Source organism: Microcaecilia unicolor, chromosome 13 (assembly GCF_901765095.1).
Source record: "Microcaecilia unicolor chromosome 13, aMicUni1.1, whole genome shotgun sequence".
Lineage (NCBI taxonomy): Eukaryota > Metazoa > Chordata > Amphibia > Gymnophiona > Siphonopidae > Microcaecilia > Microcaecilia unicolor.
The window spans coordinates 96,517,574-96,589,662 of record NC_044043.1 but is presented as its reverse complement, the minus strand read 5'-3'; positions in this window follow the sequence as shown (position 1 = coordinate 96,589,662).

The window sequence follows — 72,089 nt, the reverse complement described above, 5'->3', positions numbered from 1 at the left end:
CGCCTGCTATAAGAAGGTTTTGGGTAGAAACGCATGTATTCTAAATGAAATCCATAAAGTTTGTTTGGCAATCTTGCCAGTTGCCTGGTGGTCTGTAGAATAGGATAAGGTTAAGGTGGTCCTGTAGCGTTGGGTGGTTGATTCTGGCTGAAGCGATTTCAAGTTGGGGAAGTATGGATTCGGCTGTTGTTGTGACGGTGAATTGGGATCTATAGATTATAGCTAATCCTCCTCCTCTTTTTCCGTTCCTTGTCCAATGGGTGATTTTGTACCCTGGCTAATCATTGTATATGTCTTAACCATTGTGTGTGTGTGTGTGTGTGTGTGTGTGTGTGTGTGTGTGTGTGTGTGTGCGTGCGTGCGTGCGTGCGTGCGTGCGCGCGCGTGTGCGTGTGCGTGTGTGTGTGTGTGTATAAGAATTGGGTCTCAGAGCTGAGAAAGCCTATCCTTCTGAAAGGATCATCATTACTAGAGTCTGGATGAACCCAAACCAATGAGATCTTGGGCAGAGAGGAGAAGACTAAAGAGAAAACTGTAGATCGACATGGGGAGAATTAGGGATCAGTGCAGAGCAATCTCCTGGCAAGGGCAAAACAGCCGAAAATGTCCTACAAACCCAAAACATTTAGCAATAGATATTCAGTTAGCAGCAGTGACCATTTTTTTTTTTAGCCGCTGCCAACCTTGTCCCCAAATTTCAATGCCAGTGCCCCAACACGGCCTGGCATCGAATATCATTTATTTAATTATTACACAGAATTGATATACTGATAAGGCCTATAGCATAGGCATAAAAGCAGTTTACAGGTTTTTAAAAAAGCGCATATAAACAGGCATAAAAGCATAGTAATAAAACAGTCTAAAAACAAAAAAAACTAAGAGCTGGGAAAGGAGACGGAGAAGGGGTATGTTTTAAAGGCCTATTTGAATTTGGGTAGGGAGAGTTGGTTTCTAATAGACAGGGGCAAATCATTCCATAATTTAGGTCCTAGATAGCAGAAGGCAGAGTTGCGGGTGGAGGACAGTCTGATGCGGAATGGAGGTGGGAAGGACAGAAGATTATTATCAGCGGAGCGTAAAAAGCGAAGGGGGGTGTAAGATACAAGAAGGTTATGGGCTTATGTGGCCGTCTATCTGTTGAGTACTGTGCACAGTTCTGGTCACTGCACCTCAAGAAAGATATAGCCAAATTAGAAAAGGTACAGAGATGGGCAACCAAAATGATTAAAGGGATGAAACTTTTCTCATACAAGGAAAAGCTGAAGAAGTTAGGGCTCTTCAGCTTGGTGAAGAGATGGCTGAGGGGGGGAGGGGGGATATGATACAGGTCTACAAACTCCTGAGTGGAGTAGACAAATGGATCGATTGTTTAATCTTAAAAAAAAAAAAAAGTAAAAAGACTAGAAGACACGCCATGAAGTTACGTGGTAATACCTTTAAAACAACAAATAGTTAAGCTCCGGAACTCATTGCCAGAGGATGTGCTAAAAGCAGTCAGAATACCTGGGTATAAAAAAAGATTTGGACAAGTTCCCTGGAGGAAAAGTCTATAAACTGTTATTAAGGTAAACACAGGGAATACTCCTGGAATCAGTAGCATGTAATCTTGCTATTCTCTTTAGGATTCCGGAATCTTGTTGCTCTTTGGGATTCTGACAGGTACTTGTGATCTGGATTGTTGGAAGCAGGCTAGATAGACCTACGTAGACTTTTGGTCTGACTCAGTTCGGAATTCTTACGTTCTTATGGTCTGGTCTGACCATGTGCAATGACATTTTTTTTTCTCCTGCCTCCCAGATTTTCTGATAGTTTATTTCCTTGGCTGGTACTACTACTACTACTACTATTTAACATTTCTAAAGCGCTACCAGGGTTACGCAGCGCTGTACAATTCAAACATAGAAGGACAGTCCCTGCTCAAGGAGCTTACAATCTAAAAGACAGGTGTACAATCTATAGACAAGTGTCCAGTCAAAGACAAGTGTAGAGTCCGACTAATAGGGCATACTATATTTCACGGAGGGTTAGGTGCCAAAAGCAGCATTGAAGAGGTGAGCTTTAAGCAGAGATTTGAAGATGGGTAGGGAGGGGGCTTGGCGTAGGGGTTGAGGAAGATTGTTCCAGGCATAGGGCGAGGCAAGGCAGAATGAGCGGAGCCTGGAGTTGGCAGTGGTGGAGAAGGGAACTGAAAGGAGGGATTTGTCCTGGGAGCGGAGGTTACGGGCGGGAACATAGGGGGAGATAAGGGTAGAGAGGTAGTGAGGAGCAGTAGACCGGGTGCATTTGTAGGTAAGGAGGAGAACCTTGAATTGAATGCGGTATCTGATCGGAAGCCAGTGAAGTGACTTGAGGAGAGGGGTGATGTGAGTGTATCGGTTCTGGCGGAATATGAGACGTGCGGCAGCGTTCTGGACGGATTGAAGGGGGGATAGATGGCTAAGTGGGAGGCCGGTGAGGAGCAAGTTGCAGTAGTCAAGGCGAGAGGTAATGAGAGCTTGGACGAGAGTTCGTGTGGTGTGCTCAGATAGGAAAGGGCGAATTTTGCTGATGTTGAAGAGGAAGAAGTGGCAGGTCTTGGCAGTCTGTTGGATATGGGCAGAGAAGGAGAGGGAGGAGTCGAAGATGACTCCGAGGTTGCGGGCAGATGGGACGGGGAGGATGAGGGTGTTATCAACTGAGATAGAGAGTGGAGGAAGAGGAGAGGTGGGTTTGGGTGGAAAGACGAGGAGCTCGGTTTTGGCCATGTTTAGCTTCAGGTGGCGGTTGGACATCCAGGCAGCAATGTCAGATAAGCAGGCCAATACCTTGGCCTGGGTCTCCGTGGTGATGTCTGGTGTGGAGAGATATAGCTGGGTGTCATCAGCATAAAGATGATACTGGAAACCATGAGGTGAGATCAGTGAGCCTAGGGAGGAGGTGTAGATTGAGAAGAGAAGGGGTCCAAGGACAGATCCCTGGGGAACTCCAACAGATAGTGGGATGGGAGTGGAGGAGGATCCATGAGAGTGTACTCTGAAGGTGCGGTGGGAGAGATAAGAGGAGAACCAGGAGAGGACAGAGCCTTGGAACCCAAAAGAGGACAATGTGGCAAGAAGTAAGTCATGATTGACAGTGTCAAACGCAGCGGATAGATCGAGGAGGATGAGGATGGAATAGTAGCCTCTGGATTTGGCGAGGAGCAGGTCGTTGCAGACTTTAGAGAGAGCTGTTTCTGTCGAGTGTAGGGGGCGAAAGCCTGATTGAAGTGGATCTAGGATGGCATGAGAGGAGAGAAAATCAATGCAGCGACTGTGGATGGCGCGTTCAAGTATTTTGGAGAGGAAGGGGAGGAGAGAGATGGGGCGGTAGTTGGAGGGGCAGGTAGGGTCAAGTGATGGTTTTTATAGGAGAGGTGTGACTACGGCATGCTTGAAGGTGTCAGGGACAGTTGCAGTGGAGAGAGAAAGGTTGAGGATGCGACAGATTGAGGGGGTGACAGTATGGGAGATGGTGTTAAGTAGGTTGGTGGGGATGGTACCTAAGGCACCTTTGGTGGGCAATGAAACTAACAAAGAAATCAAGGATGGAGGGAGTGAGAGGAAGTTTGTGACAGAGAAGAGGTCCAGTGCTTCCTGTTGACCCGTCAGCTCGCTTTTTACGAAATCCCTTGTTGTGCCTATCTTAACTCTTTGAGAATGGGTACAAAATGCATAGGGGAAATATATCCATAGATGTTGGCTTAGGGCAAGCAGTTGGAAAATACCCTCATAAGAATTTTGTTTTTTTCATTTTTTTCCCTTCCGTTGAGAAGAATGTTTCCTGGTACAAATCCATCTGTCAGGTCACATGAGGACTATGAAAAGATGGTCTTAGAAGCTACGACTCCTATAAGAACATTCCTCATAGAACAGCACCATGTCACACAGCCCTCAGTAGGAAACTGCCCATTGGAAAGGGAACGCCAGAGGTGACCACTCCTTGCAGAGAGATAAAGCAGGACTTCATACATCTCCAGGATGCAGGCTTCCTGTGGACTCCTTTTCCATTTTGCTTTGGCATCAAAGCTCCCTGATGGTGAAGAATAAACCCTTTCCGTGGGACAGATCTAGTCAACCATTATTCAACAATAATCAAAGTGATAAAATTATCACACAGGGAAAACATGAAAAGGGGGGAGGAGGAGACAGGAGTGGGTCACACAGAAAGAACACAAGGGAAAAAACGAAGAGAGTCTGAAAGAGGGATAGGTAACAATTAACTATTGAACTACTCAGCCCTTTTTTTTCCCCTTCCTTGAAATGCTGTGTTTGCAGAATTAAAATAGCAAAATTGAAAAGGCTGTGAAAGGGATCCTGTGGCCACAGCAGCTGAAGAGAGCTATGAAAACCTTGGGCTTTCCCCCCTGCTCTGCCTTTGTCACCTGCCCACAATTAGCCAGAATTTATCACCCCAGGACCCTGCAATGAGTCACTCAGCAGCCAGAAACCAGCCGGCCCCTACATTTGGACAGCCTGGAACTCCCACAGCCCCAGACACTGAGGCTCTTCTTTCCCAGGAAAAGGAGAAAAGGCAATTAAAGAGCCCCCCCCCCCCCCCCCCCCGTGCTCTGCCAGGAGGGGGGGTGAGGGATGGAGGGAGGTGTTTGCATGTGTTAAGCTGAGAAATTGATTCTTCTGTTCTATTCTGGGTTGAGATGCCAAAAAGTACAAATATCCTAATTACCTCCACAACTTGCTTGTTCACTCTTAAGTGGAACAGCACAATAAGCTCTCTTGAGGTGATCGCTGGTTCGTATTTTCAAGTTAGGCTGAGCCAATGCTCAATTCTTGACATAACACAAAACTGATATCTACCATATGAAAATGTCCTAAACAGTGTTTCAAATACTGTGATTAAACAATTTAAGTGGAAGGGGTAAAGAGAACACGGTTCAGCAAAAGGATCTATCAGTCCATCAAAAGATAAGTGTTTCCATTGATATTGAATATTGTGGTTGACTTCTGAAGCTATACTATAGCCGATACCACTTAGACACAATCAGTGTATTTGTGTTGTTTGTTTGGTTAAATCATGCTAAGTGCCAAAGAAAATATCATTTAAAAAAAACGACAAAAATTGAAAGAATATTTTAATTGAGAGAAGTAAGATTGGATGCTGTAGATGGAAGGTTGTATTGGCCAATGATGAACAGAAGATCATCAAGATCTGTTCAGCTCTATTAACTCTGTATGATTCATGAGCTCTTTGAGGTCTTTTTTCCCTGCCACTTAAATTGATTAATCACAGTATTTGAAACACTGTTTAGGACATTTTCATAGGGTGGATATCAGTTTTGCGTGGCCTAGTGGTTAGAGCACCGGTCTTGCAATCCAGAGGTGGCCGGTTCAAATCCCGCTGCTGCTCCTTGTGATCTTGGGCAAGTCACTTAACCCTCCATTGCCTCAGGTACAAACTTAGATTGTGAGCCCTCCTGGGACAGAGAAATATCCAGTGTACCTGAATGTAACTCACCTTGAGCTACTACTGAAAAGATGTGAGCAAAATCTACATAAATATTAAATATTTGAGGTTCTACATAGAATGTTAATGTTGCTATTCCACTAGCAACATTCCATGTAGAAGCCTGCCCTTGCAGGTCAGCAACCCGCGCAGGCTTCTGTTTCTGTGAGTCTGCGCATCCGCGTTGCTGATCTGCAAGGGCAGGCTTCTACATGGAATGTTGCTAGTGGAGGAGTAGCCTAGTGGTTAGTGCAGTGGAACATGGAATGTTGCTACTATTGGAGATTCTACATGGAATGTTGCCAGTGGCGGAGTGGCCTAGTGGTTAGAGCACCGCTCTTGCAATCCAGAGGTGGCCGGTTCAAATCCTGCTGCTGCTCCTTGTGATCTTGGGCAAGTCACTTAACCCTCCATTGCCTCAGGTACAAACTTAGATTGTGAGCCCTCCTGGGACAGAGAAATATCCAGAGGACCTGAATGTAACTCACCTTGAGCTACTACTGAAAAAGGTGTGAGCAAAATCTAAATAAATATTTAAGATTCTACATAGAATGTTAATGTTGCTATTCACTAGCAACATTCCATGTAGAAGCCTGCCCTTGCAGGTCAGCAACCCGCGCAGGCTTCTGTTTCTGTGAGTCTGATGTCCTGCACATACGTGCAGGACGTCAGACTCACAGAAACAGAAGCCTGCGCGTCCGCGTTGCTGATCTGCAAGGGCAGGCTTCTACATGGAATGTTGCTACTATTGGAGATTCTACACGGAATGTTGCCAGTGGAGGAGTGGCCTAGTGGTTAGAGCACCGGTCTTGCAATCCAGAGGTGGCCGGTTCAAATCCCACTGCTGCTCCTTGTGATCTTGGGCAAGTCACTTAACCCTCCATTGCCTCAGGTACAAACTTAGATTGTCAGCCCTCCTGGGACAGAGAAATATCCAGAGTACCTGAATGTAACTCACCTTGAGCTACTACTGAAAAAGGTGTGAGCAAAATCTAAATAAATAAATATATTTGCTGTACATTGGTTTGAGTGAATTTCTTCAAAAAGGCAGTGAATAAATCTTAACATATATACATAAGAGGTACACAGGTTGCCTTTAAAAATTCATTGGAGACCAGTGTTATAGGGAGTCTGTTAATCCATGCAGGGGTGACAGGGGCAGTCGCACAGGGCCTCACACTCCTAGGGGTCCTGCATCTCTGGCACGTCTGTCCTCCTGTCTTGGAATATCTCCCTGCTCCGATCCTTACTGTGCATCCACATTTCAGTTGAGAGCATCAGGCAACGGCAGCAATTTTCATATCCTGTCAGCTGCCGAGTCCAGAGCCTCCTTGCTACTGCCTCCCGCCCCTTTTGATGTCACTTCCTGCTTATGCAAGGGTGGGAGGCAGCAGTGAGAAGGCTCTAGGCTCAGCAGCTGACAGGATATGAAAATTGCTGCAGCTGTCTGCCGCTTTCCACTGAAATGTGGTGGATGCATATCAAGGTATGGGGTGAGGTGGGTTTCCGAAAACGCTAAACCTCCTTTTAAACTGATAAATTATGGCTTATGGTGGTGGATGTGGGAACGGGTGTGGGCACAGGAGGGCGGGGGGGGGGGGGGGGGGGGGGGGGGGGGGGAGGGGGGGGGGGGGGGGGGAGGGGGGGGGGGGGGGGGGGGGTCACACTGAACTGGTCTGCACAGGGCCCCGCAATTGCTACGACTGGTTCTGAATCTATGTAATTTACAGGTGCAAAGTAGGTGAGGTCAAGTGATGCAATGCAGGCAACAGAATCTCAAAATCCCTGGGTTTGATTTTGCCGGCCTGCCGTAAACCTGCCTCTGGATCTGCTCCTCATAAGTTATCCAAATATCACCTCAATTACTTCCAATATAACCTCACGTCATATAACCTTCAGACAGGGGACCACCTGGCTCCCTCCCAGTCCAGTCTGGCCCGGCTTCCCTAAATTCAAATTTCCAATGACAGGTTTAAAAACCCCATGGCTACTTAGTAGGGGAAGGGTAACAATCAGGCATAATTTATTCCCACATTTAGAGTTGGAAAAGTCTGTGGTATCCAAGTTTACTTATAGATATTTTGTGACCTCTTAGATTGCTTTTCCCTGCCTTTTGTTCCGAAGGTCACTGCAACCTGTTCTCCTGACTGATGGCCGCCAGTGTCTCTGGGCTCTTTCTGAAGCCGAGATCTCTTCCGGTTACCCTTGGTTACTTAAAGTCAATTTAAGTCTGGTGGGGGGGGGGGGGGGGGGGGCACAAGGGGTATGGGAGAGGAGGAACTCAAGCAACATGGACAAACGCGTATCCTAAAAAGCTTTTGGGCTCTAACTTCAGATCAAATGATAACATACTGACTTGCACACCGACCCAAACACACTGTGCTTAGGGTTGCCAAATGGATCCAGATTCCCCTACCAGGGTTGCTCCAGTCCTAGGTTTACCCCTTGCATGTAGGGACGCGTATTTCTGATTTCCCCATTGTATGTCCTAAGAAAAGTAAGACTACAAGCCCCTGCATGCACTGGGGTAAACCCAAGACTGGATCAACCCTGTTGAGTGAATCTGGATCCAGTTGGTAACCGTAACTGTAGTTGGGTTTTACATAGTTTCTTATGAGCCTCGAAAAGAAAGCAGCAAGAGATACTTTACACTCGGAAAAAGCGTCGCATTATCTGTGAAAAATGAGGATTCCAAAATGTTGCTACCCTCTGAGATTCTAGAATCTTGCTATTCTTTGGGGTTCTACATGGAATGTTGCTACTCTGAGATTCTACATGGAATCTTGTCACTCTTTAGGATTCCAGAACCTTGCTATTCTTTGGGGTTCTACATGGAACGTTGCTACTCTTTGAAATTCTGCATGGAATCTTGTCACTCTTTAGGATTCCAGAATCTTGCTATTCTTCAGGGTTCTACATGGAACGTTGCTACTCTTTGAAATTCTGCATGGAATCTTGTCACTCTTTAGAAGGGTACCGGCACCTTTTCCATTGTCTGCTAAAATTGACCCCATGGTCCCCAAGTTTTAATGAAAGAGCTCAGGCTCTACACACACCAATTCTGCCTTGTCATAGATTCTGTGTGACTGGTTTGCAGGGGGCCTGGCTATTGTGGGGTGGGTCCCTCAGTGATCACCCCACCCCTGAAGGCTGGCCTGGCATTTGAGTACCGGCACCTTTTTTGCTAGAAAAAGTACACTGGAAAAATCAGACACTGAAATATTTGTTGCACCTGAAAGCAGAGACGCCAAGTTACCCAGTTCCAGGTTGGAGCCTTTTTGTCCAGTCCTAATTTTGAACCTACGTCTCGGAGCAGTGTGGCATTTGTAGTGCCTGATCCTGCCCATTGAAGTCAGTGATGCAGGTCCCATGATGCACCAGAATGGGTGGTCAGAAATCAGGGCTGTCCCAAACATCTCCAGCCTGGAACATGGGTAACTTGGCATCATAGGCGCCCCGTATAGAGGCTTGGGGAGGCTAAGCCTCCCCAGCTGAAATCGTCAACTTCCGCTTGTTGTGGAGCCCACCCTCCTGCCCCGCGCATTTTTATCTTTTATTTCCGTGGCAGCGACGTCAATGAAGAAAAAGACTACAGGCTCGCCGCCAGCTTCTCCCTCTCTCTGCTCTCGCGGAAACAGGAAATGCATCACGGGACACTGTGTGCAGAGAGAAGGGAGAAGCTGGCGGCGAGCCTGTAGTCTTTTTCTTCATTGACGTCGCTGCCACGGAGCTTATGAGGTAAGCTCCGCCCCCTTTAGCCTCCCCAAACAGTTGGGCTACCGACCATCTATGCTTGGCATCTCTATGAAAGAAGAAAAATGACTTGGAAGCTCACCCCATAGACCAGGCTGTACCATGAAGGCCCAGCAGATGTGGGGTTTCAATCTCCATTTGATGGTGCCAACTGGGTTCAGGTCGCACTTCCAAGAAGACACCGATGGGCCCAGGGAACAACAGCGGCTGCAGTTGCTATGACCAAGATAGTCCCTGCCGCCTATTGAGTGGCTCTGAGGAAGGCGGCCATCCAACCTGTGGGGCTGACAAGCACTGCTGGAGCCAACTGGGGAGGAAGGGTTAATAATGAAGGCATAACGTGAAGAGAAAACAGACTGGGTACCTGTGCTTCTAGTTCGATTTTGATACCTGGGTAAGTGGTCGCACCTGGTTGACACATGGCATCAGTCTGTTCAGTCCTGTGAAACCCACTTCTCCTCTTCCTCCACTTTCTATCTCAGTTGATAACACCCTCATCCTCCCCCGTCTCATCTGCCCGCAACCTCGGAGTCATCTTTGACTCCTCTCTCTCCTTCTCTGCGCATATCCAGCAGATAGCCAAGACCTGTCGCTTCTTCCTCATTAACATCAGCAAAATTCGCCCTTTCCTCTCTGAACACACCACCCGAACTCTCGTCCACGCTCTCATTACCTCTCGCCTGGACTACTGCAACTTACTCCTCACCGGCCTCCCACTTAGCCATCTATCCCCCCTTCAGTCTGTTGAGAACTCTGCTGCACGTCTCATATTCCACCAGAACCGATATACTCATATCACCCCTCTCCTCAGGTCACTTCACTGGCTTCCGATCAGATACCGCATTCAATTCAAGCTTCTCCTTCTTACCTACAAATGCACTCAGTCTGCTGCCCCTCACTACCTCTCTACCCTCATCTCCCCTTACGTTCCCGCCCGTAACCTCCGTTCACAGGATAAATCCCTCCTCTCAGTACCCTTCTCCACCACCGCCAACTCCAGGCTCCGCTCATTCTGCCTCGCCTCACCCTATGCTTGGAACACCCTTCCTGAACCCTTACGCCAAGCCCCCTCCCTGCCCGTCTTCAAGTCTTTGCTTAAAGCCACCTCTTCAATGCTGCGTTCGGCACCTAACCCTTTCCGTTCAGGTGAATCCAGACTGCCCCCAATTTGACTGCCCCTATCGGACCGACCGTTCACTTGTCTATTAGATTGTAAGCTCTTTGAGCAGGGACTGTCTCTCTTTGTTAAATTGTACAGCGCTGCGTTACCCTAGTAGCGCTCTAGAAATGTTAAGTAGTAGTAGTAGTAGTAGTAAAACAGCCAGAACATGCCTAGTGTCTGCTAGAGTAATAAATAATGTAACCTAATACTGAAAATACAGCTCTAGCAGAGAAATAAAGCTGGTGCTTATTGGTGATGCGGAGAAAAGCCCTCAGAAACCAGAGGCGGATTGCCTAAGGTTTTGCGCGTGGTTATAAACTGTACGTTTGAATGTATAACACACGCTATGGTTCTATCATTGGGCAAAAAACTCCACACACCATGGGCATCTAAACTTCTGCCTCAAAATATGAATAACAAATAAGTTTACTCCTTAAACAGTTGTATGAATTTCTCACTCGGAGGTCACTTTCTGATAACAAACCTTATCACAGCAGCGAAACAGAAAAGCTTGCACTTAGCTTTAAAAATGTAGCACTCGTCGTTATCCGTTCTACGGGGTCCACCGTTTCACTTTGAAACATGGCTTCTTTCAGGAACGGACTGCTCTGGTATGATGCTGAGGGTTTAAATGGGAAGCGTTAAGCTTTCAAGGAGGCGCCATTGAGACTTACACTGTTGCCGTGTGAGAGCTTTGTACTTCATTTCAATCTGAGGAACATATCACAAACATTTTGGAAAGCATCAGCCTTTTTGAAATTAGTCTGTTGAAGCCTCCTTTGTCATTGGTGTGACCCCTGACGCGGTAGCACCGAAACACGGCCCGTGTCGGGTCTTTCTTCAATCAAAGTTCACTATTAAAGGATTTTTTTAATGAAAGAACTGTGTTCCTTTTGTTTTTAAAGGCCCTCTGTGCTGGTTTGTTATTTTTTTTGCTTTCAATATATGTGCACATATTTTCCCAACTTCCGCACATGTGAAAAAGCCTTCCGTTTGTTTAATGTGGTGACTGTATGAGAAATTTTTGAACTGCAGGGAAATACTGTCTTGCATGCATCACCCTTACTGGATGTAGCTCTGCTTCCTCGTACTGACAGTACTCTCAAAAGGGGGTTTGCAGGCCCCGGCTCCTCCACCGCATCCTGTTTGTGCTGATGGGTAGAGGCGTTGTCATGAGAATGGGACCAGATTCCACTGGGTGGAGCCTCAGCTGTCACTCTGCACAGGAACTACGATATCAGAAAGCCTTCGCCTTTCCCAGAACGGTCCCATGGCACCCGGCCCACGTTATCCTGGCTGTGGAAAGCCTTCCCAGGCCTTGTAGTGCAGGCAGGGTTGTTTGATTTATGATTAAGGGCACAGACTGGCATGGACACACCTTAGACATGGGGACAGTTTTATCGGCAAAGCTACTGCTTCCCGAGATCTTCAAGGATATGGAAGTTTCACAGGCTGATGTGTTGGCCAGGCCAACAGAAAAGAACTGTATCAAAGTCGAAGGGCCAGGTTCCAGGTAGCCTTCGTTCTCCCTTGGTTGTTGAGTTTGTGATAGTCTGGTCTGAAATCACCTTGAGCCTTTCACAGTCAGGTGAGGTGAGGGAGCAGAACAGCAAGAGCCAGTGGCCACAGATAGTCCAAGACCTCTGAGTGGCATGGGTTAATGATGTCTGATGGTCCGTCTGCCCAGGACGTGACCCCAAATGTGGGTTTTACGACCCAATTTGGGGTTACAATCCAAAGTTTGGGAAGCTCAGAAAGTACTTTACTACTGGCCTCAGGCCTGGAAACACGCTAAGGTAAAGCCCCAGCTGCAAGAACATAGTAATATAGTAAATGACGGCAGATAAAGACCTGCACGGTCCATCCAGTCTGCCCAACAAGACAAACTCATTTTACATGGTATGTGATACTTTATATGTATACCAGAGTTTGATTTCCTGCCCATCCATACCTATTCAGTCACAATCAAGGCATAGACCGTAGAAGTCTGCCCAGCTCTGGTTTTGCTTCCTAATTACCGGCGTCACCACCTAATCTCCGCTAAGATTCCATGGATCCATTCCTTCTAAACAGGATTCCTTTGTGTTTATCCTACGCACGTTTGAATTCCATTACCGTTTTCATCTCCACCACCTCCCGTGGGAGGGCATTCCACATATCCACCCCCCTCTCTGTGAAAAAGGGTCTTAAGCCCCTTATTCGATTGTCAGATCTTGAAGCAGGAATTTCTTATACATGAATAATTATTCTCTTGTACAGCGATTCATAGATCCAGTACCGCCATCAAAATAATAAGTAGAGGGTATTATCAAATTTACAGATGGCACAACATTAGTCAAAGTGAGTGAAACACGGACTGTGAAGAACTGCAAAACTGGGGGGGGGGGGTGCTGGGCACTGGGAGAAACTGCTTGTACTGTGCTGTGTAATTCAGGCCAAGTTAATTTGCTTTAAATGGAAAATTGAGTAAATCCAGTAGAACAGAATGAGAGATCACACACACACACGCACACGCACACACGCAAGTGCATGCTGGGAAAATGCTGAGTCACATAGCTGTGCATGAGGAAAAGAGGGGGGGAGGCCTGAATGTGAAAACCTGCTAGGATCTCTGTGTCTTTGAAAGAAGGGAAAGGGAGTGGGACTTATATACTGCCTTTCTGTGTTTTTCCCAACTACATTCAAAGTGGTTTACATATTATAGTCAGGTACTTATTTTATACCAGGGGCAACAGAGGGTTAAGCAGTGGTGTGCTGGAGCAGGCTCTCACAGGCTCGCAAGAGCCGGTTGTTAAGTTTTTAAGACTTTTGGGAGCCGGTTGTTAAAGTAGGGCCCTCCATGGCTACTTTAACAACTGGCTCCCAAAATGTGGGCTTGGGCCCCCTGCTGAAATATCTTTTACTTTGCTGGTGGGGATGCTGAGCCCTGCCAGCCAAGTAAATAGACTGCTGCTGCTCCCCACTCCTTGTTTCCAGCTCTGAGCAGCAGGCTGGGACTTCTCCAGCATGTGTGAGAAGTTTCAGCATGCTGCTCAGAGCAAGGTGTTGGGAGTGGTAGCAGTCCATTTATTGGCTGCCAGCAAAGGTATGCCTAGCATGCCCGCACAAAGGGAGGGAGGGAGGAGAGAGAGGCAAGTGGCTTTTCCATATCTACTTGGCTAATAATTGTTGATGGACTTTTCTCCCTGAAACTGTCCAAATCTCTTTTAAACCCACAGCCCTGGTCCCAAGGGTGGGGTGATCCTGGAGTTATTGTGGAAGTCACATTGAGGTGCTCGTTCCATTCACCCAGTCCCCTCCCCCCCCCCAAAAAAAAAAAAGATGTAGCGTAGCTAGAAAAGAAACAGAAAAGGAGCTGCCACGGTCACAAAGGGAACGGAACGGTTCCCCTGACAAGAAAGGCTAAAGCTGAGGGCTTTTCAGCTTGGAGAAGAGATATAAAACAGTGGCGTAGCCACAGGTGGGCCTGGGTGGGCTGGGGCCCACCCACTTAGGGCTCAGGCCCACCCAACAGCAGCACACATTTAGTGGTAGCTGGTGGGGATCCAAAGCTCCGCCAGCTGAAGACCCTCCTCCTGATGGTGCTGAAAACATTGTCTCCACTTCAAGCACCTGCGCATTCTCAGTTTTCAGCGCATGCCTGCTGCAGGCTGCCAAGGTAGAGAGCAGTGTTTTCCTGCCAGCTGAGATATTTTTTTTAATTTGGTGGGGAGGGGGGGGCGAACACTTGGTGCCCACCCACTTCTTGTCTAGGTCCACCCAAAATCTGCTGTCTGGCTACGCCCCTGATATAAAATCGCAAACAGAGTGGAAGAAATTAATAACAAATGGTTCTTTACCAGCTGAAATAGTAATAGGACTAGGGAATCCTCCAGGATCCTGCTTCTGCAGGCAGGTCACGTTTTCTCAGGCACCCAGTTACATGTAAGCTGTTTGGGGTAGGCACATCACGGTACAGCCCTATAATTGCTACGTATTAAATGAAAAGTTGGTGGGGAAAGTAGTTTTTTTTAGTTAAGCACATGCTATGGAATGTGTTGCTGCGGGTCAAGCTTAAGAGTACCAACTGGGTTTATTTATACGGTTCTGTTAGACTACTCCATTTACATTTATAAACTGGGTATGAGGTTTGCTATCTTGTGCTTATGAGGAGTGAGCAATAGGGAATGGATCATCCCAGCTGCGTGTCCCACGCTCCACCAGGTGATTCAAATTGGCCCCTATCTGGGACAGGATGCTGGGTTCAAGGGAACGGTGGTCTCGCCCAGCCTGATCCCACCTCATGTGCACCGTGACACTGGCACCCTCACTACACACATGATGAAACAGATCAACCAGCAACTGAACTCACGGTGGAGATCGATAGCCGCACCGTAGTCACATGGAGAATTGGACACCCAGGCTCTGTAATCACACCCAGACCCGCAATGACTTGAGAACTATAGCCACTAATATCTAGTTGTCATAACGACAGAGCATAACTGATAACAAGCAGGATTTGAATGGCTGTCAGAAGCCTCTCATATTCCCCCTCTGCACGTGTTACCCTTCTCCGGCAGGCAGCCTGGCTCTGCTCTCTGGTAGGCCTGTTCCCACATCTGTAGGACTGCGCTGTCCTTTCTCACAGCCCGGGCAGCTCAGCAGCTGGGCAACAACCCAAGGATTATCAGGAGAAAAGGGAGAGACCCAGTTTCCTGTTTGGGAAGAGTCCTGGGCCGTCTGAGGAGTTTTAGCGAGATACCCCTCAGCTCCAATGTCGCCCCTCTTCCATGACATGGGGGGGGGGGGGGGGAGGGCACGTTCTTCCCATTACTCTGTAATAAGAAGAAAAATATTTGCTAAACCACGTTTCCAATTTTAACTCAAGGCAACTTACCATATTTGTTTTCAAAACTCAGAACAGCACGGAGGAATTTCACTTTGGGCCAGACTGTGGGAATTGCTGCTGCAATCTGTGAACCCTGTGGCTCCAGCTGGAGCTTTGCAGGTGGCAGCATTATAAAATAATATTTAGCTTTCTTTAAATCTCACCCTGTTATTATCTGTGTGCCAGCTGATACGTGATAAAACATGACATCACCGACATAATGCATTTTAGTAGAAGTAATTCATAAAATGATCTCTACCAATGTTCTTCAATGCTGGTCCCTGGAGACCTCTGGGGTGGCTCCCATCATCATTCTGTTTGTGTTTTTTTTCTTTTACTCTCTACCCAAGCTCAGAAATGCCAAGTCATGTGCATTGGGTGTGTGACACACACATTTAGGCTTTTTCTCCAGCTCACACTCCTAAGTGCATAAGTATTGCCATACTGGGACAGACCAAAGGTCCATCAATCCCAGCATCCTGGTTCCAACAGTGGCCAATCCAGGTTACAAGTACCTGGGAAGATCCCAAAACAGTACAATACATTTTATGCTGCTTGTCCCAGAAATAAGCAGTGGATTTTCCCCAAGTCCATTTCAATAATGACTTGTGGACTTTTCTTTTACGAAGCTATCCAAACCTTTTTAAAACCCTGCTAAGCTAACTACTTTTACTACATTCTCTAGCAAAGAATTTCAGAGTTTAATTACACATTAAGTGAAGAAATATTTTCTCCAATTCCTTTTAAATTTATTACTTTGTAGCTTCATTGTGTGCACACTAGTCCTAGTATTTTTGGAAAGAGTGAACAAGCAATTCACGTCTACCCGTTCCATTCCACTCATTATTTTATAGACCTCTATCATATCTCCCCTCAGCCGTCTTTTCTCTAAGCTGAAGAGCCCTAGCCGCTTCAGCCTTTCCTCATAGGGAAGTCGTCCCATCCCCTTTATCATTTTCATCACCCTTCTCTGTACCTTTTCTAATTCCACTATATCTTTTTTGAGATGTGGTGACCAGAATTGAACCCAACATTCGAGGTGCGGTCGCACCATGGAGCGATACAAAGGCATTATAATGTCCTCATTTTTGTCTTCCATTTCTTTCCTAATAATACCTAACATTCTATTTGCTTTCTTAGTCGCCGCAGCACACTGAACAGAGGGTTTCAACGTATTATCAACGATGACACCTAGATCCCTTTCCTGGTCGGTGACTCCTAACGTGGAACCCTGTAATTCCGAGCAATAAAAGAGACCAGAACCAGTGCTCAGGAGAACAATAGAAAATAAACCACTGTCTCCGTAAACTGTGCCTTCACAGGAATTCACACGTCCTTGGTAATCAGGAGACACAGGATCAAACAAACCAAATTATATCTCAGGCCCGTGCTGAGAAAAAGAGTTCAGATATTTAAACACAGAGAGAGACACACAAAAGCATACATGCAGACCCCCCACTTCCCACATACACACACCTCATCATACCTGCAGACCTTCTTTCTCAGAAAGCCATTTCACACACATTCCCCTCCTCATCCCCAGCAGCGAGACAGACACTCATTCGCTGACAGATATACACAGAATCAGAGTGACAGGCAGACCCTGAGACACACAGAACAAGTGACGTAATCAGTGGCCTAGCCACAGGTGGGCCTGGGTGGGCTAGGGCCCACCCACTTAGGGCTCAGGCCCACCTAACAGTAGCAGTAGCTGGTGGGGATCCCAAGCTCCACCAGCTGAAGAGTTCCCCCTGATGGAAACGAAAATGCTACTCTCCATGATACTGGCAACTGCGCATGCTCAGTTTTCAGCGCATGCCTGCTGCAGACTGCCAAGCTGGACAGAAGCATTTTCCCACCAGCTGAGATCTTTTTTTGATGGGAGGGGGAGAACACTTGGTGCCCACCCACTCCTTGCCTTGGCCCACCCAAAATCTGCTGTCTGGCTACACCCCTGGACGTAATATCTTCCTGCCCTGCTGTAAGCCAATTTCTATATAAAATACCTTTTTCCAAGCCACACCTGTGTGTTGTATTACTGGGCCACAAAACCCACTGCCCATGAGAACTGGACCTGGGACCAGAGAAAGGAACCCAGAACCAGATAAAAAACAACGCTGACATCTGACCTCTGGGGACCATAATGGACAGACTCCATGAAGAGTATAGGTTAAAAAAAGACAGAACAGGGGAGGTGACGATTCTGCGCTAGGGCAACTGCAGCTGCGCACAGGTCTGAGCAGAAAAAATTGCATTGCCACATCTGCGCATCAGTATTGACTTGCGCAAAAACTTTATGCACAGAATAACATGCCAAACAATGGTAAAATAATCAAGAGGAGGAAAAAAACACCTGAGGTGCCAATGGATACCATATTTTACAGTGTCTCCCCCAAGGCTCCAGATATCTCTTCCATAGATCAAAAACCTCCATTGATTTTTATTGCCGTGTTACCGAGGGAGCACTTATCCCCACCTCAGCTGGCAGTAAGGGGTCCCTGCTGCAAGGCCACGCATGGCTATGTTTGTCTGGGGGCTTTTTACATGGTGCGACCTCATCTTGAGTATTGCGTTCAGTTCTGGTTGCTGTATCTCAAAAAAGATAAAGTGGAATTAGATAAGGTTCAAAGAAGAGTGACCAAAATGATAAAAGGGATGGAACGCCTCTCATATGAGGAAAGGCTAAAGAGTTAAGGCTCTTGGAAAAGAGATAGATGAGGGGAGATATGATTGAGGTCTACAAAATCCTGAGTGCTGTAGAACGAGTAGAACTGACTCAAATTTTTACTCTTTTAAAAAGTATAAAGACTAGGGGACACTCAAGGAATCTGATATGGAAATACTTTAAAAACAAATAGGAAGAAATATTTTTTCACTCAATGAATAGTTAAGCTCTGAAAATTCTTGCTGGAAGATGTAGTAACAGCAGTTAGCATAGCTGGGTTTAAAAAAAAGGTTTGGACAAGTTCCTGGAGGAAAAGTCCATAGTCTGCTATTGAGACAGACATAGGGAAGCAACTGCTTGCCCTGGGATTGGTAACACAGAATGTTACTGCTAATTGGGTTTCTGCCAGGTACTTGTGACCTGGATTTGCCACTGTTGGAAACTGGGCTAGATGGATCATTGGTCTGACCCAGTGTGGCTATTCTTATGTTCTTACCTTTTTCTATGTTTCTATGGCCTGGCTATTGCAGCTTCTCAAGAGGCAGAATAGCTCCTCATAGAATGTGGCTGTCTCCCAACCCAAAGGCCACTCATTTATAGTTCTTACGTTGTTTCACATTTCCAAACAGTATTACATATGTTGCTTTTCAACTGTAGGGAAATTTTGTTTTGCTTCCAAGGTTTCTAAAGGTGGAAGGCAAGCACTGTGCTGCACATTTCATGTTGCAATACTGTTTGCAATTATTGGGACCTCCGATGCAGGCATTTACGCCAAAACCCGGCCATGTTTGATCACTTCTACAATAAAGTAGTTCTAGCTGTTCTTCCTTCTTTCTGGCCACCCTCTCTTTCCTGGTGTTTCCGATAATTTTATGACCTTACATCTTGCTGATATTGATAACCGGATGCAGGCCACTGGTGTCAGCACAATGTGGCATCGTAAATTATGCATAAACTAGTAAAAGAGGCCCGTTTCAGAGCAAATGAAACGGGCGCTAGCAAGGTTTTCGTCGCCAACACCCCCTCCCTCCCTGGCCAACCCCTTTGTTGTTCTGCCATTGCTCCGCCCCCAGCGTCATGACATTTGACGCGAGGGCGGGGCCTGGAGCGATGTCCCACCCCCCTCCGCCTCCCTGCCAACCCGTTCGTTGTTCTGCCATTGCTCCGCCCTCGAGGGCGGGGCCCGGAGCGATTTTGGTGGCTTCACCACCACGGACCTTAGAACCTTTTTGAAGGAAGTCAGGGCTTGGCTTCACTGACGTCAGTGTCCTCAGAACGTTGAGGTTGAGTTTTATTATAGTAGATGATGAGGTGATCATGCTAGATCCTGGTATCAGGAGCAGGAGAAACCAAGCCCAAGCAGTACCCTGTCCATCACCTCTGAGGGATGCCTGTCTCACACAAGTGCAGGCTCCAGGCTGGGTCGTGGCATTGTTTAGGAAATGCAAGACAAGACAAAGAAGGGGGTCCATGTCTTCCACAAAGAAACAAGCAGGATACACAAGGGTGGAAGCCAACCAAATCCAAATGACCAGCCCAAGCAGGTAGTAACAGCAACAAAACAAAGTTTATTAGGACCCTACATGTTTCGGCTGAACGCCTTCCTCAGGGGTCTCAGCCAGTTCAGGGCGTAGCCAGACAGCAGATTTTGGGTGGGCCTAGACAAGAAGTGGGTGGGCACCAAGCATTCTCCCCCCTCCCCCTGCTCTCCACCTTGGCAGTCTGCAGCAGGCATATGCTGAAAACTGAGTACCCGCAGGTGCCGGTATCTGCTGAAGTGCAGAGCAACGCTTTCAGTACCATCAGGGGGAGGTCTTCAGCTGGTAGAGCTTGGGATCCCCATCAGCTACCACTAAATGTGTGCTGCTGTTGGGTGGGCCCTGGCCCACCCAGGCCCACCTGTGGCTATGCCACTGGTTCACACTTGTTAATCATAGGTTGTGGTGATGTACCCCAGAGAGAAAAAGGAGTCAAAGCTCCCTGGGGTACATCTCCACAACCTATGATTAACAATTGTGACCTGGCTGAGACTCCTGAAGAAGGCGTTCAGCAGATTATTTAGGAAATAGCAAGGCACAGGGTCCTTTAAACTTTCTAAGACCTAGGCATATGCTTGGTTTACCTATGCTTTAATCTGGTCCTACTCAGCTTCCTTCTGAAGGTTCTGTCTGTGTCCCTCCATGCCTTCTCCCTCCACACTCACCATGAACTGGGAGTCACCTGTTCCTTGTCTCAGGCTTTTTTTTTTAAACAGTGACACTTTTGCTAAAAATCTGTAAAACACGTTTTTATGAGCACTGTAGTGAGACTCTTAGGGTTTACTGTCGGTTTGTTGTTCCTCGTCTATATAGATGTGGTAAGAACAGTTCAGCAATGCCAGAAAGAAACTGGTTTTTGGTCATCACGGTTCTGTTTTCCTTTGAATGTCAGCTGCTCTGCTGATGCCACCCAGAGAAGTTTCCTCCCTCTCTGCCTCTGGGGTCAGATGTGGTCCAGGAAGGGTTATAAATAGGTTGCAGCAAGAAACCCCTTGACTGTCAAACGAAGGAGGATTGGCAGCCCTCTGAACTATGCGCCTGGACCGGCAGTGAAAACAGGGCAAGCAACCAACTTCCACATGCCTCTGGGCTCAGGTCAAGACAGTGCCAGCCTGGAGTGCCCATCTCACACTGCAGTTGAGTCAAGCTCTGTTCTTCTAGGACTTTCTCAAGCTCGTAAATCTAACCACAGTGACTGACTGCCTTCTGCTTTCACTCCCTCTGTTTTGGTTGTGGCTTATTTGTAAATTTTTTTTTTTATTGACCCTGACAGAGTAGATAAAGTGACTGTACTGTGCGTTCTACACATTTTATTATGAATGAATCTGCTGAAAGGCGGGCGACAGATTTAAGCAGAGGAGTATCACGGGGGCAGCGCTTTGCTATACCAAAGGTCAGAGAGTTGCTACAGAACTGTGCAGATGAATGTCTATGAAGCATTCTGGGTTTCAATTAAGTTATGTGTAGAGTTTGCCAGAAAAATAAAAACATAGCCACATAAAAATTGCACTTCCACACTTCTTTATTTATTTTATTTATTTCTTACATTTGTATCCCACATTTTCCCACCTTTTTGCAGGCTCAATGTGGCTTACATATTACCGTTAACGGCGTTAGCCGATTCCGGTCTGAACAAATACATGGTGTGGATTAATTCAAGGCGGTTTTGTGGTTGAATGAGGTACAAGTGTGGTAGGTACAGTTGGGGGAGCTTAGAGAGGGAGAGGGTAGGAAGGGTCAGTTAATGTCCAATACGGTCTTTGGTTCCATTGTGTCATAAGTGTCCAGGTATTTTTATGTTGGGTCGGTGGGGTATGCTCTTTTGAACAGTTCTGTCTTTAGTGCTTTCCGGAAATTTAGGTGGTCGAGCGTAGTTTTTACTGCTTTTGGCACTGCGTTCCACTGTTGTGCGCTTAAGTAGGAAAAACTGGATGCATGGGTGGATTTGTATTTGAGTCCCTTGTTGCTTGGGTAGTGGAGGTTTAGATATGATCGTGCAGATTTTGTGGCGTTCCTGGTTGGCAGGTCTATGAGGTCTGTCATGTAACCCGGTGCTTCGCCGTAAATAATTTTATGAACAGTCGTGCAGACTTTGAAAGTGATACGCTCTTTTATTGGTAGCCAATGAAGCTTTTCTCGGAGTGGTTTGGCGCTGTCAAAACATGTTTTTCCAAATATAAGCCTGGCTGCTGTGTTTTGGGCGGTCTGAAGTTTCTTTATGATTTGATCTTTGCATCCCGCATAGATTCCATTACAGTAATCTACGTGGCTTAATACCATTGACTGTATCAGGCTACGAAATATTTCTCTCGGGAAGAATGGTTTCACGCGTTTGAGTTTCCACACTGAGAAAAACATTTCTTTATGGTGGATTTTGCTTGGAACTCTAGTGATAGGTTTTGGTCGATTATAACTCCAAAGATTTTTAGGCAGTCTGAGATTGGAAGGGTGTATCCTGGGGTGTTGATGCTTGTGGGATTGTATGTATTATATTGTACAAAACATTTTATACTACTTATCCCAGAAATAGTGGATTTTCCCTAAGTCCATTTAATAATGGTCAATGGACTTTTCCTTTAGGAAGCCGTCCAAACCTTTTTTAAACTCTGCTAAGCTAACTGCCTTTACCACATTCTCTGGCAACAAATTCCAGAGTTTAATTATACATTGAGTGAAGAAATATTTTCTCCAATTCGTTTTAAATGTACTATTTTGTAGCTTCATTGAAGGCCCCCTAGTCCTAGTATTTTTAGAAAGAGTAAACAGACGCTTCACATCTACCCGTTCAACTCCACTCATTATTTTATAGACCTCTATCATATCTACCCTCAGCCGTCTTTTCTCCAAGCTGAAGAGACCTAGCCGCTTTAACCTTTCCTCATAGTCCATTCATTCAATGCAAGTAAAGTCTTAAGTGAAGTACAATACACCACATACAAAATCATAACACAAGATTTCAAAAAACCTGGAATCTAAAGCAACAGGAGTAATTACTGGTATCCTCTGCTTTTTAAGGGGGATCAGTGTGTCCCCTCCTTCCGGACACACACTGTGTTTTTTTTCACACTGGAGCAGTTCTGTTGAGGTAAAGTGTAGGTACCCCCTGCACTGGATCAGGCATGTATGAAGCTGCTTCTCAGTCAGAATTCCTCCCTGCTGCTGCCCCTCCTGCTGTGCGTTCTGGATCGTGTAGAAAGCATTCTGACCAAAATAAGTTTAGCTTGTCCTGTCTGAGATGTGCAAAAGCCGCCTTCAGGAGAATGACCCTATTATCATCAGCAACTAAATGAAACCCAGGATTTCACCATGGCTCCTGCGGCTTTCTGTTCACAGCCAGTTTCTGAACGACCCTGCCATGGAGGGTAGAGGTAGGGAGAGACCTCACAGAGCACTGCATTGTGGGTGCATGCCAGCTCCAAATGTTTCAGAAAACGAGGGACCACAGACCCAGCCCCCTCCTTCTGTGGGCTAGGAGCTCCAGCCTGGCCTTGTGCCATCTGAGGAACTGTGAGGTTTGAGGTCAGCCTAGGTATTTGTGGCTGGAGAGCTGGATGCTTTGTTAGCACGTGCCAGTGGGGCTATGCTTGGTCCCTTCTGCCTTCTTTTTTGTCTTCTTTTTCAAATCTTTTAAGCTTTGTGGGAGACCCTCATCCTATTAAGTCGGCTTGTTCTATGACATGAAAATCCTGAAGTGCTGCAGAGCTGTCCTGGCATCAGAAGATGTCAATTGAAGGCAGTGTTTTATGTCCAGAGGAGGGGGGTTCACTGAGCCTAATTTATAAAACGTACTGTTTAATCACAAGGATGAAAACGTTGATATCATCTCTGCTATACGGCCAGTAGAGATGTGTCTGGGTGCCTAAATATTTCAGGCCCTATATTCAAAGTGATTCAAATTGCCTTAACGATACTGCAGCTGAAAATGCCTGATTAATTTCTGAACCGAAACCGGGTACATTGGGGGGTGTTCCAGGGTGGAGTCAACACTTAACCAGTTAAGCATGATATTTGACACATAAACGGTTAAAGTTGACTACATAAATAGGATCGTATAAAAGGCAGTCGTGTCTTTATGGAATTGTTTATAGCTGATTAAGTGCTAAATATCGCACTTAACAGGCTATATTTTGGCCAGGTCTGTAAACCCGAACATGGCCCGGCATTGAATTTCCAGGTATAATGCAGGTGGATGAATATCAGGTCCATAAAGTGCATGCAAATAGATCGTGTGTATGAATACCTATGAATTAACATGTGTACAGATGATGCACAAAAAGTTCCTGCATTTATACAATATGTACAAAAGTCATAAATATATGAAAAACATGAAAAACACACATGAAAATTGCAAAAGACATAGAAAATGAACACAAAAACATAAGCATTACCATACTTTGTCAGAACAAATGTCTGTCTAGCCCACAATTCTGCTTCTAACGAGGGCCAAGTCAGGTCAGAAGTACCTGGCAGAATTCCAAAAGGTAGCAAGATTCCGGAATCCCAAAGAGTAACAAGATTCCGGAAGATTCCGGAATCCCAAAGAATAGCAGGATTCTATGATGCAGATCCCAGCGATAGCAGTGGTTTTCTCCAAGTCTCTCTTAATAGTAGTTTATAGACTTCACCTCTAGGAACTTATTCAAATGGGTTTTTTTAAACCCAGCTACGCTAACTGCTTTTACCACATCCTCTAGCAAAGAGCTCCAGAGCTTAACTATGTGAAGAATGAAAAATTATTTTGTTCTGTTTGTTTTAAATGTGTAACTATATAACTTCATGGAGTGTTTGTTCCTTGGTCTTTGTACTTTTTGAATAGGAAACAATTGATTCATGTTTACCTCTTCCACTCCACTGAAGATTTTGTTCACCTCTATCTTAACCCCTCTCAGCCATCTCTTCTCGAAGCTGAAGAGCTCTAACCTCTTAAGCCTTTCCTTTTATGAGAGTCATTCCATCCCTTGAACCATTTTGGCTGCTATAAGAACATAAGAATAGCCAAACTGGGTCAGACCAATGGTTCCTCTAGCCCAGTACCCTGTTTCCAACAGTGGCCAACCCAGGTCACAAGTACCTGGCAGAAACCCAATTAGTAGCAACATCCCATGCTACCAATCCCAGGGCAAGCAGTGGCTTCCCCCATGTCTGTCTCAATAGCAGACCTTTTATAAACCCTGATATGCTAACTGCTTTTACCACATCCTCTGGCAAAGAGTTCTAGAGCTTAAATATTCGTTAAGTAAAAAAATATTTCCTCCTATTTGTTTTAAAAGTATTTCCATGTAACTTCCTCGAGTGTCCCCTAGTCTTTGTACTTTTTGAAAGAGTCAAAAATCGATTCACTCTACTCGTTCTACACTACTCAGATGAAGAAAGGTTACCTTCGAAAGCTAATCAAAAAAATGTTCTATTCTGTTTTATTTTTATTGATTACCAATAATTCCTAAAAGTCTATTTTCTTGTTGTTTTTTCAATTTGGCCGCTGCCTCATTCTGAACAGAAGATTCAATGTATGTCTCTTGAAGACACTTCTCTTGCCTGGATGGTGATTGCTAATATGGACGTGACTTTATTTGAATTATTCTTCCCAATGTGCATCACTTTGCACTTGTCCACATTAATTTAACTTGCCATTTGGATGCCCAGTCTTCCAGGGCCCCTTTTACTAAGCCGCGGTAGGCTCTATGCACGCCCAACGCACACGAAAATGAACTTACCACCCGACTACCACGTGCCTCTTGCAGTTATTTCTTTTTTGGAGCACATCCGCTACGCACGTCTGGAAAATATTTTTTATTTTCAGACGCGCATAGCGGATGCGCGCCAAGTGGCATCTGACACACACACAGGTCCTTACCGCGCAGATTCCTTACCGCTAGGTCTATGGCCAGCGCTAAGGTCAGACACCCAAAATGGACATAGTAAACATAGTAACATAGTAGATGACGGCAGAAAAAGACCTGCACGGTCCATCCAGTCTGCCCAACAAGATAACTCATATGTGCTACTTTTTGTGTATACCCTACTTTGATTTGTACCTGTGCTCTTCAGGGCACAGACCGTATAAGTCTGCCCAGCACTATCCCCGCCTCCCAACCACCAGCCCCTCCTCCCAACCACCAGCTCTGGCACAGACCGTATAAGTCTGCCCAGCACTATCCTTGCCTCCCAACCACCAGCCCCGCCTCCCAACCACCAGCTCTGGCACAGACCGTACAAGTCTGCCCAGCACTATCCCCGCCTCCCAACCACCAGTCCCGCTTCCCACCACTGGCTCTGGCACAGACCGTATAAGTCTGCCCAGCACTATCCCCGCCTCCCAACCACCAGCCCCGCCTTCCGATCTTGACTAAGCTCCTGAGGATCCATTCCTTCGGCACAGGATTCCTTTATGCTTATCCCACGCATGTTTGAATTCTGTTACCGTTTTCATTTCCACCACCTCCCGCGGGTGGGCATTCCAAGCATCCACTACTCTCTCCGTGAAAAAATACTGCCTGACATTTTTCTTGAGTCTGCCCCCCTTCAATCTCATTTCATGTCCTCTCGTTCTACCATCTTCCCATCTCCGGAAAAGGTTCGTTTGCGAATTAATACTTTTCAAATATTTGAACATCTGTATCATATCACCCCTGTTTCTCCTTTCCTCCAGAGTATACATGTTTAGTTCAGCCAGTCTCTCCTCATACGTCTTGTAACGCAAATCCCATACCATTCTCGTAGCTTTTCTTTGCACCGCTTCAATTCTTTTTACATCCTTAACAAGATACGGCCTCCAAAACTGAACACAGTACTCCAGGTGGGGCCTCACCAACGACTTATACAGGAGCATCAACACCCCCTTTCTTCTGCTGGCCACACCTCTCTCTATACAGCCTAATAACCTTCTAGCTATGGCCACCGCCTTGTCACACTGTTTCGTCGCCTTCAAATCCTCAGATACTATCACCCCAAGATCCCTCTCTCCGCCCGTACCTATCAGACTCTCCCCGCCTAAACTGATTTTGCTGCACGTCCATTTTTGGAAAAAAATTTTAAAAGGCAGTTTTGGTACGTATGCTGAAAAATATTTCTCGCGCCTACGCTATCGCAAGCCACTTTTTACCGCAGCTTAGTAAAAGGAGCCCCCCAGGCTCATAAGGTTCTCCTAAAATTTCTCATAGTCCACATATGATTTAACAACTCAGAATCATTTTGTGTCATCTGCAGATTTGACGCTTCACCTGTCGTTGCCGTTTCCATGTCAGTTATAAATATGTTAAAAAGCGTCGGTTCTAGTACAGATCCCCGAGCCACTCCGTTCTCCTCCGTTCGGAGAATTATCCATTTAACCCTACTCTCTGTTTTCTCTCTTTTAACCAGGTTCCCCATCAACAACAGAATATTGCCTCCTACCCCCAGGGCTTGTTAATTTCCTGAGAAATCCCTCATGTGGGACTTTCTTAAAAGCTTTCTGAAAATCTAGATACACGACATCAACCGTCTCACCTTTATCCACATGTTTATTCATCCCTTCAAGAAATGTAGCAGATTGGTGAGGCGAGATTTCTCTTGGCTGAATCCATGTTGACTCTATTGCATTAAACCTGTCCCGTGAAGACTAATCACATTTTTTTCTGACCGTGCACATCCCTAATTGCCTGCAGATATCTTAAAAGGAAGCAGCCGATGAGACACTCAGGAGCCCCTGTTAAATAACCCTCTATAAAAATGATGGTTTGGCTGCAGAGCTGGTTGTGGACTTTTTTAGCATTTTATGAATGGATTTTTTGTTTTCAAATACCTAGGTGCTGAAATCAAATCTGCAGCCGAAATTCATTGCTCAGTTTCGGCCAGAACTGAAGCTGAAACTGAAACTGTGCTTCACCCCCCCCCCCCCCCATTGCTACCACTGCAAGTCTGTCCCCCTGAGCAGGGCCGTGCCAAGGGTCTGTGGCGCCCCCCCTGCAAGGGATCGGGTGGCGCCCCCCCGCAGGGGATCGGGTGCCGCCGCCCCCCCCTGCAGACAAGCGGCTGGAGCGCGCGCCCCCTCCCCCCCTGTGAAGATGATCGCTGTCTTCTCTCCCCTGCCCTCCCGCTCCCATGTCCCAACTGCCCGCCCTCTTCTCCCCCCAACAAAATCTCTTTTAAATTTACCTCCGTCCGGCTGGCAGGGCAGCGAAGGCGCAGCGTCAGTGAAGGAGGTGGCGCTCCCGACGTCTCTACTAGTCTTCGCTCAATGTCCCGCCTTCATCTGAAGTCATTTCTGACGTCAAAAGAAGGTGGGACATTGAGCGAAGGGAAGACTAGTAGAGATGTCGGGAGCGCCGCCTCCTTCACTGACGCTGCGCCTTCGCTGCCCTGCCAGCCGGAGGTAAATTTAAAAGAGATTTTGTTGGGGGGAGAAGAGGGCGGGCAGTTGGGACATGGGAGCGGGAGGGCGAGGCAAGCATGGCGCGGCGGGGCGCCCCCTGCCACGCTTACCTCGCTTACTGCGTTGGCACGGCCCTGCCCCTGAGTCAGCCTTTTCCCCCTGACAGAAAACCTGCCCTCCTGGGCCTCCCACCACCTCCCACCCCCTGACCTATAGGCCCTCCCCTTGCCTACCTTCTAAAAGCCCTGGTGATCTAGTGGCCTTTTCAGGGCAGTAGCATCCCAAGTTGCTGAGTTGTCCCCACTGGCTGCTTTGCAAGCATGGTGGCCGCCACTTCCTGTGCAGCAGGTCACAACTGCCATTTTGAGATTGGAACTATCATGGACAGGAGAAACCACCAGTCACTTATGCTTATGACATGAAGGCTCTGTTAACCCAGAAATTCAATGCCAGAGCTCAGACATGGGGCCCGCCGGCAGCAGTCAGCAAAATGCTGATCGTCACTGGCTGAATATCGGGGCCTATAATTTTATAACCACAGACATCTACAAATAATTTATGCAACCCTCCCCCCCACCGGGTCACCCTCAGCCCCACTACATTGGAGAACCAGGCTGCAAACAGAAAAGGAGAGCGGGCAGAAGAGAGTGTTTGAGAAAACAAATCCTTTACCCAGTGTCGGAGGGGCAGCAAGCTGTGAAGTGAGGTGGAAGGGAACTCCTGAACTCAGCTCCAAGCCACAGCTGGAACTGACCCCCCCCCCCCCCCAGACACACACACACAACCGAAATATTTCAGAGAGAGGGAGGGAGAGAAAGCAGCAAGTTGTGCTCCACCTTTCATCCTGTCCTGCAGCCAAGAACAACATGTGGCAGGAAGCTTCAAACATTTAATGAAAATAAAAAAAGGAAAAGAAATATGCAAAGCATGAAGTGACCAGGGAGGAGGATGTGTTGCACGGGGTCTGCAATGTCACACAAACACTTGTTGCTGTTGTCAGACACCTTCCCTTCCTCCCCTGCTGGTTCTTCATTTTGTAGCTGCTGCTTTTCACATTTTTCAATCGAGGGTCTCTCTGCAGGGCAGGGGCGGACTGAGAGTGGTCTGTACCCCTGGGCACTGAGAGTGGTCTGGACCCCTGGGCACTGAGGGTGGTCTGGGCTCCCCGCCCGGCCGCTGCCCAACACCCCCCTACCACCGCACTGCTGCCCCCCCTACTGCTGCGGCAGATGCCCCTGCTGCCCTGGTCCTACCTGAAGGACCCTGGTGGTCTAGTGTTCTCTGCGGGGGGGGGGGGGGGGGAGGGGAAGAGTATGTTCCTTCCTGCTCACTGCGCTGTCACTATTTCCCCGCCTGCCAGCATCGCCGTATTTTCAAAATGGTGGCTGAGACTTCCTGAGGTAGTCTCGTTGGTCTCGACAGTCTCGTGAGACTTCTGCAGGGAAGTCTCGGCCGCCATTTTTAAAATACGGCAGTGCCAGGCAGGGGGAATAGTGGCAGCTAGATCACCAGCAGCACGCCTTTAAAGGTAGGATCGGGGAGGGTAGTAGTGTGCGACGGGTATCCGGGCAGAGTCTCTGGATGCCCCAAAAAGCTCGTGGGCCCTTGGGCACTGCCTGGGTTGCCCAGTCCGCCCCTGCTGCAGGGGCTCTTCACTGCTTCTCAGATCCATAAACCTACTGATCCTCTTCAAAGGAGAAGTGTTCTTGGCCATTGAACGCCCTGCTATACAGTACTAGGGACAGCGACAAAGAAATGGAGCAGAATGAATGAGGCAATGGAGGGTTAAGTGACTTGCCCAAGATCACAAGGAGCAGCAGCGGGATTTGAACCGAGCACCTCTGGATTGCAAGACCGGTGCTCTAACCACTAGGCCACTCCTCCAGTCCAATTGGCTGGTGAGACTGGAATCTAATGACCTAACCAGGTACAAATACCAATGTGACATCGCGAGTCTTTAAGGAGTGGAGGTGGATGTGAAGCGTCTGTTCACACTTTCAAAAAATACTAGGACTAGGGGGCATGCGATGAAACTACAGTGTAGTAAATTTAAAACAAATCGGAGAAAATATTTCTTCACCCAACGCATAATTAAACTCTGGAATTCGTTGCCGGAGAACGTGGTGAAGGCGGTTAGCTTAGCAGAGTTTGAAACGGGGTTAGACGGTTTCCTAAAGGACAAGTCCATAAACCGCTACTAAATGGACTTGGGAAAAATCCACAATTCCGGGAATAACATGTATAGAATGTTTGTAGGTTTGGGAAGCTTGCCAGGTGCCCTTGGCCTGGATTGGCCGCTGTCATGGACAGGATGCTGGGCTCGATGGACCCTTGGTCTTTTCCCAGTGTGGCATTACTTATGTACTTATAAGGTATGCTAAGCCCCAACACAGGCGTCATGCACCCTAAAAAGCTTACTGCTGGACACACTAAAGCATCTTGTTTTAATTGTCCCTTTCTCGGGTGTACTAACTGCATGGTATTTATTTATGGGTGTGGAATTGCTATTCAACTAACTGAAAATAGGAGGGTTCCTGCACTTATAATTTTTCTTTGAGTGGGCCATGTACTAAAGACATTTGGACACGGCCAGAAATTCAAGAAACAGAAAAATACTTATTTTACAGCTGGGTTAGAAATGTGCTTAGCACATTAGAAAATCCCGTGTTAGGACATGATAAGCTCATTTAGAAGCTCAGCTTAGTAAAAGGACCCCTGAAATGGAAATGGCCTTAGGATCTTTCTCCAACAATGCGGGCATCTCTCTGGGTCTCAAGTAACTCAGCCTAAGACCTTGTGTCTGCCAGACGAAATCCAAGTCCTGGACGTGGTTCATTATTGTTATAAATTATCCGGAAAATTAAACAAAGATGGAAGGAGACGACACTCAGCAGGGCAGGCAGCAGATTTTTTTCGGGGAGGTTTCAACAGTGGAAGCTCCGATCCTAACCTGATCTTCCAGGTGTCAACCAGAAGGCCCTCCCAGGGGTACATCCAGCCTCTCTGTTGTAGCAGATGAAGCTGTTCTGGCTGTCAGCCACTCAAAATATTTAAGCATCAGCGGCGAAAAACATATGACGGTGGAGAAAAATAGTAACCAAATTAGCAGAGGGAACTCTTTAAAGCAGGTTCTCTTCCAAATATCTGAGCACGTGGAGGGTTATTTTAAAACAGCTCACAAGCCTGTCTGGTTTTGTAAAATGCCAGAGGTAAACTTGTCCTGTTTAGGAGCGGGTGGAAGTGTTAAGCGTGTAAAGTCCAGGCATATTTGAAAAATAAGAAAAAGAATTGCTCGTAAATTGTGACTCCACCCAAATTCCGTTCGGAACATGCCTACGCAAGGGCTGTGTATGTGCCTTGCCAAATTTTATTCATTACATTTGTATCCCACATTTTCCCACCTATTTGCAGGCTCAATGTGGCTTACATAGTAACGGAGATGCGCTCGCTGACTCCAGTAGAGAAACAAATGCAAAGTGATTTTGTGGAAGAGAAAGTTCATGTGTAACAGACCCTTTTGGGAATCATAGTGTGGAAGAGTTTAGTTATGTCCAGTACGAGCTTTGGTTTCGTTGTGTTGCAGGGTTCAGGCACTTAAGTTGGCTCGTTAGGGTATGCCTTTTTGAACAAGTTAGTTTTTAGTGATTTCCGGAAGTTTGATAGGTCATACGTTGTTTTCACAGCGTTTGGTAATGCGTTCCATAGTTGTGTGCTTATGTAGGAAAAGCTGGATGCATGAGTTGATTTGTATTTGAGTCCTTTGCAGCTTGGGTAGTGGAGATTTAGGTATGTTCGTGTTGATCCTGTTGTGTTTCTGGTTGGTAGGTCTATGAGGTCTCTCATGTATCCCGGCGCTTCGCCGAAGAGGATTTTATGAACCAGGGTGCAGATTTTGAACGCAATGCGTTCTTTGATTGGGAACCAGTGTAGTTTTTCTCGGAGGGGTTTGGTGCTTTCGAATCGTGTTTTTCCCGATATAAGCCTGGCTGCTGTGTTTTGTGCAGTTTGAAGTTTCTTTATGATTTGTACTTTGCAGCCCACATAGATTCCATTGCAGTACATGGCTTAGTACATGGCTTATAAATGGTGCCTGAAGAATCGGTGACAAGAAAACCACATGCTTAGCGTGATTCTATAAACTACGCCTAAATTTAGGCTAGTGGAGTTCCTTGGTGAGTTGCCACCCAGAATGGATCACCGCTGCGTCCCCCACCCTGGGTGCAGCGTTGTCGTCCCCAGCACATTGCTCTTACCTCCTGGGGTGCTGGGAGCAGCCGTGTGGCTGTCGGCTCCGCTAGTTCCCTGCTGTCTCTGCCCCGGAACAGGAAGTAACAGCAGAGGGTGCAGGGAACCGGCAGAGCCGACAGCCGTGCGGCTGCTCCCTGCACCCCCCCCCCACAGCATGCACCTGGGGCGGACTGCCCCCAGTGCCCTGCCCTCAGTAGAATATGCGCATGTGCTGTTCTTGCGACTAAAACTTAGTCGCAACCATTTAGGCCACCTAAAACCAGGCCTAAATACGGTGCAGATTGGGTGTAATCCATAATAGTGCGCATAGTTTTTTGAAATGCCAACAACCCGCCCATTGCATGCCCATGGCCACGCCCCCTTTATGGCTGCATGCATTAGAATTTACATACACCACATTATACGATGCGCCTAGAATGCGCTGCATGTAAATTCTAATTAAAGCCAATTAGTGCCGCAAAATGGTTGTTAAGTACCGATTATCGGCACTGATTGGCTTATTAATTAAGTTGGCCCTATGGCCAAATTATTGCACAAAACTTAAGGCACTATTTATAGATTTTGGGGGGCTGTGCATAACCCAGGAGTAATTTTATACATATTCCTCTGTGTATTCCTCTGTGTATTCCTTGATGTAACCCATAATTGAATTGTAACAAAATGTATCTCCATTATTCACTATCCACCTTATAATTGAAAGGGAAAAACGCCTAGATTTCGACCCAAATCACAAAAACGAATAAATCGGTATAATGGAAAGCCGATTTTGGACGTTTTCAACTGCACTCCATCGCGGAAGCGTACAGAGTTGACGGGGGCGTGTCGGAGGCGTGGCGAAGGTGGAACTGGGGCGTGGTTTATCGGCCGAGGAGAGATGGGCGCCTTTCGCCGATAATGGAAAAAAAGTATGCGTGTGTAGCTAGAATTTAGGGCACTTTTCCTGGACCCTGTTTTTTCACGAATAAGGCCCCAAAAAGTGCCCTAAATGACCAGATTACCACCAGAGGGAATCGGGGATGACCTCCCCTGACTCCCCCAGTGGTCACTAACCCCCTCCCACCACAAAAAATGATGTTTCACAACTTTTTATTTTCACCCTCAAATGTCATACCCACCTCCCTGGCAGCAGTATGCAGGTCCCTGGAGCAGTTGTTAGGGGGTGCAGTGGACTTCAGGCAGGTGGGCCCAGGCCCATCCCCCCCCTACCTGTTACAATTGTGCTGCTTAATGCTTAGTCGTCCAACCCCCCCCAAACCCACTGTACCCACATGTAGGTGCCCCCCTTCACCCCTTAGGGCTATAGTAATGGTGTAGACTTGTGGGCAGTGGGTTTTGAGGGGGATTTGGGGGGCTCAACACACAAGGGAAGGGTGCTATGCACCTGGGAGCTCTTTTACCTTTTTTTTTGTTTTTGTAAAAGTGCCCCCTAGGGTGCCCGGTTGGTGTCCTGGCATGTGAGGGGGACCAGTGCACTACGACTCCTGGCCCCTCCCACGAACAAATGCCTTGGATTTATTCGTTTTTGAGCTGGGCGCTTTCATTTTCCATTATCACTGAAAAACAAAAACGCCCAGCTCACAAATTGTCGAATAAAACATGGGCGTCTATTTTTTTCGAAAATACGGTTCGGTCCGCCCCTTCACGGACCCGTTCTCGGAGATAAACGCCCATGGAGATAGACGTTTTCTTTCAATTATGCCCCTCCACGTATTGTAAGCCACACTGAGCCCGCAAATAGGTGGGAAAATGTGGGATACAAATGCTATAAAATAAATAAATAAATACATCTAAAGGTCTTTAATTACAAATTATCCTTTATTAAATTATCCACCAAAGGGTCGGATTGTATAAAGTTCTGCGCACAAGTTTCCAACTAGCGTGAAAGTTACAGAATAATGCCGGTTGCAGCTCTAACTTAATTGTTAAACTGGGCACCGATTGGCTTTATGTACGAGTATTTCCCCTTCAGTGGCATGCATTTATAATTATAGTAACATAGTAAATGACGGCAATTAAAGGCCTGAATGGTCCATCCAGTCTGCCCAACAGTCACACTCACTATCAAGTCATGATTAAACCAACAATGAATGTGATATAAAATCTCTGAACATCAACAAGTGAAGACTATCTTTTTGCATATTGTTGTTTTAAATGATATTTAGTACTTTACTTACTGTATAATTGTACTTTCTGCACTGTAGGCTTACTACAGTTTTCTGTAAGCCACATTGAGCCTGCAATTAATGGGAAAATGTGGGATATAAATGTATTAAATAAATAAATACATATTTAAATAACACGATGTATTAAAATTCCAGATATTCCTTTATTCGCAAATATTATCTTCTTTTATATATAAAAAGTAGTTGAGCATTTAGCTGTGGCTCGACGGTGGCCAAACCCGTTTCACTTTACATGCTTCATCAAGAGCCAGCAGCATCGCCCCCTCCCCCACCCTTCCCTCCCCAACTCCCTGCCCCCAAATGACCTTTTTCTTTTCTTTTCTTGTTTTTCAAAAGAAGGCAGTAGCAGCGACTCCCATAGGCTGCCCTGCTGCCGGGCCTGGCCCCTATTCTCTACTGCGGGTGACCCGCCTCCAAGGAAACAGGAAATTACATCAGAGAGGCGGGCTGCCTGCAGTAGAGAGAAGAGATTGGGACCGGCGGCAGGGCAGCTTATGGGAGTCTCTGCCACCGCCTTCTTTTGAAAAACAAGAAAAGAGGTAATTTCGGGGAAGGGGGTTGGGGAGGGGGCGGTGGCACTCATTTTCTGCCTCAGGCGGCAGATTGCCTTGGGCCGCCCCTATTAATCAGGCACCGTTCTGAATATCAACTGATGCCCGGCTAACTTCCAGGTGACCGCCGAGACCCAGATGCTCAACGCCGGGAGCCGCGCATGCTCCAGCATTGAATACCCAGGCCAGTTACATCTGTGGCTGTGAGTAGCTCAGATGTCACTTACTGCCGTGGCCTGAATATCAGCTGGTTAGTGCCTAAATGGTATAGCACAGAACTACTTAGGGGACATGCACATGAGTGGATCAGGGGTGTGTCTTGCAGTTGCACGCCTAAGGATACTATCACTAAGTGCCCATATTTTTCGCACCTAATTTTTGGCACACTTTCTTGAATTTACCCCTAAATGCACCACGTGCCATAGGAGCAACATATCACCTTTGTTCCTGTCACTGTTCCCTCTAAGCTAAGCAGGAGTCCTCCACCTACAGTCCAGCCAGTGGGTGGCACTGTTTCACTACCACATTTTCAATAGTGAAGGACAGGCAAGCTCTTCAGGACTCCAGGGAACCTGCCTAACCTTGCAATTGAAAATACAATTTTGAGGCACCACTTCCCAGTGGCAGCAATGCGGTTGGAGGACCTGCTGCTCAGCTTAGAGAGATCAGTGCTTGTAGTGCATCTCAGAGGGACATTCTCCATATCCCTTTCCGTCCTCATCATATCTGTTTTCCGTAGTTATTGGCCTTCCTGTAATATCACCTGGGATACTGAGGAGAGATTTATCTGATATTTGGAAAAGAACACTAAAGGCATCTTGTGTGTCCTTCTCCTCGGCACCTAGATCCGTGCGTGATTTAGGACAAAGAGCTATTCACCGCAGCAGAAGATGTAAGTCTTGGCATGCTACCCCAGGGCTGCAGGTGAAAGGGGATTCCCCTGAGAAACCTAACCTGAATACAATGTGTGTGTGGGAGACTGTCTTGTGCACACTGCCACCTGGCTGTCTTCAGGGGAAGTGCATGTTCCTTACCAAGACTGTTCAGAGCCCTCAGCACTCGGAAAATAATGACCAGCAAGCAGGAAACAGACCTCACAATGCTCATAACTGATTATTTCAAGCATAGAAACATAGAGAATGATGGCAGATAAAGACCATATGACCTATCCAGTCTGCTAGTCCATACCAATTAATACACTCTACAGACCCTTCCTCTCCCTTAGATACACTCTGTGCCTCTTCCATGCTTTCTTGAATTCCAATACATTTTTCATCTCCACCAGTTCCACCGGGAGGCCATTCCACTCATCTACCACCCACTCTTTCCATCAAAACATATTTTCTTAGATTACTGTACTTCTGAGTCTATCTCCTTTCACCTTCATCCTATACCCTCTCATTCCCAAGATCCCTTTCAGTTGAAAGAGACTTACTTCCTGTGCAGTTATATCTCTATCATATCTCCCCTCTCCCACCTTTATTCTAAAGTAGAGTTACTATATGTCTGGATTTACCCGGACATGTCCTCTTTTTGAGGACATGTCCGGGCAACCGGGCGGGTTTTGCCAATCTGCCCGTTTGTCCAGATTTCTGGACAAACGGGCGGGCTGGCTGGCGGGCGGGCCGTCCTATGCTGGTCTCCTGGCCCTCCCCTCCCCTTACTTACTATTCTACTGCCCTGGTGGTCTAGTGACCTCTTCCGACTTCAACTCTCGGCGGCCATTTTGAATCGGCGCCAAGATCAGCAACAGGATGCAGGGAAGCGCTCCGGGCAGCAAAGATGGGGCTCTTTTCTGCCCCGAAGAGGTCACTAGACCACCAGGGCAGTAGAGTAAGGTAAGGGAAGGAGGGTGATGGGGAGTGGAGTGGAGGGGGGTGACCTGGTGTGTGACAGGGGGGAGGGGAATATGTGACAGGGGGCGGTGCGAGGGTGTGAAAAAGGGCGGAGCGAGGGTGTGAAAGGGGGTTGGGACAGGGTGTGGTGAGGCAGGGCATGTGTTCTCTTTTTTGGGGGACCAAATATGGTAACCCTATTCTAAAGTATACATATTGAGATCTTTAAACCCATACACTTTATGACAAAGACCACTGACCATTTTAGTAGCTGCCCTCTGGACCGACTCCATCCTGTTTATATCTTTTTGGAGGTGTGGTCTCCAGAATTGCACACCATACTCTAAATGAGGTCTCAATAGAGTCTTATACAGAGGCATTATTACTCACTTCCTTTTTCCTGCTGGCCATTCCTCTCCCTATGCATCCTGATAATGTTGGAACTGCCTAGGGCTCCATAGAATCAGAGTCCTGCGGTTCAAACAAGGCATGTTTCAATCACATGGCTCATGGCAGCCATAAGATGAAGGGAACAGGTGCCTTGGACAGAACTGGAGCTGCAGCCCTGCCGGACCAGGGGTTAGTTGTGCTGGGCTAAGGAAGTGAGATTCAGAGACTGGGAAGATCATGGATTCAGGGACATGGGGAGGACAGAGCAGAAGATGTATGGGACTTGGAAACTGGGTTGGAGAGGACAGAGCAGAAGATGTTTTGGACTTGGTGGGGGGGGGGGGGGGGAGGAGTGTAGACAAAGCAAAAGAAGGATGGGACTCAGAAGTAGAGAGTTGCACGAGAATGGGGATTGTGAGAATCCCACAGAACCTGCAGGATTACCTCAGGGATAGAAGAAGTTGCCTTGGTGTAGTCAACATCTCTGTGACTCCAGAATGAGGCTTGGAATGCACTGAGAGAGGCAACTGGAGTGCCATAACAAGGCTTGGAATGTACAGAGACAGGCAGTTGAAGCACCAGAATGAGGCTTGGATTGCCCAGAGAGGCAGCAGGAACACCAGACTGAGGCTTAGAACACTCATTGGTTGAATAGTGAATACCATCCCAAAAAACACAGGAGGCTGTTGGGACTGGGAGGAAACAGAGGGCTGCGAGCAAGTAAATAATAGCATTGACTGCTGCAGGTATGGGTGGGGATGGAATGGATCTTAGCAGGTATGGGTGGGTATGGGTTAGATTCCATTGGGGATGGGTGGGGATGGAATGGATCTTAGCAGGTATGGGTTAGATTCCATTGGGGATGGGTGGAGATAGGTGAAATTTCTGTCCCCGTGCACGTCTCTAGTCAGAAGGATAGGGATTATATGACTGAGTTGGACAGTGAGGAATTGGAGATATGGGGGGAGGGCAGTGGTGTACCAAGGGCGGGACGGTGGGGGCAGTCCACCCCGGGTGCATGCTGCAGGGGGGTTGAAGGGAGCAGCCACATGGCTGTCAGCTCTGTGGGTTCCCTGCTCCCTCTGATGTTACTTCCTGTTTCTTTTGGATCAATTGACATTTCCATACTCGCAGCCATACGTCCTCAATTTCTTAATTTTTAATATACAAAGACTATGTATTTATATGCGTTTGGCTATAACATTATTATATTCATAAGCCTTCTTGCCTCTATTATGTATTTCTGACTTTATTGTTATTCAGATTATTTTAAATTTTAAATGTTGAACCCTCATGCCATATATAATTTCACATATTTTTGAAATGGTTTGTGATATTATTATGTTTTTAATATTTTAATGTTACTATTGTACACTATATAGAACTTTATATTGAATATATTTCTATCTGTTTTATTATATTATATATATATATGTGTTTTATTTTGTTTTGTTTTAGACCCCTGAAGAAGGCCTTTTTGACCGAAACACGGACCGTGTAGGGTCCCAATAACATTTTCTTGGTGCTCTTACCATCTGTGGTTTCAGTCTGGTCTTTCTGGATTTCTTCCGCTTGTTTTGTTTCTTTTGTGGTTTTTGCGGGAGTTTTGGACTCTCTCTTGTTGTTCACTTCCTGTTCTGGGGCAGAGGGAGCAGGGAACCGGCAGCGGAGCCAACAGCCGCTCTCAGCACCCCAGGAGGTAAGAACAATGCACCCGGGGTGGGGTATTATGAGGCGATGCGCCAGGGGGATGACGCTGCACACAGGGGGGGGGGGGGGGGGCAGCAGCAATCCACCCCAGGTGGCAGCCAACCAAGAAACACCACTGGGGGGGGGGGGAGTGAGCTCAGTAGGGAATTGGGGATGAGAAAGACATAAGTACATAAGTACATAAGTAGTGCCATACTGGGAAAGACCAAAGGTCCATCTAGCCCAGCATCCTGTCACCGACAGTGGCCAATCCAGGTCAAGGGCACCTGGCACGCTCCCCAAACGTAAAAACATTCCAGACAAGTTATACCTAAAAATGCGGAATTTTTCCAAGTCCATTTAATAGCGGTCTATGGACTTGTCCTTTAGGAATCTATCTAACCCCTTTTTAAACTCCGTCAAGCTAACCGCCCGTACCACGTTCTCCGGCAATGAATTCCAGAGTCTAATTACACGTTGGGTGAAGAAAAATTTTCTCCGATTCGTTTTAAATTTACCACACTGTAGCTTCAACTCATGCCCTCTAGTCCTAGTATTTTTGGATAGCGTGAACAGTCGCTTCACATCCACCCGATCCATTCCACTCATTATTTTATACACTTCTATCATATCTCCCCTCAGCCGTCTCTTCTCCAAGCTGAAAAGCCCTAGCCTTCTCAGCCTCTCTTCATAGGAAAGTCGTCCCATCCCCACTATCATTTTCGTCGCCCTTCGCTGTACCTTTTCCAATTCTACTATATCTTTTTTGAGATACGGAGACCAGTACTGAACACAATACTCCAGGTGCGGTCGCACCATGGAGCGATACAACGGCATTATAACATCCGCACACCTGGACTCCATACCCTTCCTAATAACACCCAACATTCTATTCGCTTTCCTAGCCGCAGCAGCACACTGAGCAGAAGGTTTCAGCGTATCATCGACGACGACACCCAGATCCCTTTCTTGATCCGTAACTCCTAACGCGGAACCTTGCAAGACGTAGCTATAATTCGGGTTCCTCTTACCCACATGCATCACTTTGCACTTGTCAACATTGAACTTCATCTGCCACTTGCACGCCCATTCTCCCAGTCTCGCAAGGTCCTCCTGTAATCGTTCACATTCCTCCTGCGACTTGACGACCCTGAATAATTTTGTGTCATCGGCGAATTTAATTACCTCACTAGTTATTCCCATCTCTAGGTCATTTATAAATACATTAAAAAGCAACGGACCCAGACAGACCCCTGCGGGACCCCACTAACTACCCTCCTCCACTGAGAATACTGGCCACGCAATCCTACTCTCTGCTTCCTATCTTTCAACCAGTTCTTAATCCATAATAATACCCTACCTCCGATTCCATGACTCTGCAATTTCTTCAGGAGTCTTTCGTGCGGCACTTTGTCAAACGCCTTCTGAAAATCCAGATATACAATATCAACCGGCTCCCCATTGTCCACATGTTTGCTTACCCCCTCAAAAAAATGCATTAGATTGGTGAGGCAAGACTTCCCTTCACTAAATCCGTGCTGACTTTGTCTCATCAGTCCATGTTTTTGTATATGCTCTGCAATTTTATTCTTAATAATAGCCTCCACCATCTTGCCCGGCACCGACGTCAGACTCACCGGTCTATAATTTCCCGGATCTCCTCTGGAACCTTTCTTAAAAATCGGAGTAACATTGGCTACCCTCCAGTCTTCCGGTATTACACTCGATTTTAGGGACAGATTGCATATTTCTAACAGTAGCTCCGCAAGTTCATTTTTTAGTTCTATTAATACTCTGGGATGAATACCATCAGGTCCCGGTGATTTACTACTCTTCAGCTTGCTGAACTGACCCATTACATCCTCCAAGGTTACAGAGAATTTGTTTAGTTTCTCCGACTCCCCCGCTTCAAATATTCTTTCCGGCACCGGTGTCCCCCCCAAATCCTCCTCGGTGAAGACCGAAGCAAAGAATTCATTTAATTTCTCCGCTACGGCTTTGTCCTCCTTGATCGCCCCTTTAACACCATTTTCGTCCAGCGGCCCAACCGACTCTTTGGCCGGTTTCCTGCTTTTAATGTATCTAAAAAGTTTTTACTATGTATTTTTGCTTCCAACGCTAATTTCTTCTCAAAGTCCTTTTTTGCCCTCCTTATCTCCGCTTTGCATTTGGCTTGGCATTCCTTATGATCTATCCTGTTACTTTCAGTTGGTTCTCTTCTCCACTTTCTGAAGGATTGTTTTTTGGCTCTAATGATTTCCTTTATCTTACTGTTTAGCCACGCCGGCTGACGTTTAGTCTTTTTTCCCTTTTTTCTAATACGTGGAATATATTTGTCCTGAACCTCCAGGATGGTGTTTTTAAACAGCATCCACGCCTGATGCAAGTTTTTTACTCTGCGAGCTGCTCCTTTCAGTCTTTTTTTCACCATTTTTCTCATTTTGTCGTAATCACCTTTTCTATAGTTAAACGCTAGCGTACTTGATTTCCTAGTTTCACTTCCTTCAATGCCAATATCAAAACCGATCATATTATGATCACTGTTATCAAGCGGCCCTCGTATCGTTACCCCCTGCACTAGATCATGAGCACCACTAAGGACTAAGTCTAGTATTTTTCCTTCTCTTGTCGGCTCCTGAACTAGCTGTTCCATGAAGCTGTCCTTGATTTCATCAAGAAATCTTATGTCCCTTACGTGTACAGATGTTACATTAACCCAGTCTATATGCGGGTAATTGAAATCCCCCATTATTATTGTGTTGCCCAGTTTGTTTGCGTCCCTGATTTCCTTTAACATTTCCGCATCCGTCTGTTCGTCCTGGCCAGGCGGACGGTAGTACACTCCTATCACTATCCTTTTCCCCTTTGCACATGGAATTTCAATCCACAGTGATTCCAAGGAGTGTTTTGCTTCCTGCAGAATTTTCAATCTATTTGATTCAAGGCTCTCGTTAATATACAATGCTACCCCTCCACCAATCCGATTCACCCTATCACTACGATATAATTTGTACCCCGGTATGACAGTGTCCCACTGGTTATCCTCCTTCCACCAGGTCTCAGAGATGCCTATTATATCTAATTTTTCATTTAGTGCAATATATTCTAACTCTCCCATCTTATTTCTTAGGCTCCTGGCATTCGCATATAGACATTTCAAACTATGTTTGTTGTTCCTAAGTACATCATGCTTAGTACTTGACAGTATTAACTGGCAATCTTTTGTCTGATTTTTATGAGTGACTTGAGTGACTTGAGTGAGAATTTTAATTGGTGGGCATGAGTAGGGGTGTGTTGTTAGAAAGGCTGGGAATGTGAGTGAGAGTATGAGAAAAGAGTAAGAGAAAGGGAACGAAGGATGGGGAAAGGCTGAGATAATGACCTGGACTGGAGAGAGAGAGACACGCTCCCAAAGTGTTCTACACCATATGCCTTATGAGATGAGTCTAAAAGACCGATATACGTTTACTATAAAGCCTAGTAGAGAGAGTGGAGATACGACAGAGACTTTCAAATACCCAACTGATACCGGAATGTAACTCACCTTGAGCTACGACTGAAAAGGCCTGAGCTAAATCCAAATCCCTTAAAATGCACAAGAAGTAAAACTTTTTTTTAATGGAAAGGAAGGTCTTGGACAAGGGGGTCAATTTGAAGCTTATTCAGGAATGCCAGGAGCACTTGGTAAAGAGTAAAATTTCAGGATGTAGACAGAGTAGGAATCACAGAAATTTTGTTAAAGGTGATCAGGTTGTTTGTAACAACTAAAGCCAAAAGGTGGCTTAGTCTTCTTCAGTGGTCAAGAGAAAGGGAAGGGGTAGGAGCTCTGTTTTTACCCATAAGTTAGTCCTGAATATTGGCACTTAACCAGTGGAGTGCTGACTCCGTCCCCAAAATAACCAGCGGCCATTTTTTAGCAACATTAACCAGTTAAGTACCACTGAAAGGTGATTTAAATGGTTTACATTGTTTTAAATATTGGGCCCCCAATTTTTTTTTATTTTTTGTTACATTTGTAACCTGTGCTTTCCCACTCATGGCAGGCTCAATGCGGCTTACATGGGGCAATGGAGAGTTAAGTGACTTACCCAGAGTCACAAGGAGCTGCCTGTGCCTGAAGTGGGAATCGAACTCAGTTCCTCAGTTCCCCAGGACCAAAGTCCACCACCCTAACCACTAGGCCACTCCTCCACTGTTGCTACTGTTTGAGATTCTACATGGAATGTTGCTAGTGGAATAGCAATAGAATCTCCAATAGTAGCAACATTCCATGTAGAATCTCCAACAATAGCAACATTCCATGTAGAATCTCCAATAGTATCTATTTTATTTTTGTTACATTTGTACCCAGCGCTTTCCCACTCACGGCAGGCTCAATGCGGCTTACATGGGACAATGGAGGGTTAAGTGACTTGCCCAGAGTCACAAGGAGCTGCCTGTGCCTGAAGAGGGAATTGAACTCAGTTCCTCAGTTCCCCAGGTCCAAAGTCTACCACCCTAACCACTAGGCGCCATATTAAAACACATATATCATAAATATCAAATCTATTAAATATAAAGAAAACAATATGCACATAAAAGAGTTAGTATAAAAAAATCCTAACATAAAAATATGTTATAATATGATAAATCATGTCAACAAATTAAAAACAATCAACTCACATATGTACATAGATCATGATCTCGTATGACAGGGAAACAAATTTCAAACTTTACAATCCCCAAATCTGAAATCGTAAGTCAAAATCACATCCATTATTGTAAACTTTCATTCCTTAATATATGCGTTTTGGAATAACTTTTCCTATCTCCCACCCAGAAGATGCTTTCTATTACCAACAGCTGGTGAGATCCAGCTTTAAATGTTTGTTTACCCATTAAGAAGTTATTTTGGGATGATCTCATTTGCCTTTTAGAAATTGACTTGATTGGAATAAATAATATTTTCCTCTTAGAAAAACTGTTGGCGCAGGCAGAATGTTTGCGGCAAGAAGCCGTGGATTATACTCCGTGTATGGAAGCACTGGACTTGCATTGCCAAGGGATGCTGATGTGTTTCCTGGTCTGAAGGACCCAGCTGCCACTTCAGTTTCAGACACCGTTAACTTTCTGATGGTCAATACTTTGTATTGTTATTTGAATATTTTTACTGCTCTAATTGCCTCCTGCTCATGTTTGATCAATTCTTACTGTACACCGCCTCCAGTGAATTCCTTCAAAAAGGCGGTAAATAAATCCTAATAAATAAATACAGGATGATATACACAGTATTAGAGCTCAGGGAGTACCAGAGTCTGCAAAACTAGAGAGGTAGAAAATCAGATCATGGTCACTACTTATGAAGAGTAAGCCTGTTGCCGAAACTTTGACTTCTGCAGCCGGAGAGGTCTGGCTTGTTTGTCTTGTGCTGTTTTGTAATTTTTTTTTTTTTTTGCGGGGTCCAGTTCTTAGAAGAGGCTTTGGCGCTATACCTGGAGGAAGACAGAGTGGTCTGAATGAGATATCATCGTGGCATGGCTAAAGTAGCCAAAATTAAGAGCTTTGGTTATTTCTTGTTTGGAATTCTTTTGAAATCTGAGTAAGTAAAACATTTGGATTCTCTCTTTCTTGTCTCATTACCTGATTTTCTCTAAAGCTGCAAATACCGTGTAACCAATGGATTGCAAAACAAATGAGGCGAACTCGGAAAGGACATTAAAGTGTTAAAGCCTTTATTGTAAAAGGCAGAAAACCGACCTGACACGGCCGTGTTTCGGCACAAAAGGCCTTTCCTCAGGGGTCAAACAAACCTCTTATACTAGTAAAAAAGGCCCGTTTCGGACACTAATGAAATGGGCACTAGCAAGGTTTTCCTCGGAGTCTGTATGTTTGAGAGAGTGTGTGTGAGAGTGGCTGTGTGTGAGAGACAGAGTGAATGTGCAAGTGTGTGTGTGTGTGAGAGAGAGACAGTGAGTCCGGGTGCGAGTGTGTCTGTGAGACAGAGAATGTGTGTGTGAGAATGAGAGTGTGTGCAAGTGCATATGTGAGACACAGTGTGTGTGAGAGAGAGAGAGAGAGTGTGTGTGTTTCACACAGATACAGTGTGTGTGAGAGAGAGTGTGTGTGTGAGACACAGACTCTCTGTGAGACTGAGTGTATGAGACCGAGAGTGTGTGAGTGACTGTGTGACACATAGAGAGTGAATGTGATACAGTGTGAGACAGAGTGTGTGAGAGTGAGAGGGAGAGAAAGACATTGGCAGTGAGAGAGAGAGTGTGTGTGTGAGAGAGAGTGTGTGTGTGACAGAGATACCTCTGCCCCCCCTCTCTGGTGTCAGGCCTCCCCCTCTCTCTCTGGTGTCTGAGCGTTACTGTGCAGGACGCTGAGCTCTGGCTGTGCTTCAAGGAACTGACCAATCCTATTTAATAGAATGCACCTCCAACATTCTGAAGCCGAGAAACCTCGTGTGGTTGGTCACTTCTGCTTGTGACGAACCCGGAAGTACGTGATGTCAATTCAGAAGATGGATACAGAGAGCAGGAATGCCTCAGCCATGCAGTCAGCTTCAGAATGTTGGAGGTGCCTTTTATTATATAGGAAAGGAACTGACCAATCCTATTTAATAGAATGCACCTCCAACATTCTGAAGCCGAGAAACCTCGTGTGGTTGGTCACTTCTGCTTGTGACGAACCCGGAAGTACGTGATGTCAATTCAGGAGATGGATACAGAGAGCAGGAATGCCTCAGCCATGCAGTCAGCTTCAGAATGTTGGAGGTGCCTTTTATTATATAGGATTATGCTGAAAAAAAGACTGAAGGAAGATGTCAAAATCCTGGCTGCTAAAATACCGTATGGTCCCAAGTGGAAAAAACGCTCTGTGATGCAAACAATGTCTTGTTGATAAGCTGGTTACGTAATGTTTGACCCCTGGGGCAGGACTTTTGTGCCGATACACGGCCGTGTCGGGTTGGTTTTATGCCTTTTACAATAAAGACTTTTACACCTTGATGTCCTTTCCGAGTCCGTCTCACTCTTTTGTTTTGGTGTTCACCTTGCCTCCTTTTTTCTTCCTAACCAATGGATTGACGATTTGCCCAACCTAATCATCTTACAGTAGGGAATCTTCTGCTCTCTTCTTGCACTCCTTCACATATCTTTTGAGTTACTACTACTACTACTAGTACTTAACATTTCTAGAGCGCTACTAGGGTTACGCAGCGCTGTACAAAATAAACAAAGAAGGACGGTCCATGCTCAAAGGAGCTTACAATCTAAAGAACGAAATGTCAAGTTGGGCCGTCTAGATTTCCTGGGTAGAGGTGTAGAGGTTAGGTGCCGAAGGCGACGTTGAAGAGGTGGGCTTTAAGCAGAGATTTGAAGATGGGCAGGGAGGGGGCCTGGCGTATGGCTTTGATCTTCTTATGTGAACAACTTCTAATTCCTTCATTGGGTTCTTGAAATCCCGATCAGGTTGTCTTTTTGGACTGGACGGCACCTGCAACTGAGTGTCAGCACCAACTGGGTATCTGTGGTAAGGAAAAGATTAATGGCATAAGGAAGGAGGTTAATACACAGTAATAATAACAAACTGTAACTTCATACTGATTATATCTAGCTTTCGGACACCAAAACCTGGCTGAATAGGAGAAATTGTTTCTTCACTCAACGTGTAATTAAACTCTGGAATTCGTTGCCAGAGAATGTGGTAAAGGTGGTTAGCTTAGCAGGGTTTTAAAAAGGTTTGGATGGCTTCCTAAAGGGAAAGTCCATAGACCATTATTAAATGGACTTGGGGAAAATCCACTGCTTATTTCTGGGATAAGCAGCACAATATGTATTGAACTTTTTCAGGATCTTGCCAGGTACTTGTGATCTGGATTGGCCACTGTTGGAAACAGGATGCTGGGCTTGATGGACCTTTGGTCTGTCTCAGTGTGGCAATACTTATGTACTTATAAAACCTCTTTCCCCATTCCAGACCTGAGGAAGGAAGTTCTGGTTTCTGATTGCTCATAAAATAATGTATTACGTTAATCCAATATAATGACATCACCTTATTTTCTTTCTGTTTTGTTGTTGTTGTTGTCTATAGTTTACTAAACTTTAAAGTGCACTAGCATGACATCCGTACTGCTTTATCCAGGAATAAAGAAAAACATGTAATGGGAAACGACAGCAAGGAGAGATATGGGTGAGAGGAAGCCATTTTGAGGGCTTAAAGGATATGTAATAGACTTATGTGATAACAGGACCTCAGTGGGTGAACTGTAGGTAACAGGGGATGACAGACACAAGATTATGAGCTACAGGAGGAAGAGGTTGAAGAGTTATAGATCTCCGATGGAGTGTACATCAAGGAAAGCCAGGAGGTATCCCAGTTCAGCAGGGACAGATCAGGCAGAGTGAAGAGATTTGTTCTACCCAAATTACAAATACTCCTGAAAGGCCGCATTGTCACAATTTGGAGACAGGTTTCAACTGAGGAGTCACAGAGTCAGGTCAAACCTCTTCTGGCTATGATGGGCCAAAAGCCCGCCCTGCCTGGAATAATAAAAACAGCTTTTAAATTTCCTCTGTGATAAACAGCGGCTTCATCAAACTCCCCCTCAGGTTGTGTAAGGTTTCTTTTCTCTAGAGGGACATGTGGTTTCTTCTAGAACCAGGATAAGCTTTCAGCCTTTTCTCATTCTTGGTTCCTTTTTTTTTTCTCTCTCTCTCTCTAAATTGTTAATCACCTAGATAAAACTTTCTGCACAACACCCTTTAGGTTTTTCCATATGTCTGGCTTATACCCTGATGACAGGACAGCATCAGTTCAGGCTGGCAGGAATCCAGGTTTTTGCTGATAAGCTCATCCCCTCCTGGACCGGCCAGTCCTGCCTGAAGCAGCTGTGAAGTTGCAAAGCCTTACTGGACCTGCCTGTTCTCTGTTTTTTTGCAGCTAACAGCGGCCCGTAGATGACAGATCAGCCCAGAAACCCAGCTGGAGCAGGAGCCACGGAGTACGGGGAGAACAGATCACAGAGAGATAGCCAACGGCCTGCTGCCAAGTCCTCAACCTCTAACCAGCTACAACATTTCAGTGTTTTGTACTAATTCCTAAAATCCCCAAAATATAGTAACAACATGACAAACTCGTGGAAGATAAATGAGCTGTTTCTGGACCTCTGCAAGCTCCTTGTGGGTCAGAAATGGTGGGAAACGGTGTCTGGAAGGCTTTCTGGGTATCAACAGCTTCTCCAACTCACAGTGGAAGACCTGAAGAACACCCTGGGAACTTACATATTAGGTATAGATCTGGGCTAAATGGGTACATCATAGCTCGGCAAAGCAGCAGTGATTTATGTTTTCATGATCCCTTTCATCCAAACTGGATTCCAATGTGCTTTCTTCTCCTGGTGGTGCAGATTTATGAAGGTTTTGCCCAAGGCTTTCCCGCTATGAACACGAAGAAATGTGTATAACAACATCTTGAGCAACTTTTACACTAGTTAAAACTTTGAAAGATATACCGAAGGTAAATTTCAACCCCCCCCCCAAATAATTTTTAAAATGTACCTGTAATGCAAGCACCACAGGTAGATTTTGCCCGCTGACCTTGTAGGTAGTCTTCAAGCAGATGTGGACTTTCCCTTTGAAACATAGAAAAATGACAGCAGCTAAAAACCATAATGTGGTGTAGCTAAGGGTGGGCACAGGCCCACCCAGTCAGCAGCCCGTGAGGCCCCCAAAACTCTTCAGTGGCAGTGCCTCACTACTCTCTCTCCCTCTTCTCCAATCGTGGCCTGGCTTCTGCCCATCTTTCTGGAACCCTCCCTCCTGGTCTACCTCAGGGCTACGGCCGGCGGCAATTCCTTTAGGCATCGTGTACCGGCTCTGCAGGCATCTCTCTATCATGTCCCGCCCTCAATGATGTCACTTCTTGTTTCTTTGGCTGGGACGTGGTAGAGAGAAGCCTTCAGGGCTGGCACAGGTTGACTGTAGGAATTGCGACAGGCGACGGCTCTGAGGTAGAACCTGGGGAGGGGGTTCAGAGAGAAATGGGCAGATGGGTAATTAAAAAACAAACAAACCAGTATATTATATGTATGTACAGGGGTGGGGGTGAGAAGGGCCCACCCGGGTTACTTCTGGGCCCACCCAAAATGACAGGTCTGCCTACGCCCCTGCTCCAGGCGGTTGTTGAAGACTACTGGCACCAAAATCTTAACTGCTGTAGATTTGAAACCCTGCTAGACCGGGTGTGTCCCAAGCATCGGGCTGAGAACCCTTGCCAACCTGAACATGTATACCTTAGAAGAAAAAAGAAACAGGGGTGACATGATATAAATATTCAAATATTTGAAAGGTATTAATCTGCAAACAAACCTTTTTCGGAGACGGGAAGGCGGTAGAACTAGAGGACATGAACTGAGGTTAAAGGGGGGGGGCAGACTCAGGAGTAATGTCAGGAAGTATTTTTTCACGGAGAGGGTGGTGGATATATGGAATGCCCTCCCACGGGAGGTGGTAGAGATGAAAACGGTACTGGAATTCAAACATGCATGGGATAAACACAAAGGAGTCCTGTTTAGAAGGAATAGATCCACAGAATCTTAGCGGAGATTGGATGGCGACGCTGGTAATTGGCAAGCAAAACTGGTGCTGGGCAGACTTCTACGGTCTATTCCCTGATCGTGACTGAATAGATAGGGATGGGCTGGAGTGTAAATTTTAAGGGGCTTCGACGTTAGCTTCAGAAAGTTTAGTACAAGAAGAGTGCTGGGCAGACTTCTACGGTCTGTGCCCTGAGAATGGCAAGGACAATTCAAACGGGCATACATATAAAGTATCACATACCATGTAAAATGAGTTTATCTTGTTGGGCAGACTGGATGGACCATTCAGGTCTTTATCTGCCATCATTTACTATGTTACTATGTTACTCTTTGGGGTTCTACATGGAATGTTGCTACTAATTGGGATTCCGGAATCTTGTAACTCTTTAGGATTCCAGAACCTTCAGAACTTAGTACAAGAACAGTGCTGGGCAGACTTCTACGGTCTGTGCCCTGAGAAAGGCAAGGACAAATCAAACTCAGGTATAAAGTATCACATACCATGTAAAATGAGTTTATCTTGTTGGACAGACTGGATGGACCGTACAGGTCTTTATTATTATTATTATTATTAGCATTTGTATAGCGCTACCAGACGCACACAGCGGTGAACACCTGATACAAAGAGACAGTCCCTGCTCAAAAGAGCTTACAATCTAAGTAATACAGACAAACAAGACAGTTATGGGTGAGGGAAGTAATGGGTCATCTCATTTAATTTTCTATTATTTCTCTTGTATTATATGTTTTTGTTGGAAATTATTATGTATGTTTTCTTTTTACCCACCTAGTACGTGGAATAGTATGAGTTTTAATTTTTTAATTAACTAATTAATTGATGTTTCTCTCCTTTTCCCTTATCCCTCCCTACATTCCTCTAGGATTTCTCCTCCCTTTCTATCTCCCTTTCCTTGCCCTCTCTTTCTCTTCCTCTACAACTTCACCCGCTCTGTCTCATTATCTTGCTCCCTCTCTTGAGTTGCCAGGAGTCCTTGAGAAAGAAGCTTCATTAAATGCCTCTTGGATGATGTGAGTTGGAGTTTTTCTTCTTTGATTGTGTGTGTGTGTGGGGGGGGGGGGGGGCAGTGGATAGGAGAGAAGAAAGAGACCTGGAATGAGCCACAGAGGCAGTGGGGCTGAAGGGGAGTTGCTTTGTTTGCTTTGTGTGGTAGGAGTTAATGAGGTGCTGCCATCCTGGACATGTTAACAGAAAAGACAGAATCCGAGCACCCTTCCTGCTCAGGGACAGGAGGATCAGACACTAGATAAACAGTTGCGTCTCCAGATCAAGCCAAGGAGTTAAATAAAACTTATGAGTCTTTCCCTTTACATTTATGAAAGATGCTTTGCAAAGACGCTTTAATGAGTAGCAGGTTACTAATAGCATGTCTTAAAAAACCAATGATAAGGGGTCAAAGCCTTCCTGGATATCACCAAAAAGACTACCGTAGTTCTCTGAAGAGTGATTCCCTTGGATAGGGGAGTGTGGTAGCCGTGTTAGTCCACTCTTAAGGTTATCAATAGAAATCAAACAAAATAAAACATGGAAAAGAAAATAAGATGATACCTTTTTTATTGGACATAACTTAATACATTTCTTGATTAGCTTTCGAAGGTTGCCCTTCTTCGTCAGATCGGAAATAAGCAAATGTGCTAGCTGACAGTGTATATAAGTGAAAACATTCAAGCATTACTATGATAGTCTGACAGGGTGGGAGGATGGGGGTGGGTAGGAGGTATGCATGGGGACATCAAAGCATATCATTGATATTCTAACAGGATGGGTGTGGATAGGTGAGGGGTGGGGTGATCAACAGAGACATACAGCTTTATGGTTTATAATGGGCTAGGAACCCCAGATCCTTGTTAAGTCCTTTCTGTTGGGTGTTAAAATATTCAATCATTCTGACTTCAAAGGTCTTACGTTCTTGTATAGAAACCAGGTGCTGAGAAACAAGGAATCCGTGGTGAAGCTGCTGTAGACTGCTCATTCAAGAATTTGAAATGTTACTGGCAGGAGGATTGGAGTTTGAAGGTGATCCTTTGGTTCACACAACCCTTTGGCCTGTGGCAATGAACACATCTGTTATAATTTCTAGGACTCCTGAAGAAGGCAGTGATTTCCACCGAAACACGGCCTCATGTCGGGTCAATTGTTGGTGCCCAAATAAAGAAGTCTTGGCCGCTTAACCCCAGCGTGGAGGCTTGTGCTTATCCTCTACTCCTCCTTCTTTCCCTAGGGTTTCAGGATATCCACAATGACTATGCATGACATGGATTTGTATGCAAATTTACCTCATGCATGGTCATTGTGGATATCCTGAAAGCCTGACTGGCTGGGCACATCACAAGCATTGAGGTTAGAACCCCTTGCTTAGGGGCCCTTTTACTAAGGAGCGCTGAAAAATTGCCTGCGCTGGCGTAGACACGTGTTTTGGACACGTGCAGGTTCATTTTTCAGTGCGCCTGAAAAAAAAGGCCTTTTTTTCATTTGCCAAAAATGGACGTGCAGCAAAATAAAAAATCAGCGCACGTCTGTTTTGGGCCTGAGACCTTACCGCCATCATTGACTTAGCAGTAAGATTTCACGTGTTAACCGGGAGGTAATCGTCAGCGCGCGTACACTGCCCGGTTAGCGCCATGCAGTAGAAAATTATTGGATACGTAGAAATTAGAATTACCACCAGGGGCACGCAGTAGCCGGTCGGTAGTTCTAATTGACGTGCGTTTTACGTGCGTAGGCGCATATGCATCTTTGTAAAAGGACCCCTAAGTGTGTGACATGCAAGATATTATGCTGGACCAATACTTCGTTAGTTGTTCGGCTACCACACACTCCGTAACCTTTACCAACAAAGGTCTGGAGGCCACTAGTCTATAATTAGATGTAACACTCAATTTCATTGAAGGTTTTTGTGGAATGGAAATGAGGTATAATTCCTCTTTTCTTTTTTAAATGTTTTTATTGAGATTTTCAATAATACAACAAACAAAAGAGAGAAAGGAAAAAAAAAAACACAACAACTTATACAAAACAATGCTATACAGGAAGCTGAGATCAAACATTAGGCAATACAATTAGACAGCTGATTGCAGAAAGAGGTCGAGAGTTTTCCATTTCTGAGAACCATAATGAGACCCAGGGATATCATTCACTGAAAGCTGCTCATATTTCTTGTACAATAAAACCCAATTCCACCAAAGAATGACATTGACTGGAGAGTTGTCTTTCCAATGCGATATTATTAATTTCAATGCAATAGAGACCAAGAAGTCAAAAAGCAGTTTATCTCTCTCTGCAAATAGAAATGGGGTGCAGATTGAAGGTTTTTGTGGAATGGAAGTGAGGTATAATGCCTAAATTTCCTAAACTACCAGAAATTTCCCCATATCAGGCATTTTTATTAGGTTCCAGTACAAGAACAGTAAATCAAATGAGTGGGACAGGTGTGTGATAAACAGTGAGACTTTGCATATTTCCGTAAGCATGATTTAACTACAGAGACCAGGGAAGGTATGAACCTTCCCCAAATTCTGTTGATGATATCTGATGGGTTCTAGATTCTGAATATAATCTAGTGGGTCCAGTTTCTGTACTGGAAATTCTTTTCTAATGTCTGCGAGTTCCTCTACTGATGGAGGCAACTCATTTGTTACAAGTAGATCTCTTGGGCTGGCTAGTGTATTCACAAGTAAATAAAGCTTCTTGACATCCTTAAGTATATACAGAAGTATTGCCATACTGGGACAGACCAAAGGTCCATCAAGCCCAGCATCCTGTTTCTAATAGTGGCCAATCCAGGTCACAAATACCTGGCAAGATCCCAAAACAGTACAATACATTTTATGCTGCTTATTCTAGAAATAAGCAGTGGATTTTCCCCAAGTCCATTTTTACAATGGTCTATGGACTTTTCTTTTAGGAAGCCATCCAAACCTTTTTTTAAACCCCGCTAAGCTAACCACTTTTACCACATTCTCTGGCAACGAATGTCACAGTTTAATTACACATTGAGTGAAGAAACATTTTCTCTGATTCGTATTAATTTTACTACTTTGTAGCTTCATCGCGTGCGCCCTAGTCCTAGTATTTTTGGAAAGAGTAAACAAGCAATTCACGTCTACCCATTCCACTCCACTCATTATTTCATAGACCTCTATCATATCTTCCCTCAGCTCACTTTTCTCCAAGCTGAAGAGCCCTAGCCGCTTCAGCCTTGCCTTTATAATTCTTGTTTATAAATTAACTTGTAAAATAGTTAATTTAGCTTATTTTATCATCAATCGCTTTCCTCCATGACTCTCTATGTAATTTGTTGGTTCTCTGCGTGACACCCTTTCAAGCTTCCTAGACTCTCTTTTGCTGTTCAGCAATTTCCCATCAAATCAGCTTGATTTTCTTTTACCTGGGCCTTTTTTAACATGAAGAGGAGTTATAGATCTCTTTACAAATTTTATCCCAATAAGTTATTGGGTCTTTATCCAATTCTATTTGTTGATTTTAAATATCAGTTATCTTATTCCAGAACTGTTGATCATCAATTTTACCTCTAGACTCTTGCTGACCTTTTCTTTCCACTGAATTATAAACTGTGATTTCTTATGATCTGACCACACAGTCGGTAATGATAAAATTATCTGATGGCTGTAATCAAACAGAACTATGCAATGCCCTTTATTATGTGTGGGGTTTGGGGGAGATGGAATATATCCCAAATCTAAGAAAGCAAAGGGGCAGACGATCTGCAAACTCCAAAGTGGAAACTGTACAAAGCAGATCGTTGATAAACCAAGATATGTTTTATTAATATAGCAAAATTAAAATATGTATATAGAAACTCATATACATAAACATATAATAGCCCGACACAGGCCGTGTTTCGCCCTATTGGGCTGCTTCAGGGGCTATGTAGTGGTACTCCACCATCAAACCAGAAATTTGCAGGTAAAAGCAGGTATACAGTCAAGATTCTGAAAAAACGGCTCATTTGGAAGTAAGAGGCTGTTCATACGACCTCAGGTCCATAACCAATTGTTTCTGCATTCCCAGATGAGCCATTTTTTCAGAATCTTGACTGTATACCTGCTTTTACCTGCAAATTTCTGGTTTGATGGTGGAGTACCACTACATAGCCCCTGAAGCAGCCCAGTAGGGCGAAACACGGCCTGTGTCGGGCTATTATATGTATATGTATATGAGTTTCTGTATACATATTTTAATTTTGCTATATTAATAAAACATATCTTGGTTTATCAACGATCTGCTTTGTACATATATCCCAAATCTTTCAGCAAATCATATACCATTTTTGGCCTTCAATCCTCTAGATTTTCTAAGTAGTACATTTACCTACTTCAAGCTAATGTCTGAAATAAAATCCATAAAATAATCCCGCGCTTACTTCCATTTCCCTGACGGACAATAAAACAATATACAGCACATCGTATCATGAAGGGTGTCACCCTGAGCAGATCAAGGCATCGTTCCCAAAGGAGGAGAGACATAACTCGATTCTAAATGAAATTTAAGGAAAGATTTACAAATCGTAGCTATATCCCTACCCTACTTTCCCTCTCTGGTCAGGTGAAATATTTTATTTCCATTTGGGCAGAGATCCCTAATGACTGGGTCATCTTTAAATGGATCCAAGTTTCTACTATGATATGCTGACCTTCCTCTATCCAATCTTTAATTGTATTAGTTTTATTAAGCACTGCATGGTATGCCTGGAACAATCTTCCTTTACCCATACGCCATGCCCCCTCCCTACCCATCTTCAAATCTCTGCTCAAAACTCACCTCTTCAATGCTGCCTTCGGCGCCTAACCGCTCGAGAAATATAAAATACCCCAATCTATCCACCCTATCAGATTAACTGTTCACTCGTCCTCTAGCTTGTTCACTTGTCTTTAGATTGTTCTCTTGTCTTTTAGATTGTAAGCTCTTTGAGCAGGGACTGTCCTTTCAATGTTTGAATTGTACAGCGCTGCGTAACCCTAGTAGCGCTTTAGAAATGTTTGTTAGTAGTAGTTAGTAGTATATGAAATCATATTGCTCTTTTCTTTTCTAATGGCATTAGTCAATCAGCGTGGAAGAAAAGATCTACTCAAACATTACACGGCAAACGTCATTGGACTTTCTGGTATTAATTGCTATTGATTTGGGTATTATGTTTTCAGCATCAATTAAGACATTTTGTCGATAGATGTTATAAGGTAAATTGACATTATGCATGTGATTTATAATAACTGGCATTCATAAGTCCATATCATTACAAAACACCCTCTGACCTATTAATAACATAATTACTAAAAAGCAGAACAGCCGTTTCTTCAACGATGCCATTATTCTCAAATATAATTTAAAAACTGGGTGAGAATAAAACTTAGCTTGCCTTAAAATATGAACAATATCAACCTCACAAATAATTTCTTACAAAGAAATAAAAGCAAATTCCTAACTGCTATTAAAACTAAAATTGCACTAAGGGGTACACAAAGGGGCATGACCTGCCCCTGTGGCACGACACCTGAGGCGCAATGCCTCAGGAGCTGGTTCTCTTTAAAGGAGGGCCGGTGACCAGCTCCTCCCAATCTACTGACCCTACAGGTGCCCGATTTGGCTTTTCTGGATTGTGTCCCAGATGTAATGTGGACAAGATGACGCAGTCTCAACAGCAAGCTTGGATGGAAATGGTGGGTAATGGTGGGAAACCTGCTCAGTAGGTACCCTAGATTTATATATTGATTGATTTTATTGGGATTTATTAACTGCCTTTATGAAGAGATTCATCCAAGGCGGTGTACTGCAGGTACAGTTTAACCTACAACTTACAATTTTGTTAACAGCATAACAATAGTAAAATGACCAAACATAAGTATAAATACGATAAACTCATTACAATTGAAACTGAACACTGAAAAAAACACACTGCCTCATCCTCTCATCTCAACATAACAACTACAAACCCACAACCATAAACACCCCAGGACTCACCCTCCCTACCTCAGACAGCCTAAAAAACTCAGCGTCACAACCCTCCCTACCTCAGACAGCCTAAAAATACATGGCGTCACAATCGACCGCACCCTTACTCTCGAGAGCCAAGTAAACACCGTAATAAAGAAAATGTTCTATTCAATGTGGAAACTCAAACGAATAAAACCTTTCTTCCCGAGGGAAACTTTTCGAAACCTAATACAATCAATGATCCTAAGTCATGCAGATTACTGTAAGGGAATCTATGGGGGATGTAAAGAACAACTCACAAAAAAACTCCAGACCGCCCACACTGCAGCCAGACTGATATATGGTAAAACACGATTTGAAAGTGCTAAACCCCTTTGAGAAAAACTGCACTGGCTCCCAATCAAAGAACGGATCATCTTCAAAATCTGCACTTTGGTCCACAAAATTATCTACGGCGTAGTCCCAGGATACATGACCGACCTCAACGATCTACCATCCAGGAACAGAATCGGATCATCACGATCAAACCTAAACCTACATTACCCAAATTGCAAAGGACTTAAATACAAAACAACTTATGCATCCAGCTTCTCCTACATAAGCGCACAACTATGGAATAGTCTCTCAAAATATGTGAAAACAATCCATGACCACCTAAACTTCAGGAAATCACTAAAAACCAACCTCTTCAAAAAGGCCTATCCCACCGATCCAACGTAAATCCCCACACCCAGCAACACAGCATTACCAATGATCGTACTGGACAATCTAAAATCTTCATTCCCTTCGACCCTCATGACGCCTGACTCACACCTACCTTATTTGACCACAATATAACCTTGTATTTGTTATCAACCGAATTGGCAAACGTCTTTACGGTACTATGTAAGCCACATTGAGCCTGCAAATAGGTGGAAAAATGTGGGGTACAAATGTAACAAATAAATAAAATAATTGAGGTAAACATGGAAATGATAAACTGAAGACTAATAATGGGACACATGAAACAGCATCAGAAACATATACATTTAAGAGCACAACAGAAAAATCATATAACAAAAATATGATAAATGTCAGTACAATACCAACAATACCATAATAGACATAGATATAATACCATGTCAGCATAATATCAATGAAACACCTAATAAGCACACATTAGAACATTCAAATAACATAGATATTATGCTAATGCTTTTCTACTATACAGATATATAGATGGGGATAAGATGGGTGGTAGAGAGTCAGTTTGGATAAATAGATGGGTAGATAAACTCAAGGCAATGAGAATGTGCACATGTAAACTTAATTTGAATGCACAGTTGTCTGATATATGGGCGTGTGGCATATGTATGTTAGCTTGGTTTACCTCCATAGTTGTGTTCAGTACATTATCTTATAAAGAGATAAGACATGCAAGGCAGGGTCAGACTAAAGGTCTATTGAGACTAGCATCCTGTCTCCAACAGTGACCAATTTAGGTCACTAAGAAGCATTCAGCTGATCTCGGAAAGTAGATTAATTTTTTTATCGTTCATTTCCAGGGATCAATGATAACTTTGCAAAGTCTGCTCAGCTAATAACTGTTGATGGACTTTTCCTCTAGGAACTTGTCTAGACGCCAGCTGTGCCTTGACTACATCCTCCGGCAACATGTTCCACAGCTCGATTGTGCATTGAGTGAAAAGACTTTCTCCAGTTTGCTTTAAATCTGCTACCTATTAGTTTCAGCTAGACCACATGGTTTTCTGATATATGGCTCCTTAGTGCATGATTCTGTGATGTACACAGAGTACCATAAATCCTCAATCTGAGGAATAAATATGCAACTCCATCTCTTAATTACAAACAGCTCACGGCTCTAAAAGGCTTCATGACAGAACTGGCCTATGTCACTGCTTCACTTCTATATTCATCATGGACAATAACCTTGCAAAGTATTTCTGTATAAAGTTAAAAGAAAACATAGGGTTAGTGCCAGGTGGTCTTAAACTTTAACTATTCCTGATTATGACACAAAATATTCAAATGTTTCATCCACAAAGCTGGCTTAATGGCGCACTGGAAATCCCAGACCCTGTGCCCATCATCAGACTGCCAGAACTGGAAGTGCTGAGGAGACAGTGTGCAAGACCCTAGGGCTGAAGGACTCCTAGTCATCATGTAAGAGTCACTGATATTTGGAGTTCATAGTCTAGGACCACATGCCCAAAGCTATCACGGCCATGCAGAGTTTCAAAGGGAAAGGATTGAGGAAGAATCTTCGTGAGGATGAATCACAGCCAACAAGACGTGAGTTTTGCTCCATTCAATCTCCTTCCTAACTGGCAATGAGTGAGGTGGGGGCAGGTTCGGACTAGGCTAAAACTTCCAAGTGTGGAGAAAGGTGATTTGGCCCCCAAAACGAAAGCTATTATAGCTAGTCTTGGATATTTGTAAAGCTGGACAAGACCCATAGAGGTAGGGTAGGAACACCAGGCTCCTTTCCCCTGAGGCCATCTTAGATAGGGGAACTCTAGACCCTAGTATTAAGAGATGTGACCTTCTCCCTCAAACTGCACCAACGTCTTCCCTTCAGGCACACTTTAAAAAGTTCACTGTCAAAGCCAATCTCGTGATTAAAAAGCATCATTTATTGATGTAATACTTTTCTTCAAAGTCAAAAGGCCAAAACACTCAAAAATAGCTCAAACAAATCTTCTAACAAGGCACTGTAGAGTGGCAGGAACATCCCCCAGCCACCTTACTGGGCTGACTAGATGGGTCAAGCTGACCTTGATCTGCCTCATTTACTATATTAATATATTACTATATATGAGAATCTTTTTTTCTGACTCTGTCTCAGGATTGGTCTGAGAGCTCAACACTCCAGCCCCGACCTAGGGATTCATCTCTTCCACAGGAGATTTGGGAACTCACACCTCTAATCCCCTGCAAACATCTTCTCCGGTGGGTTTGGGAATTGGTATCTCCCCCACATCTGTAAGCCTGGGAACTAATGCAACTCCAGTCTTCTTATCTCTTGCTCTGATGAGTCTGGGAACTTGCACTTCAGTTCTCACTTGGAAGCAGAGACCTCCTGGACTCTAAGGTACACTTTTAGCAATGGGGATTCCCTCAGGCTCCCCCTTGTCGCCATTGTTGTTTAATATGTATTTGTATCTACCGGCATCAATCATTTGGAGCTATGGTTTGTCAGTGTGTTTGTGTATTTATTTATTTATTTTGTTGCATTTGTATCCCACATTTTCCCACCTATTTGCAGGCTCAATGTGGCTTTCAATGTTCCGTTATGGCATTCGCCATTCCAGATTAGAAGATAACAATTGGTGTTACATAGAAAGCATGGATGACATAATAGAATTAGGCAAACAGATATAGGCAGAAATTAGTTCAGAATATAAGGTAAAGCGGTGATGTGTTACATTTACAATTATTGATCGTTGTGGTAAGCCTTGTTGAAGAGATAGGTCTTCAGAGATTTACGAAAGTTAATTAGTTCGTATTCAGAAGTTGGTACCCTTGAAAGGAAATAGAGATGAGATTATGGATATGATGAACAAGTGTCATGGTTGATTGATAATGGATTACTTGTAAATGTGACCAAAACTACTTGCTGTCCCGTTCCGGGTCTTTTCCACTGCTCCCGCGGCGGGGAGCGAGGATCCACGGGGGCCGCAGGCTCCGGTGCGGCAGCAGCGAGCCACCGACGGGGCCAGCACGTCTGCGGGTCGGCCCGAACGCCGGCTCCAGGAAAGGGAAGACGCCGGCCAAGATGTTGGGTGCACGTAGGCAGGGCTGCCGAGAGGGGGGGGCAGGGAAGGCAAAATTCCCCGAGCCTGGGCCTCCAAGGGGGGCCCGGCGCTGCAGTCCCCGGTCTCACCTGCCTGCCTCCAATGCTCCGGGCCCCCTTCATTCAAAGTGGCAGTCGCAGATCACCTCTCTTCTGGCCTTCCCTCCCTGTGTCCCGCCCTCACAGAAACTGGAAGTTACATCAGACGAGGGCGGGACACAGGGAGGGAAGGCCAGAAGAGACGTGATCTGCGACTGCCGCTTTGAATGAAGGGGACCCGGAGCCATGGAGGTAGGCAGGTGAGACTGCGGACTGCAGCGGTGGGGGAAGCGATGGGGGGCGGCAGCGGCGGGACGGCCTTGCCCCGGGCCCGGCCTAGTCTCTCGGCGGCCCTGCACATAGGGGCCTTCGTGGCTTAGTAAAAGGGGCCCTGAAGAATGAAAGGGGCCCTTTCATACCTTTAGAGCCTTTATCTCTGTTATTAGAAACCCCACTTTTTTTATTTAACCAACCTTTTTCTTAGCATTTTCCTACAAGGACACCGGTAGTAAATCTGCTCATTTTATTTTACCCTATCTGATTTAATTTTTTTTTGTTTAGATTAGTTTTATTTTGCTTGGGTCTTTCCTGCCTTTTAAACTATGGTAATGGGATTTGATATACTGCCTTTCTATGGTACAATCAAAGTGGCTTACATTTATTATGAAATACAACTGTTAAAAAATATAAATAATAGAGGAGGAGGTAATGGGAAGAGCCGATGAGGAAGTGGGTGCTACAAACATTGCTTCTTATAAATATGGGCAATGAGCACCGCTGAGGTTCTTAAAAATCAATTGGAAGCACATAAATATATACGGTAAATCTAGAAAGCACTGAGGTGAAATTGAAGTGGAAGATTTGGAGCTGTTGTAAAATAGTGGGGGTTACATTTATTATATGCAGGTTCTTTCTCTGTCCCTAATGGGCTCACAATCTTGGTTTTTGCACCTGGGGGCACTGGAGTGACTTGCCCAGAGACACAAGGAGCTGCAGTGGGAATTAAACCTGGTTCTCTGGGCTCTCAACCCAGTGCGTTAACCATTAGGCTACTCCTCCACGCCTGGCATTCCTTCTCTTTGTTTTTAATTGAGTTTTATATTATGTCATGCACTGTTTTGCTGTACAATGTATTAAGAGCGATATATTAAGCATTGAATAAACCAGATTTGGATTAGCCACTTAGCACAATTATTATTATTATTAACATTTGTGTAGCGCTACCAGACGCACACAGTGCTGAACATCTGACATAGAGAGACAGTCCCTGCTCAATAGAGCTTACAATCTAAAAATAATACAGACAGACAAGACAATTGAGGGCGAGGGAAGTACTGGGTGAGAAGGATCAAGGGGAGGCAATTGAGTAGTGGCTAGGAGCCAAAAGCAGCAGTGAAAAGGTGGGTTTTCAGCATAGATTTGAAAACAGGTAGAGATGGAGCTAGACGTATAAGTCTATTTCAGGCATAAGGTGCCGAAAGAGAAAAGGAACGAAGCCTGGAGTTAGCAGTGGAGGAGAAGGGGGACGACAAGAGAGATTTGTCCAATGAGCGGAGTTCACGGGGAGGAATGTAGGGAGGGAGGAGTGGTAATGGGGGGGCTGCAGAGTGGATGCATTTAAAGGTCATTACGAGAAGTTTAAACTGAATACGGAAGCGGACCAGGGAGCCAGTGAAGTGACTTGAGGAGTGGACTAGTGTGGGTATAACGATTTTGGCGGAAAATAAGCACATGCTTAGGGCATCAAGGGAAGGGGGGGGGGGGTTACCACAGAGTATTTTTCCCTTAGCTATCATGTCCTTAAATCTTTCATTGTACAAAAAAAAGAAGGGAAAAATCCTCCATGAATGGGATGAGCCACAAAATAAAAAAAAGGAGTGGAGTCCACAAACACGTTATAGGAACTTTTTGTTGTCAGCATCCAACTGAGACCCGACACAGCTTGTTTCGGCATAAGAATATGCCTGCGTCAGGGGTCACATGACGAACTTTCCTTCCAATATCAAGAAACCACTAGGGTCAGCCACAACTACCCTTTTTGGGGGCACAGGCTGCCATTCACCACATAGGGGGCAGTAGCAAGGGGCAGATTCCTCACAGTATAATAAATGTGTAAAGAACATTGGAGCTGATATTCAAAGGCATTTATCTGGTTAGCATATCGCCGCTAACTGGATCGTACCACCAGTACATGCCAAAACTGGATATTTGGTGTCAGCTGGTATCTGGATACTGATATGGACTGAATATCAGCCCTGGTGTAAACAGATCTTGTGCAGTGGTGTCTAGGGGCAATTCTAGATTTGGGCACTACAGGTTAGCCCCTGGATTTTACATATGGTACCCAAAATTGGGCAGAGAAAACAAAGGAGGGGTGAGGAAAAATAGGCTCTATCCAAACAATGGGGGAGACGTATATTTTAATAACACAATGATATTTATTGCAAATGGTTGACTCAACATAGCCGTGTTTTGGCGCCATAGCGCCTTCTTCAGCAGTCTATAAAAACAAATACAGTAACAAATATAAAACATGAATATTGCAATCAAAGAAAATGTATCTATATATACATATATATATTGATATCTATATCTATATATCTCTCTATATATATTTTGAATTTCAAATGGACATTAAAAAGCATATATGAATAAAAATAGATAAACATACATAAAATATCATAAATACAAAAACAAAATCATAAACATTCAAATCAATAAGATAAATAATATTGAATAATATTAATTGTTATTAAAATGGTGTTGTAAGATAAATAAATACATGAATAATACAAGAAAACAAATGCATAGAAAAGAAAACATCAAAGAATATATGAAAAAAATACATAAAAACTTTTTGAATTGTGGTGTATTTTCATGTATGATTCCATAAACACTATACAGCAAAAATTGTGCACCAATATTTGGGCCATAATCTATGACTTGCTCCTGACTAAATTGGCTAATAATCAAATTAGTGCCAATAATTGGATGCTAATTAGCACTAATTGGCACCAATTTGAATTTTATTTATTTTATTTATTTATTGCATTTGTATCCCACATTTCCCCACCTATTGGTAGGTTCAATGTGGCTTACATAGAACAAGGGGGCGGTTACAAGGTATTGCGTGAGGTTAACAGGTCGGTAGAGACAGTGAGAGTCTGTAGAACTTTCTCATTGAAGAAGTGAGCCAGGATAAGTTCATAGGAGCTTCTATGTGTATTACATGACCATAAATTAGAAAGTTATAAAATAAGAGTCGAAAAAGAACACTGTAAAGTCGAGAAGGGTCGCATATTACATGACTATAGTTGGAAAGTTATTTAAAAAACGAGTCGAAAAAGAGCGCTATATAGTTGGGTAGGGATGCATCATTGGTCAGGGAGGTTCCAGAGCCGGCGGGCTATGGATGCGTAGTACGTTGGAAGTATGGGTTGAGAGTCTTGGACGGGTGCATTGAATGTTTGGCTCAGGTTGATTATTCTAAGCTTCTGTTTTTTTTCCGTATAGACTTGTCAAATTTACGGGTGGGATTCTATTGGTCCACTGGATGGTTAGGTTGGGTCAGTGGGGATGTGTTTCCTGAATAGGTGGTCCTTTAGGTGTTTTCGGAAGGTTAGATAACTGTCTTTCAGTTTTAGGTCTTTTGGGAGTGTATTCCAAGTTTTAGTGCAGATATAGGAGAAGCTAGTTGTGAGAGTTGATTTGTATTTGATGTACATAAGTACATAAGTATTGCCATACTGGGAAAGACCAAAGGTCCATCAAGCCCAGCATCCTGTTTCCAACAGTGGCCAATCCAGATCACAAATACCTGGCAAGATCCCCCAAAAGTACAAAACATTTTATACTGCTTATCCCAGAAATAGTGGATTTTCCCCAAGTCCATTTAATAATGGTCTATGGACTTTTCCTTTAGGAAACCGTCCAACCCCTTTTTAAACTCTGCCAAGCTAACCGCCTTCACTACGTTTTCCGGCAACGAATTCCAGAGTTTAATTATGCGTTGGGTGAAGAAACATTTTCTCCAATTTGTTTTAAATTTACTACACTGTAGTTTCATCGCATGCCCCCTAGTCCTAGTATTTTTGGAAAGCGTGAACAGACGCTTCACATCCACCTGTTCCACTCCACTCATTATTTTATATACCTCTATCATGTCTCCCCTCAGCCGTCTGTTTTCCAAGCTAAAAAGCCCTAGCCTCCTTAGTCTTTCCTCATAGGGAAGTTGTCCCATCCCTTTTCCAATTCTACTATATCTTTCTTGAGATGCGGTGACCAGAATTGAACACAATACTCAAGGTGCGGTCGCACCATGGAGCGATACAACGGCATTATAACATTCTCACATCTGTTCTCCATACCTTTCCTAATAATACCCATTATTGACTTTGTGTGGTTTCATTGTCATCTTTGCTGTGTTGGATCATCTAATAAACCGTAAACCATAATTCTGGGCACCAAGATTCCATTACATATTGCTTGATTCCATAGGCTGGTAGTGCCCCACAAAACCCATTTCCATTTCACTTTACAGATTTCATTTCAATCCAGTTGAACTCTGCGACTGGATGCTGAGCTTAGTAGGGTATTTGAGATGTCTCTGTAGCAGCTCCAGCCCTCCCAATATCCTCAGCCCTAGCTGTCTCCATGGTCTAGTGCTCGGTCAGTGCATGTACTCCCTAACAGGATGAGGGATGGGTTTCTAGGCACCTTGGATTTGCTGTAGCTTGGGAGAGTTGTAAATATGTCAGCAAATCCTTCTCCCCCTCTGCCTGCTAATCTCAGTGCTGTATTCAATCCTGCTGAGCTGGAATATTATTAGCTAGGCTCCATTCACACCTGACTGCTTAATAACTGAATACAAATGTCTAGGATGCCAAAGCCCGAGAACATGCTGAGGACAGCCAGAAAGGGAAGCCTCCATTAAATGTGGTTGGTGGTGGGGAGGAGGGGTAGGAGAATAAAGTTCACTGAAAACTCTGGCAAAAGTCGGGATACGGAGCAGAAGTGGGTCTAATGCCCACAGTTAAGATTAGTCAAAAGGAAGACTTAAGTATGACCAGACAGCTCTCATGCATGTTGTATCTATTTTTTTGCTGTCATGCTGTGTGTGTGCATGTGTGCATGCACTTGTGTGTGTAGGGTTGCCAACCAGCCAGTTTTCAACCTGCCTGGCTGGTTTTTCAACGGTGAGGCCGGCTGCCGGCAGACCCCCAAAACCGGCAATACAAAAGCCAATTTTTCTGTCCCTGACGTCAGTGTCCCTCTCTTTCTCACTCCTGGGTCCAGCCAGTGTCTCTCTCTCTCTCTCTCCACCCTCCACTCCTGAGTCCAGCGTTTACATAGAAACATACTAACATAGTAAATGACAGCAGATAATGACCTGAACGGTCCATCCAGTCATTTTACATGGTATGTGATACTTTATACCCGAGTTTGATTTGTCGTGGCCATTCTCAGGGCACAGACCGTAGAAGTCTGCCCAGCACTCTTGTACTAAAAATTCTGAAGTTAACATCGAAGCCCCTTAAAATTTATATTCCAGCCCATCCCTATCTATTCAGTCACGATCAGGGCACAGATTCTTTTGTGTTTATCCCACACATGTTTGAATTCCACTACTGTTTTCATCTCCACCACCTCCCACGGGAGGGCATTCCATGTATCCACCACCCTCACTGTGAAAACATACTTCCTGACATTACTCCTAAGTCTGCCCCCCCTTCAACCTCAATTCATGTCCTCTAGTTCTACCACCTTTCCATCTCCGGAAAAGATTTGTTAGCGGATTAATATCTTTCAAATATTTGAACGTCTGTATCATGCCACCCCCCGTTTCTCCTCTCCTCCAAGGTATACATGTTCAGTTCAGCAAGTCTGTCCTCCTACGGTTTGCAACGCAAATCCCATACCATTTTTGTAGCTTTTCTTTGCACCGCTTCCAGACTTTTTACATCTTTAGCAAGATACGGCCTCCAAAACTGAACACAATTCTCCAAGTGGGGCCTCAATAATGACTTGTAGAGGAGCATCAACACCTCCTTTCTTCTGCTGCCTAGCATCTTTCTTTACTCTCTCTCTCTTCTCCACCCCCTGCGAGTCCAGCATCTGTCCCTCATCTAATGTGTCTGTTCCCGTGTATTAAGTGAGTTTTTTTTTCTTAGGGGAGACTGCTGCACAGTAGGTTATGCAGTCCAACGGGGGAACATGGCTGAGCCACAGCCTGGTGCCTGTTGACGAGTCCTGGTGTACCTGGGTCTTCCAACAGCGCTTGTAACACCTTCTTCCATGGTCCACTCCTGTTGCTCTGCAAGAGAAGGCAACTGGTTTGCAATTCTATTCAAAAGGGCTCAGAAAGTCTTTTCCCCCTCCACCCCGTTGCTGATCCGGCTGATACAGACCCTCCACCCTCCACTCCTCCCCTCCTCCCCCACCCTACATATACACTTCTCATACAGTGCCAGAACTTGGCAGAAGGTGGACTGGGAATAGGAAGGAGAAGGTGAGAAGGAGAGACCTGTTTCCTCCCTCCCTCTCTCTGCTGGATCCAGCCAGAAAGTTCCAAAGCAACACTTGGGATTTTAGGAGCTCATAAATTCTAAAGACAGCTTTCACGAAGAGAAACCATTTCACCTTTTCTGCTCTTCTCTTGCTCCTTCTTGATCACCATCTTCTTGTCCATTTTCTCTCATCCTTCTTCCCCATCCCCTTCCCAGTTTCCTTTTTTATTTTTTTTTTGCCTGTCTCTTATCTTCTCATTTTCTTTCTCCTGTTCCAAGAGAGGCGCAGTGCCCCCTCGGGTGCACGGAGCCGAAGACAACATGGCGCCGTGCACCGAAGGAGGCATGCGCGTTCGGGCCAGCGGGGTGCCCAGGCAGGCACAAGGTGGTCGCGTGCCCGACGTGAAAGGGGCACCCCGCTGGGAGTAGGAGGAGAGAAAACGGGGTATAAAAGCCCCGGGGAGGAGCCCGGATGCCCTCTTTCGCGTCCGGGCTCCAGGTGCACCCAGCCCTCCCTCCCCAATTTATGTTTACTGTACATTGTTCTATACTGTCGCAGCTTTGGCGGGGTACCCAAGCCTGATGGTGTAAGCTAGGCAGCTGGGGCAGCTGCGAGTACGGTGGAGCTCCCTTGCTAGATGGCGGGGAGCTCAGGTTACGATTGGTCAGACCTGCTAGGACGGCGGACTGAGGATGGACATTGAGCCAGAGGCTGTGGGAGGCTTGGGTATACCCATATGTAAGATGTTTGTATATAAATACAGCTGCGGCCGAGTTATACCAGATTAAATACATGGTGTCTTGTGATGATTAAGGCTGTTAATGATATAAAATTGTAAACCGAGGTCTCTCGGCTGCCTATGTTATGATATTTTCACTTTCTCCGCTCTTCTCCCTGCAGGACATTTCCCAGTGTCCCCACTTTCCCCCCTTCCCTATTGCTGTTCTCCTGCCTGCCATACTTCCATGGAGATAGGTTTGGGCATGAGCCAGAGGAGATTAGTGCCCCCACGCTGGGCAGTAATAATGAGCCCAGCGGGCATAGCACAAAGTCTGAGTGATGAGGCTGCATTTTCAAGCAGCTGATGCAGAAAGATTTTAACACAAAACAGTTCTTTCTTTCTTTTTTATTTTTATTTTTTTTTATCATTACATTTAGAGGTAGGGGTGCAAATTTGTTATTCCTGTCTGTCTGTCTCTCTCTCAATCTCTCTCTTTCTCTCCATCTTCACTTAGCTTTGCTGTCAAAAGCAGAGATTAATCTTGTTGGCGGTAAGAAGGAAAAAGGCTCATTCTATATCCCAGCAGTGCATCCTACAATGGCAGAGTTAGTAAAAGGAATGTTTCCACACATTACAGGGAATGTTTTCCCTTAGAACAGCATGTGGCTGTGCATTGTCCTGCCTGGTTTGATTTCTGGCTCAGGTCCTCTGCTGCCTGGACTAGTAAGGGATAAGGATGCTGTGCAGGCAGCCTTAGTAACCCCTGAGGGAGGGAGTCTGAGCCCATTGCTCAATGGTGACATCTAGTGGCCGGACTTAGTACCCACACCAGGCTTTGGTCCTGCAGGATGGAGAAAGTAAGCACATGTTCTAAGTCCATACTAGAGAGTTGCATGGGGACAGATATCTTACCTGTCCCCATCCATCCCTGCTGGAATCTTACCCATACATAGTAACATAGTAACATAGTAGATGACGGCAGAAAAAGACCTGCACGGTCCATCCAGTCTGCCCAACAAGACAACTCATGTGTGCTACTTTTTGTGTATACCCTACTTACTACTGACCTGCCATCACTCCTACTGGTCTTACTACCAAGGAAGAGAGAAAGTGGAGGAAGGCTGGCCTCTTAAATATAGTATGTTGGAGGTATGACTTTTACTAAAAATAATGAGAATGCATGCGTGAATAAAGGATGGCGAGAGAGAGAGAGAGAGAGAGAGAATTCAAACATGCGGAATTCAAAGATGCGTGGGATAAACATAAAGGAATCCTGTTCAGAAGGAATGGATCCTCAGGAGCTTAACCGAGATTGGATAGCAGAGCCGGTAGTGGGAGGCGGGGCTGGAGGTTGGGAGGCGGGGATAGTATGGGGCAGACTTATACGGTCTGTGCCAGAGCCAGTGGTGGGAGGCGGGACTGGAGGTTGGGAGGTGGGGATAGTGCTGGGCAGACTTATACGGTCTGTGCCCTGAAGAGCATAGGTACAAATCAAAGTAGGGTATACACAAAAAGTAGCACATATGAGTTTATCTTGTTAGGCAGACTGGATGGACCGTGCAGGTCTTTTTCTGTCATCATCTACTATGTTACTATGTTACTTTGAGAGAGAGAGAGAGAGAGAGAGAACAGGTGACAGAGAAATAGAGTTGGAGGGATAAAGATAAAAGTAGAGAAGGAGCAGAAGGGGAAAGATGTGAGGAAACAGAGACTGATATAGCCTGAAAAGAATTAAAAGGATTGGAGTGGTGAGTGGAAGACCAGGAAGGATGAACTGAGAAGAAGAAAAAAAAGAATGAAGGATGAGATGAAATGGAGAACAGGAAGGCAAGAAAGAAAGCTGGTAGAAGAAATGAAGAAAGAGTGACTAATACATAAGAAAAGGCCAGATAATAAAAAGGAAGCAAAGAAATGGCACTAGCAGATGAAAAAGATGATAAAAATACAGATGTGCTTTGAGATCCAGACAATGAGCAGAAAGGACCTCACAGGTGGAAAATGTATATACTGAGAAGACATATTTACTGATGCAGAGGAATGAAGCACATGGGAAGGAGAAGGAGGGAACTGAAGGAGTCTCCCACAGTGTTGCTGCCTCCTCCACCCCCCTCCCAGACTGGGAGCCTCAACTAAGAGAGGGGCTGCTTATTCCCAGAGGTCCTTATCCACCAGGTGCAGTAACCAGGTTATTATGTCTGGGATTGATGGAGCTGTGTGAGACAGTGGTTAGGGTGGTGGACTTTGGTCCTGGGGAACTGAGGAACTGAGTTCGATTCCCGGCACAGGCAGCTCCTTGTGACTCTGGGCAAGTCACTTGACCCTCCATTGCCCCATGTAAGCTGCATTGAGCCTGCCATGAGTGGGAAAGCGCAGGGTACAAATGTAACAAAAATAAAATAGATACTATTGGAGATTCTACATGGAATGTTGCTACTATTGGAGATTCTACATGGAATGCTGCTATTCCACTAGCAACATTCCATGTAGAAGGCTGCGCAGGCTTCTGTTTCTGTGAGTCTGACGTCCTGCACGTATGTGCAGGACGTCAGACTCACAGAAGCCTGCGCGGCCACATTGGTGATCTGCAAGGGCCGACTTCTACATGGAATGTTGCTAGTGGAATAGCAACATTCCATGTAGAATCTCAAATAGTTGCAACAGTGGAGGAGTGGCCTAGTGGTTAGGGTGGTGGACTTTGGTCCTGAGGAACTGAGTTCAATTCCCACTTCAGGCACAGGCAGCTCCTTGTGACTCTGGGCAAGTCACTTAACCCTCCATTTCCCCATGTAAGCTGCATTGAGCCTGCCATGAGTGGGAAAGCGCAGGGTACAAATGTAACAAAAATAAAATAGATACTATTGGAGATTCTACATGGAATGTTGCTACTATTGGAGATTCTACATTTCTACATGGAATGTTGCTATTCCACTAGCAACATTCCATGTAGAAGGCTGCGCAGGCTTCTGTTTCTGTGAGTCTGACGTCCTGCACGTACGTGCAGGACGTCAGACTCACAGAAGCAGAAGCCTGCGCGGCCACATTGGTGATCTGCAAGGGCCGACTTCTACATGGAATGTTGCTAGTGGAATAGCAACATTCCATGTAGAATCTCAAATAGTAGCAACAGTGGAGGAGTGGCCTAGTGGTTAGGGTGGTGGACTTTGGTCCTGGGGAACTGAGGAACTGAGTTCGATTCCCGGCACAGGCAGCTCCTTGTGACTCTGGGCAAGTCACTTGACCCTCCATTGCCTGCCGCATTGAGCCTGCCATGAGTGGGAAAGCGCGGGGTACAAATGTAACAAAACAAAACAAAAAAACAGCATGTGATAGCCCACATATGACTGAGGTGTATATGGCAGTGTATGTGCCTAGGGATCAGGCTGAGAGTTCATGGCAGTGTGGACGTACACCCTACAGACATTATAAATGCTGTCAGAGTGTGGGACGATTAACTGACAGAGGAGATGGCTCCCTGATGAAAGCTGAGAGAGAAGGTGTAGCAGAGAGGCCACACGGAACTTCTCCCGGAGGAGGACTTGACAAGGAAGGGTTAAAGAGAGTGCGAACGATAGCACCCCGACAAAGAGTCAGAGATGGGATGGTATATTCAAATTTCTTTATTGGTTATTAAGAACATGCACATAAAACAAAGTAATCAACAAATTAACATAATATATTTATTTATTTGTTGCATTTGTACCCCACATTTTCCTACCTATTTGCAGGCTCAATGAGGCTTACATAGTACCGTAATGGCGTTCACCAAGTTGGTTGATAACAGATACAAGGTTATATTGTGGTCTGATGAGGTAGGTGTGTATCAGGCACCATGAGGGTCGAAGGGAATGTAAATCGTTCATTGTCTCGTACGATCGTTGGTTATGCAGTGTTGCTGGGTATGGTGATTTACGGTGGATCGGTGGGGTAAGCCTACCAGAATCATATTTGAGATGGAGGATTTTAAGTATTGTGATTGGACGCTTCTATCCCACTCACAACAAAATTGATGGAAGGCATAGTGACGAAACAACTCACGGAATACCTGACCAAACACTCAATTCTACATGAGTCTCAATCAGGATTTCGATCAAATCATAGCAATGAAACTATCTAAATCCTCTTTCACCTTTGCTTATGATCGACTGTTTTTTAAATCATGTAACAACGTTATCATATCTATACTCTATAAGCCACATTGAGCCTGCAAAAAGGTGGGAAAATGTGGGGTACAAATAAAATAAATAAATATATACTGGCCGATATTTTAAACTATTTAACCAGCCAGAAACGGCTCATGTCCGGTTCAATAGCGTTTTACTACCTAACCACGGATATTCAGCGGGAGATAACTGGTTATCTCTGCTGAAACTTCACTGTACTGGCTAGCTGCTAACCAGCTATATTGCGCGACATAACCGGTCAGGCGCGGTTATTCAGCACCAAACCGGCTATGCTTAGTGGTTAAAATAGGCCGTATAAGTACCAGGGCCTACCTTTTAAGCGCTAAACACTTAACCAATTAGTGCTGAAAATCAGCTTAACCAGTTAAGTTGCTGCGGTCAAAGGTGATAGATATTCAGTGGCTGAAGCAGGAAATAGGCTGGCATTGAATATTCAGTCTCAGCGTCAGCGTCAGGCAGTCACCATGCAGCCCAATGCTGGCTGAATATCAGAGGGATAATTATCAAGTGTCTTCCATTTCTCTATAAAACAGATGTGCTTTGGAAGTTTAAGTTCTAGAATTTTCTCATATCTTCTGTATAAAAGTATC